We start from the raw sequence: 72089 nt of genomic DNA, 5'->3' as shown, positions 1-72089 counted from the left end.
GGGTTCTGCTTTGCTAATTTTCAAACAATTCTTCCAGCACTGAGGTTTGGGACCCCTGAGGCATCTCTCCCACGAAGCTAACTTTCATTTCCAAAAGACTGTTACTATGTTATTCAAATGAACCTGAGTATAATTGCGAACAAATCTACAACCTGGAAATGTTACAGTAAAAAGGATACCAACTGAAAACAGGAATCTAAAGGAAGGGTAATCGCAAAGCAGGTAAGATGGCCCGTTGCTTTCCTCAAGCTCATGACATTGCTTGCAAACAAAGCTGTGTCTTAGAATATTTTTCCTCCGTGATTCTGTGTCCTCACACCCCTATTTCAAGTTTGCCAACGATTTGATTTGGTTTCCCTTCTGCTACTCGTCAGTGGCATGCAGAACCCTTTCCAACTTGTTCACTAAAGAGAGATTTTTTTATTATAAAGCGGTGGGTGGGCGAGCCTATGTGGCTGAGATCAGGACCCATGCAGAAAGCCCTCTCAGAACCCCTTCTCCACGGTATTTTCTCACATATGCCTCAATTCCTGAATAGAATTCTCAGATTAGGACAGGCTAGCCCCAATTCAGTTCTTAAAGCCTATCTTACAGTCCATTATGCAGCATTGAAAATTTCTCCCCGGTGAAGAAATATATTATTTTCAACCTCAAAACTTCTACTTCAAGACTTTCATGTGCCTGTGCTCTGCCTTCTAGAGCTCATGATCCCCCCCCCTCCCCAGATTTGAAAGCTTACATTCAGAAGATTAAAAGAAGGGAATTTTAATCTGAATGGAATTTCACTCCCCTTGAGAAGGTTGGGATCAGACAGTCCAGGGACGTTGTTTGGGTACCAAACAGGCCCCCGGGTGCCCTCAGCCACAGCCTCAGATGCATGTGTTACACACACACACACACACACACACACACGCACTGGATTGTAACGTGCCTATCCTGACAAAGCTCTGCCACTGACAGGAAGACTTTACTTTCTGTCATTCTCATTTTGTGTCTTCTAAATGAAAGCATGTTTTTCCTACTTGTAACTTTCCTGTTTACCTGCTCAAGGGAAAGCAAAGCCCAGCAGCATCCGCTATTGATGTCCCTTGCATGTTGTACTTAACTGGTTATAGACACCGACACCCACCAAGAGGACCTTGCCATCCATGTTCCTCTCTAATAGTGCAGCACGTGTATCTTTCATTGGTTACGAACAAGCAAACAAACAAACAAAACTTTGAGTTTGTTTTCATGGCTGCCTATGGTTGCATTTTAAGGGCATTACCGTTGTTCAATTTAGTTAGCAAATTGTAGATGAATATTCATTATGATTACAATTCTTTATTTTCTGTGCTTCCTTCTTTTATTCTTCATATTTTAGCCCATGTTGTGATGACATTCCTTGTGTATATTTTGGTAGAATACAATCCCAAAGGTCACTGCCTCAGTCCTAGGTTGTCAACATTGGATATCTCTGAAACTGTGTCCTAGAAACTTACACAAACATGTGTATCAACCCCTAGTCTAAGAGAATGCCTTTTTTTAAGTTTATTTATTTATTTTGTGTGTTTGTGTGTGTGTGTGTGAGAGACAGAGAGAGAGAGAGAGAGAGAGAGAGAGAGAGAGAATCCCAAGCAGCTTCCGTGCTATCAGCACAGAGCCGGATGCAGGGCTCGAACTCAAGAACCGTGAGATCATGACCAGAGCCAAAAACTAAGAGTCAAGATGTTTAACTGACTGAGCCACCCAGGCGCCCCTCTAAGACCGCGTTTTAAAAAGTATCTCAACAAATATTGATTCAGCTATAATACGTGCCTGACACATATTTTTTTGTTCTTGTTCTTTTTAGACACAGAACATAAAATTTTAGACTAGAATATACAAAATTTCTATGTTTTCATTTGGAGTTTGTTTTCCACATAAGGAATCAGGAGTTTTCTTGATTTCTTTCTTTCTTAAAAGACTTATCAGTTGGAATGGATGTCATTCACTGAAATTTCAACTTGTCCCTAGAGTGGAAAGCCCATCTCTGTCCATTATTAGATTTGCATAGAAAACTAGAGCTACTTTAAACTCTCCATTCTGTTCCTCTAATCTCATCCATCAGTCTGTATGCCCATCACATTTTGATTATTTAGCTTTAAAATACATTGTATTGAGTCTCCTCCGTGACTCAGTCAATTGAGCCTCTAACTCTTGATTTCAGCTCAGGTCATTAAACCAGTGTTGTGAGATTGATCGAGCCACATGTTGGGGTCTGTGCTGAGTGTGGAGCCTGCTTAGGAGTCTCTGTCTCTCTGTCTCTCTGTCTCTCTCTCCCCCTCCCTTGTTTGCACTCTCTCTTAAAAATACATACATACATACATACATACATACATACATAAATACATAAATAAAAATAATAAAATGCATTTTATTATCTGGGAGGTCATGTGGTGGTCTTTGCACTTCCTTTTGTAATTCTCAACCTTATTTGTGCATATTTATTTTCTGGATTAGCTTTAGAATTATTTTTGCTGTGTTGTTAAAATTCCAGTGGAATTCTTTTAAGATGCCATTAAATGTGTGAATTAGATTGGGAAGATTTTCTGTCTTCATGAAATTTAACCTTGATGTCCGAGAAGCCGGTATGTTTTTCAATATATACATCATATATTTATGTATGTAATGTAACTTTTAAATTCTATTTTAGCAAAATACAGCACAGTAAACATGATATACAAATGTATTTTCTACTGATAGAAAAACAAGGTCATCCAGATTCAGCCCAGACCACAGCCTCTCTGCACCTCCCAGAATATTAAGTTGTAGAGTTGAATAAAGGAAGTCAGGGACTCCTTTCCTTTCTCTTAAAGATATTCCATTTTAATCCATCATTTTCGAGTTAATGGAATGAATTACAACATTTTCTGATCTTGAGAGTTTGGAACCCTGAAAACCCCTTGGGAAGAATGGAGTTTAATCTACCTATTGCCTGCTGGTCACAGTGGTGTTTCTTTTCATTTGGTGGAAAGTCGACTTTCTCACTTCAAGGGCTGCCCTTGCTCACTGACATTACTTTATTCTCTTGTCTCTTGGCATCATCATTGTGTAGCTTTGATTATATCATTTCTCAGTCTTTACATTTAATATGAAAGATCGCAGATGTATTCAGCTTGGACTCGTGTACAACCTCACCATTTTGATTCTCCTGTGGACTCACAGCTTTATGTCCTAGGTAGTACCATGGTCTGCCATTTACAAAGGGAGACTTGAGGCAGCTAAGTGACAGGTGTCTGTCCCACGCGATATGAAATGGAGCCTGGAAGCAAACCCAGGCACAGAACCCAGAAGCCCCACATTTAGCTTCTCACCATCAGGCTTATGGTATCTCCTTTCTCCCGACAGGAGAGCTCACCAAGCTCGGACGTCACGCGCAGAAGGTGGGCCTTCCCTGGGTCATTGCCTAGAACACAGTGGCTGCCAGCCAGCATTACCTTTTTGGACTTGGGTTGAAGGAGAAACACACTACTTTCATCGTGTTTCACCTGCTATACATTTTGGGCTTATTACATCACCCAAGCATCAGTAATTCACATAGCAAGTCCTAGTAAGGAGGGCTAAAAATACATCTTTGTTGCATGTTTCAATATTTCAAATAATTGAACGGCTGCAGATAGGATGAAGTCAGGAAATGGGATACAGCCATGAATGAAGCTGATGCGCAAAATGCAGAACATGAAAGGCCTTCCGCCGTCTCAGGGAACGAGTTTGGTTCTACGGCAGAAGGTGGAAAAAAGGAAAAGGAACGCAATAAATTTCTCCCTGAGGAGAAACCCAAGTGTTAATGATGCCAGTGCCAGTGTTCTTTCTGCCATTCCGACTGTGGCATTTATCTGCTGCCGCCGGGCCAGTTAGGAATCTACCTGCAATTCCTAATAGACGTAGATGCAGATGTACATAGTGATGATAAGCAGATGATATGCAGATTCGGATGTACATGCAGATGTATATGCAGATGTGCATGTACACGCAGACGATATGCAGATGTAGGTGTGCATGTAAATGATATGCAGATGTGGATGCCGATGTACATGAAGACAAAGTCACAGATACACATGATATTGATATAGACTGGACATTGGTCATTGCAGGTGTGATTAGAAACACAGGGATAGACTCATTTATAGAGATCATGTCACTTCTCAGCCTCCAGCGGTTTGTGGGGCTGTCCTTTCAGCGACTCCTCTGGTGCCCTCATGCTCTCTTCCTACTCCCTCCCTCATGTGGCTTCTGAGCTGTGTTTCACGTGGTCAGGCATTCCCTCCTTCTTCCGGCATCTCCTTCCCTTTTTCTCTGTGTCTCTCTCGTGCCCCCGTGTAGGTCGACCCATGCAGCCGCTCCCCCGCGTGCCTGCTGTCCTGTGCATGTTCATGTCCCTCAAGCCCTGCCCTGGGTCGCTCCTGTTTTCCACTCACACAGCTGTCTCTGAGTGTGCCCGCCCTCAACTCCTTTCCTTTGATGCTTCATCACCAACCTCCGTCTCTACCTCGGGCTGTCCCCACACGGCCAGCCCCCCGCACCATCCCCACTGATGCCTGCTCTGGTAACCTGACAGGTCCCGTGTCCTGAAACAAAGCTACTTCTTCTCCAAATCTCACCTGTGGTGCTTCCCTGCGTTGTCCTGCCTGACATGGGCAGCTGTCCAAGCCAGAGATGTATGATCCGTGTTGCCCTGTTCTCTCCGCCTCCTGTAGATTCCTTGCCCTTCCCACCCATCTCCCTCACAAACCCCGCCGTGATGGGTGTTAAGGAGACTTGTGGTGATCTTTTCACAATCACTATGTCGCACACTGAAATGGATACAATGTCATGTGCCAATCAGACCTCAGTAAAAGTGGGAGCCAAAGATTTCAGTTTTAAACTTCCTAGAAGTTGAGAAATTTTGTACTCAAAACCTTTTTGAGTACATTCTACCAGGGGTCAAGCTTCATCCGACTAAGCGATGATTGGAAAATTCGGCAAAAGAAGAGATAATGAGAATTGAATGGGTTTAATTGTGAAACTAAGACTAAAACGAATACGGTAATCAGCCTGGTAGAACATTATCCAACAGATTAGAAATACAACTCAAAATGGGAGGCAAAAAGAGAAAAATGCAGACTGAGTTCTATGATGAGAGTAAAAGACATCTGTGAAACTAACACACTGAACAGGTTCCCCAAGTGTAGGTGGTAAGGAAGACGGGACTGAGAGCCTTAGTGATCGCAGGGTAGACACCTCTGCCCACATTGAGGGCTTCCCCTAAGGCTTCTCATGCTCTGACCCTTTTCAAAAAAGGGGGGCGCCTGGCTGGCTCTGTAGAGCATGTGACTCTTGATCTCAGGGCTGTAAGTTCGAGTCCCATGTTGGGTGTGGAGACTATTTAAAAAGAAACTCTTGGGGCACCTGGGTGGCTCCGCTGGTTGAGTGTCCAACTTCAGCCTAAGTTAGGATGGTTCATGAGTTCAAGCCCCACATCAGGCTTGCTAATAGCACAGAGCCTGCTTTAGATCCTCTGTCCCCTTCTTTCTCTGCCCCTCCCCCACTCATTCTCTCCCTCTCTCTCATAAATAAATAAACATTAAAACATGTTTAAAAATCTTCACGGGGCGCCTGGATGGCTCAGTCGGTTGAGCGTCCGACATCGGCTCAGCTCCCAATCTCGCAGTTCGTGGGTTTGAGCCCCGTGTTGGGCTCCGTGCTGACAGCTCAGAGCCTGGAGCCTGCTTTGGATTCTGTGTCTCCTTCTCTCTCTGTTCCTCCCCTGCTCACGCTCTGTTTCTCTGTCTCAAAAATAAATAAAGATCAAAAAAAATTAAAAATCTTCAAAAAATATTTCCAAAAAAAGCTAAAAAAACGGTCATGTAAAGTAAGGTCAATGCAGGGAACATATACTTTATGACATTTTGCAAATGAACAGCCATTTATTTTTTGTTCGTTACTAGGTATAAAATGCATGTAATATATTTAAGCAGAAGTAGATAGCTTGGTAAGATTATGAAGAAGAACAATGTAAAACACCTCATTTATAAATGTTTAATTTTCATAAACAGGAATTCAAGCTTTATGAGTTGGCACTTCTATTACAGATTTATATCATAATATGTTGTTAATCCTTAAATATTATAATTTTAAAACTTAGTGACTATCTTGGCTGGTTGTCATTCTATTTAGATTTTTAAAATTCAAATAGCAATCTCAGACAAGTTCAATGGTCTACTTCAGTCTGAATATGGAGATAGAAATAAGCAGAACACTTTTCTCCATACACACACACACACACACACACACACACACACAACTGTATATACAGATCTTAATTATTTATCTAAATGTGTTTTGTGTTTGGACATAGTCACAGAAATACATGAACTAAAATGGTCTTGTTGTTATATATAACAAAACACAAAATATATAATATAGTTCACTGCAGAAAATTTTCAAATATAGAATTGTTTAACAAAGAAAAATTTTACCCATAATTCTATTATCTAGAGGAAACTCCTGTAAGTATTTTGGGATTTTTTTAATGCCTACCTTTTATTTTGAATATCTTATTATAATTGACATTTTTACAATTCAAATCCTGATTTTTCACTTAATAGTAACCATTTCTAGGTATATTAAATATTATTTGTAAACCGAATTTTGATGGTTATATACTATTCCATCACATGGATACAAGGTTATTTTCATTAACAAATGCTATATCATTTTAAATGTGTCTCAAAGCTCATAAGAGTTATTATTGCAATTGTATTTAACTTCCTTAGGATTAATTTATGAAGTGGAATCATGAGGTCAAAGTTTGTAGATATTTTGAGATTTTTGGCCCAGATGTGTAATTACTTCCCTACATCATTGTACCAATTTATATGAGCAGGGTTTCAGAGGACACATAAGCCATGCCTTCAATGGAAAATATTTCACATGTTCTAAGATTTTATTTCGGCAAAATACAATATAGGTTAATTATTGCCCACACCCTATGCCCTGGTTATTGTTTTGTTTTTGTTTTGTTGGGTTTTGTTTAGTTAGTCTTAATACATGACATGGATATTTTGGAAAGGATGTATAATCCAAACATGAGCTTCTGACTACCTGATAGTTAGGAGACCAGGATCTGGAACCTCTTCTCTCCCTCCTCTTCCTCAATGTAAAAGAAAAACCAATTTGCATTCAGATAAGTTTTGGAATACTCAAACACATGGTTCCATATTGATAATAAAACCTGCTTAGGTCAGCTACCAACCACTTTTTTATACTTTATTTTTGGAGATTTCCAAATTGAAGATTAAGAATCCAAGAAATTATTTCTAATTCTCTCTCCCTCTCTCTCTCTCTCTCTCAGGTTAGAATGTTGAACATCTTCAGAACTAAAGTATCATAATATTACCCTGCCACCTAGGGGCATTGCCAAAGAAATTTATACATGCACAGTAAAGGCGGGTGTAGTATGTTGTCCAAAATATAAAAATTACGTTAATAGCACAAATAATGGAGTCACTAATACAAATAGCATCCACCATTATGTGTTTATATTTCATCTTTTCCAAAATAATCTATGTTATTAAAGCCATATAAAAATGGTAAGGTGGAAACTAGTAAGATTCGCCATATCTCCGCCCGTCTTCTAGGACTATGCAAACGTAAGAGTTAACACAATAAACACTGTGCGTTAATACGTCATACATGTTCTGTAGAGCATACATGTTTTAAGTACGTGTTTTTCCAAGCCCTCATAGCCCTTTATTCGTTATTCCTCATTTAGGACATTGCTATGTGCTTGAGAGACGCATGTCTATTTAGGACATGGCCAACTGCCCGCTGCCGTGGAGACGGGTAGTGGGTCTATATCGTAGCAGAAACATAGAGTCTGCCGGACCAGATCCTTCCTACCAACAAAAGCAATGAAAAACCATCCTCCGAATGGTTGACTTCTTAGGGCAGTCTTTAGACCATGCCTGGCCACCTTTTCCGATCCCCTGAAAATAAGCTTTTCCTGATGAAATTTACCGAAGTGGGGACTCTGAATATTCCAACCTAATAGCACTATCTGCATACTCTGGGGCTAGGGGACGTTTACCCCAAGGGACTTGGGGACGGACACGCCCGGGGGAGATGGTGAACACACCCCTAGGCCAGATACGCCGAGTTGGAGGAGGCACGCTTTGCCACGACTTAGAATTAGTGGGGCGTGGAAACAGAACTTCACTCTGAAAATGCAGACTTGCTGACCTGCAACCGGGCCTCCCCATCCTGCAGACTGAGGGTCTGAAGGGGGAGCACGTCTGCGGGCCTGCCACCCTGGTCGCTGGCGTGGCGTCTCACGCTCCGAGCGGCCGGGTCAGGGGAGTACCCGACCCCCGTGCGCCACCTCAAGGCACACTGAGGGATCAGTCCTTGAGGAAATCAACAAGACCGCGGGAAACAGGGCATCACGTGCCAGCCCCACCTTCCCTGGCGAAGACATTTGTCCCACTGACTCGTTCCCTGGCCTCAACACGGTGTAACTAATCCCTGTAATAATCGCAGGGCAGAGGGAGCCTTCTCTTCGTAACACCAGGAAGCCCCCCCCCCCCCATACCTGTTTTCTTACATTTCCCTTTTTCAAGGCAGCGAGAGAGGCCTGAGAGAGGTAGGTGGCCGGGGTTCTGCTTAGCTCCGGGCTTTTCCTCATCATGACAGGCCTTTGTTCCTGCACAGAGAGAGCTCTAATTACACCCTCTCCAAGCCAGGGCTCCGTGTCGGGGCCATGCAAATGCCAGGCGCCTTTTCTCTCCTCATTACGACCCGTCTCTTCCCTGGAAGGGTGGGGGCCCTTCCTTCGGAGCGAAAAACACACTTCCTTTGTCTTATTTTCGCCGGGGTTGCTCCAAATCGCCTTCCTGTTTAGGCGGCGGAGGGAAATGCTAGTTGTGAGCGTTTGCACGTCTGGCGGTGTTCGAAGTCAGGAATCGGCAAGGGCGGCGTCCGATCGCCCCGGGATCCCCCGGTGCCACCTGCCCTCCCAAGCGCGCGGCCCGGCCCGGGAGCGGGGCTGCGCGTGCCGCGCCCTGTGTGACCACCACATGGCCACCTTGGGCCCGCATAATGACGCCATTTCAAACGCAATCTATGCACCCCAGGGCTCCACAACCCATCTGAAGGAGGCTCAGATTAGCTGAGCCCTGCTCCCCTCGCACTTGGAGGAAGGGTCTGATTTGTGCTTTTTAATTAGGAGGTTATTCAAAGAACCTTTGGATGCGCACTTCTACAATAACCAGACTAGGTCTTAGTATCATTTCAATTGCGGGGCTAGTTAGGAAAAAGGATTCAAAGCTCCATAATATTTGGGCGTAATGTAGCGATCTTTACAAGGTCACCCCAATTTCATAGCTTCCGCTGTTACTTTTGGCGGTGACTTTCTTCCAAAGAATTGTTCTTCCAAGTTTAAAAATCAAGTCAAAACCTGAAGGAGCAGCATGATTGGGGAATTCTTTCTTTCTTTCTTTCTTTCTATCTCATGCTGTTTTAAAATCCAACCCCCAAAACAACTGATGTAAATTTAACCATTTTTGTTTCGTGCGACAGTATCTTTATCTGGTAGATAGGGCATTGTTAATAAGAAATGATCTCCAATTTTTTAGACATAAAATGTTCAAATTATATAAAAGTCATAGGAGTTATTACCTCTGCTATAATTTGATATTTGCTGGCACAGGAAAAATGTAATACAGATAATACCTGTTTTGCTACATATTTTGTATACAGTATTTAAATTATTTACGAAAATCAAATACCTGCATATATTTTAAACATACATGTAGGCAATCAGTTAAGTTTTTGAGTAACGAACATTGTGCCATAAATTGTCAAATTATCAACTTATGCCATCATACGTATAACATGTATTAATATGCTCACTTCATTTTATAATACGTTGTATTGAAAACACTGACGTTAATTAGGCTTCTCTTGACTTTACAGACTTTATTTTTTTGACTTGTGTTTTAACAATTAAATTATTCCTTTTCATTAGGAATCACATCTCTAAAATATTCCTAAATGATAAAATCAAATAATCTTTCTATTACTATTATAGATCATTTCATATATCATTAAGTAAATTACCGTCGTTGAAATTAAGCATTTTCATTAACAGGCAACTCTATCTCCTACTTGAAGTGCCCTAATTAATTTGCCAGCTTTGATGTGTAATACAAAGACCACCTCGTATGTTAGAAGTAAAATGTACGGGGAGAACGGTCAGACCCCCAAATTCCTCAAATAACTATTCCAGATTGCTTCCCATTGACAGTATCTGAGTACCTTTATAGTTGCTACATTTAATTCATAACATTGTGTATTTTACATAAAGTGATTTGCCTAAACCAAAGATTTTTAGATAAAAAGACGCAGAATGATCACGTTTCTAATGGTAGGATCTTGAACATTTGTCTGTTTCATAAAATCACACCCAACTGTACATTATTTGTGAAAGGTAGGAAGATGCTCACTATTTCCCTGTTTGTAAATGTAAGATTTGGAGGGGGGAAATGGGTGCTGCAAAGAATGCCTTGCAGAACCAGGCTTTCTTGGAGACACAGGTGACTTCAATCCAGGCGCCGGTCGCACAAGCCTGGCCACGCATAGGTGCCCATGCCTCCCCGGCAGCTCTGAGTGACCCACCTTGGGGGACACAGGGTGACTCGTGAAAACTCCCGCACCCAACTTACTCTGCGCATTTTTCAAAACAAATGCTTCCATTGGCCTGTTTGCTTTCATTTATCATTAGGTAACTCACATTTTCTTCTATTTTAAAAACGGTTGGGATCATTTTAGCCATCTTTTAAAAGTAACAGCAGTATGTCAGACGTGTCTTTTTTCTATTGTTAAAATCTAGACTAGCTGCCCTTTGAAGATTCCCACTGCCTCACTAACTCCCTGCATGGAAAAAAGCTTTCCCTAAGGTGTAAATTATAGCAAAATGATACACTTTTGGATCATTTCCATCTTAACATTTTGTGGGCTCCCTGCCCCCCCGCTCCCCGGAAGGCATATTAATGAATTAAGTGGGAGTTAGTGAACGTAAAAACGTATCTGTCAGTAAATTCCAGGCGGTAAGAGGTGAATGGCTATGCTTTCTGCCAATTCAAAAGGAGGACCGTGGCAGCAGCAGGAAGTAGCTGCCAAACGAGGTAGATCTAGATGAAGATGAACTTAGTTAATTCTTAAAACAAACCTCCGCAGCGTGAGGAAACAAAACAGAGAGGTTGAGCAACTTGCCCCACCCAGGTCACACAGCTATCACATTGCAGAGGTCCTGTGGCCAAATCTTAACCCCTGGCGCCTGGGCTGCGACTGTTTCTGTGAGTTGGTCACCTCCCCAGGGTTATCCTCCGGGCTCTCAAATATAAATGGGGGATTACAACGCCAGGCTGTTGCAGGAATTCAATGGGACAATTGTTTATTGTCAGATTCCTTGGCCGGTTTCCAGGAAGGGGGCAGGCGCCGCACGTGTGTGTATGTGTGTGTCTGTGTTGCTCGTGTGTCCTAGTCCCAGAACTGTCTTCCATACACTAGAGGTTCAGTAAGTCCAGGGACAGTAAATAAATAGATGGGCGATATACATAAGTGTATAGATGTACATAAGTGAATGTCAAAAATGTTTTTAGAATTGTTCTTGGAAGGAGGCAAACCATAAGAGCCTCTTAAATACTGAGAACAAACTGAGGGTTGATGGGGAGGGGAGAGGGGAAAGTGGGTGAGGGGCACTGAGGAGGGCACCTGTTGGGATCAGCACTGGGTGCTGTGTGGAAACCAATTTGACAATAAATTATATATATATATACATATATATATATATATGTATATATATGTATATATAAATATATAAAATTATAAAAAATTATAAATAGATCCTCATAAATATATATAAATATATAAAATTATACATATAATATAAGCTATATATGAATAATATAATATATAAATATATTTATATAATAAAATATAATATTTATATATTAAATATAAATATATAATACTTGTAATAGTAAATAAATATATAAATATATTCATATACATACATATATTTATTTTATATTTATAAATATATTTATATTTTATATGAATATATAAAATAATATATGATTATATGTATATAATTTTATATATTTATATAAATATACTTATTTTATATTTGCATAAATATATTTATTTTATATTTATAAATATATTTATATTTTATATAAATATATAAAATTATATATGATTATATGTATATAATTTTATATATTTATATATTATAAATAAAATTATTCTTGGAAATTAATTGTAATCATTTTTTCCTTTATCCCATACATCATCACTTTTGTCACTATGACCTGTCAGTGTCTGCATCCTCCTCCCCTATCGGAGTGTAAGATTATTTAGTTCAGGGACTGTAACTTACCAGTTTTTATACTCACACAGAGTGGGCACAGAGTGAATGTTGGCTGAATGCAATTAAGTTCACTTTTACTCCGAGGCATTGGCAGTCTTTGTCAGTTTGAAAGTGTTCAATGAAGGGAATACTTGCTTTGCAGGCTTAATATTAGCAAGAATTCTGGCCTGTGCGTTCTGATCAGTTAAAATCATGTTCAGACTGTACTTTTCCCAAGGTGCGGATACACTGGAGAGGAACAGCCAACCCAGCGGGAAGTCCCTGGCTGCTACTGGCCCGGGGCCCGCAGGAGGGCCAGGGGACACTGAGCACTGCAGAGGGCATGGCTGCATCCTCCTGGACTGGGTCACGTTTTATTTATTTATTTTTAAGTTTTTAAAAGTTTATTTATTTTTTAGAGAGAGACAGAGCGCGAGCGGGGGAGGGGCAGAGAGAGAGGGAGACACAGAATCTGAAGCGGGCCCCGGGCTCCGAGCTGTCAGCACAGAGCCCGACGCGGGGCTCGAACTCACGAACTGCGAGATCATGACCTGAGCCGCAGTCGGCGCTTTACCCACTGAGCCCCCCCAGGCGTCCCTGGTCACATTTTAGAAAGAAGGAATAAACTTTGAAGGGCGATTTCTGACTTCAGGGACAGGGGAGCAATCAGAAACGACCGTAGATGACAAAGCTGGGAAAATCATCCATTTACAGTTTCAGCATCATCGACTAACCTCCTCCTGCAATCAGAGTGTGGGAACAGGTGTAAAACGTCTTCCTTTCACTCTGCATCTAGCTCCCACGCATTAGCGCACAGATTAAAATCTACCTTGTTCCCTTTCACCGTGTCACCGCTTGAGGACATAAACACAGGGAAAGAGCAACTTGTCCCGTGATGTCAAAGGCTGCTATTAACTAGATAACGCCGGTTCCAGACCTTTACTGGTTCAGTCCCGTCTCTTGGCGAGGCTCCCACCTCAGCGTGAGAACACCTGACCTCCTCCCCTCGCTCTTTGATTTCCCAGCCAAGCGGGTTTGTGTGTACACCCTGTGGCATCAGGCTGGAGGGCAGAGGCCTCTATCTCTGCTGAGAGTTAAAACAGGCCTGGCCTTTCAACGGATTTGCTGGAATGGGTGCCTGGGCGTGTGCACGCACGTGCACCTGTGTGTGTGTGTGTGTGTGTGTGTGCACGCGTGTGTGTGAGACAAGCCGTGGTCCTGTGCCCTGAGGTTGTGAGGCCCCAGTGTCTACCACCCGGATAGACGCACGCTGAGTCGGTGCGCCTCATTATCAAAATGATGTTGACAAACTCAAAAGTACAAAGAAGAGAAGCAAAAAAATGATAAAGCAGCCGAGACGATTGATTTACGAGGAAGAATAGAAAGACCCATAGATAATAGTGAACTGTATTTTGTCTTCCTTACGCAGCACTTTGGGGGAATTCTAAACAGGCGCGTTGGCGGAAGAACGTTAGAGGGAAAATATCCGGAAAACAATAACAGCGCGCGAACACTTAGGAGAAACCGAAAAGAGAGAAATTCCGAAGACAACCTCATCTGGTGAGCGAAAATGGGTACACGCCTCGTCGGTCCTGGGAGGCGGAAAAGAACACACCGCTGTGAGATCCACTGTAGAAAATTATTTTAAGTTAAAATGAGCGGGTGCCACCTATTTACCTTGCCAAAGCCAACTCAGAAATAACGGCACGGTTGATGTAAATGCTGACACGCGCTGGCCCGCGAATTAGCTGCGGAGCGAACGTCGTCCCACATCACACCTCATAGAGGCACACTCAGCAGACGGGCCGGGATGGGAGGGAAGGGCTGTGGCCCGGAAGGGATGTCAGTATCATCTTCTTTTTCCACGCACTTGGCTCTATGCTCTATTATGGAGGATAACGATTTGACAGTCTGACCCCTGGGAATAAAGTCAATATCAATCAGGGCTTGGTATCTGCTGACATCGGGGGACAGAGAAGAGCCCTATTTACCTACGGAAGCGCAAGGCCGTGTGAGCCTCAGTGTTTATATTAAACGGAAAGTCTATGACGCTTTGCAACCATTTATCGTCACCTTCCTCCCAACAGCTGTGCCTTCGCCATCTTCCCAGACCCCTTCCTATGAGTTGAGTTGGGTCCACGCTCTTTCTCTCCCCGCAAGTACCCACTGCCTTTACTGGTGATGCGGCCAGCGGCCAATTTCCTCATGGCCAAGGGCAAAGTGGTTCTGTGCCGTCGCTGCTGCGACACAGAGGAATCGATTTCCAACTAAATGCCTCAACTGTGATTATCATGACATTAGATTTCATGTGTTTGAGGGTTAAAATGTATGATTAGCAGCACGCAAACCCACGTGGGGGGGGGGGGTCGACGCAGTTTTTAAGACAGGAGAATGCGAGCGTTTGAGAGGCTGTGTTATAGAGACTGAAGACGGGCATCATTTTCTGAAACACATGATATTTTCACTCACCTATAAAAATCAAAACCTACTACCTAATGCACAATATCAGAACATGATAAAGAAGACTGAGGGACGTGTATTTTGCTCTCCTGGCTAACGAAAACTACCAGGAAACTTCTCTTTGATCAGCTTTTAAATTGGGGGTAATAATTACATTTTTGATTTACAAGGAATATAATGATTGTGAGAGCCCCCAGTTAGTATCAAACGGCCTCTTAACGCGATACACATATTTCTTTAAGTAACGCGCTTCGGAGCACTCATTTTTTTCCCAGAAGCCAAGATAAAATTTCATACCCTGAAATGGTTTTCAGAAGCCACTTTTTCATCGGAATGTTTTCTTTCCGGGGAGTGCGGCTGAGCTGGCCAGGGGGCAGGCTTTGAGCCGGGGAAATACTCACTCCACTCTCCTTGGAAGTGGATTATAAGATTTCTTAGCAATTGCTCGACTTGGGTAATGGTGTTTTTCTATTTCTTCTTTCCCCGTATTTAATATTACAAAAGTGATTACAAATTTCTGCCCTGCTTTTCCATTTACTTCACTGGGATTCCTTACTGTTCCTTCAGAGGTCAAGTGGGGAGCCTCCCTTTTCTCTGCCCATGCCGGTCTTTCCAGAAAGTTCTCCTCTCCTTGCTTGACCGAGGGACCCTGCTGACCTCTGGCCACCAGCCTTTTCCACCACTCCGGTCTACGACCTGACGTTGGGTCCCTAAATCACTCTTTCATGAGCACGAGGCCATTTCCAAAACAGTGGATTTGCCATATTATTCAATATTCTTGCATTAAAAAACTGCAAAGAATACCCACTTGAGTTTTTCTTTACCCGAAAACAGTAAAAAGAAAATATTTGAGAATCTCTTCCAAACAGGGTTGATAAAAAAAAAAAAATCACAAAATAACCAAAGACCATCGTTCATCGGAAGGATCTGACTTTGCTGGTTGCAAATCCCTCTGTTGGGGCGCAAGCGTTCAAGGAGACAGGGGTGCGCGCTGGGGTGACCCGGCCGCTGGGCAGGTGCGGGAAGGGGTCGGGGAAGGACGCAAGGAGCCCGCTGCCCCCGAGGCGGTCTTCTGGCCTCGTGTGCGTCTGCAGGGCGCATTGTGACGCACAGCACCATTACACGTTGCCTCCTTACTTATGGCCGCGTCTCCTCGTGGCGACGGGGCCACGGGGACAGTCCCTGGAGGAGTTAGTCCGCCCGGCAGAGAGGAGCGTGTGCCGCGCACGGCGTTGCCTTCCTGGGCGACAGAGCGGAGGCTGAAGCCGCGCACACAGAGGGGCAGAGGCAGACACAGCCAGGACGTGCCAGTTAGACCAGGGACGTGCAGCACCCCTCCGGGGAGGACGCGAGGTGCCTAACAAATGCGGGCTCCCAGGCGTCTGGTTCTCAGGGGAGCAGGTGCACCAGCGGTGAGTAGGGCTGGTCTCCAGCAGGGACAGTCCCCCCACCCCCAGCCCCAAGAGCTCCGAGTCAGGGAGGGAGAAGGGCAGGGGCAGGGAAGGCGGGAGGCGGCCTGAGGAAAGGCCTGCTCTCCCCGCCCCGGCTGGGGAGCGAGGTGCACCTGCCATCACCGCGGAGCCAGGCGGCCTGTTCTGCGGCCCCCCAGCTCGGCTGGCTCGGGAGCAAGGCGCACCCCAGCCGCACCCGAGAGCCAGGCGGCAGCAGGTGGCAGCATTGTCAAAGGCCTGGCGGGCCAGCCTGCGCGGGCAGGAAGTTTTGCGTGTGGAGGGGACTTCGACCTTTCAAGAATTTACTGTCACCTCCTGACTGCTCCATTGTTCGCCGGTGACGGCGGCTCGTAATTAGCCACGAGGCACTTGGAATTGACTTATGTGACCGATTCCTTCCACTCGCTGTTTTCCCGCATGACATCAACCTGAATTCCTGCACCTGGAATGTACCAGACGGTGGTCCTGCCATCTGAGAGACAGCGGCAACCTCTCTCGAGCTTGCAGTAAACAAAACCAAACCAGAAATGAAGGGGGGGGGGGGGTAGAAAACGGAGCGAGGCGTGGATAGAAAGAATGCAATGAAATGTCTTCTTTCTTTTCTTTCTCAGATCTGTCTTTTATTTTATTTTGTATTTTTTTTAGTGTTTATTTATTTTTGAGAGAGAAAGAAAGAGTGTGAGCAAGGAAGGGGCAGAATCCGAAGCAGGCTCCAGGCTCCGAATGGTCAGCACAGAGCCCACGAGGGGCTGGAACTGATGAACCGTGAGATCGTGACCTGAGGCGAAGTCAAGGCTTCAGCCACTGAGCCACCCGGGCGCCCCTAATGTCTTCTCTTCTTTAACCTGAGTGTGGAGGATAGGGCGACCCTGTGCATGTTAGAATGGCTTTCTCCCTTCTTTTTGTTTAAGTAGTGACGGAGATGTAAGACAGGGGGCCCCTCTTTCTCATCTGAGTCCGGGTGACTTGGCAATCGTCAGCTGGGCTGCACGTCACATGATTAAGGGGAAACACAGCCGGGACCCAACATCCTCGAGCCAAGCGATTCCCCCAAGGAAGAGACAAAGTCATTTTCCTGTCCCCAGCCGCGATCGTGGGCTAGAAAGAGCAAGAGCTTCGAACCACAACGAGGGCACGTGTGCACACGAAGTTCACGCTCACCTGTCGGTAACAAGGACAGCGGGCCCTCGTGGCTGCAGGTGACACGTGGCTTTCCCTTCCGTTATGACCCAGTTGGCCTTTGACTTTCCATTGTGTTTGTGACCCCAAATGCTATTGTTTTCCTCTGTTGCTTTTGTGCCCCGTGCTGATGCTCAGCCAGAACGTCTCCGGTCCGGATCAGACATTTTACTGCGTCTCCACCTCTCAGCCAGGCACGCGGGCTCTCTCCCTACGCCCTGCACACACAGGCGCACGCTCGCGTGCCTCGGCTGGCTCTCTGCGTCGGAGTAAATTAGCACTGATTGCTCATATATGCTTAATAGTTCACAAGGAAAACTCCTTCCATTAGAAGTGCATCGAGCTGCCATGTGGAGGCCGGAAACTGACACCACCGAGTTGTAGAAGCAAGTTCTGTTTAAAATGATGCCAGAGTGAAGCACCAGGATTCATTAAATCAGGCAGAGTTTCTCATTAAACGTGTAGATTGACAGTCGGCACTAACTGTCATTTGCGGCTTCCTTAGAGTCCCCCTACCCAGTAATATATATATATATGTATATATATATATATATATATATATATATATATATATTTGCACAGTTGATATTATATTTAGAATAAAATAGTGAAATTGTGACTATTTGGTGGCTGGTAGATGCCTGCTTTGTATGAGAACAGCACCGTTTTTTCTTCCTTTGTCACCTCTCCAGAAGAAGGAAGCTAAACCCAGTCAGGAGGCCGGGCACCAACACTTTGAGTTTATGTCAAAATAATAGATGAAATGGACCCCGTGCTACCTGGAATACATTTAAATTTTAATCAAAAACTCCCGAAATTCACAGCTTGGGCTTTCCGTTTTCTTACCATTTAATTCCTGCGTGTACTTTACTGTAACCACAGCCAATAAATCGGTTCATGAAAAATTCCTGGTAATGCAGCTATGGAGGAAGGGTCCAAAAATTAACATCTCTTCATGCGTAGAAAAGTGACTTGATGAAGGAGAGGCACACATCACTCATTACGAAAATACAATTTTTTTCTCAAAGATCTGAGGCCCCTAGGTGACACTATTTTGCATCTTAACATAAAATATGAAATGCAGAACCTTCTGGTACTAACAGATAGTGCTAGTACTCTGCCCTGGGCCGCTTGCAAAGATAAAAGATAGTCATGCCTTGAGGTACATAAGGAAAATATTTCTCCCATAAATATGGGATCCCGATCATCAATGAACAGGTATTCCGGAAGGTACTGTCAGTACGAAATGTCATCTAGGAGCAAAGATGCTTTCCTGATCTAAAAAAAAAAAAATCGTGTATATGCGTCGATGTACATGTGCTTACATATTCAAAACTGTGTGTGAGTGATGGAAAAACCTGTAGGAAACAGTCTTCAAAACATAAATGCAATTTTCCAGAGAACAACCTGAAAGACCAAGTCATTACTTGGAGCTCTTTTACTAAGAATTGTCTTCCATGAATGCGTGCTCTGTTCTTGTCCCCGTCCAATTTATTCACTTCCTTAAATGTAGCCTCTATTTAAAAAAAAAAACAAAAACCTAGGCGGACACTCCTGTCTGTGAAAAGCTCCTTCCTTTTTACACCTGCGTTCTAGAAGGAGTATTTCATTTTACAGCAATGTCTTTTTTTGTTCACAGTCTCATTTCTTCATTCTGTCAGGAGCTTGGGTTTCTCTCTTAAGGTAGATCCTCTAAGGCCCCCTGAGCTACTGCGAATTTGAAAGTACTTTCTCCAGAAAGCTTTTTCTCCTTCTCTTTTCTCAGTCTTTCACAGTGTGAATTTATTTCAGAAGGTGGCTCTGCAGCCTTTGTGCGTAAATATAGACAGAAGTGGATATAGATACAGATGGGTGAGCACAGATGCAGGTGGGGAAACGCTGGCTTTGGTGCTCCTAGTGCTCCCTGACCGGCGTGCCTGCCTCTGTCCCGCTCTTCCTCTAGGGTAGGGAGAAGTTTTCTTGCGTTTTCTGTGACTCGCTGACTGCCCTTGTCAAGAGTTTTAAAAAAATAAATTATCAGAAACTTTGGAAAAAATCGTCACCTTTGTCCTTGGAACTTAAACTATTACTTGAACATTCTTTCTGAGGATAGCACAAATTATAGTAACATGTGCAGTCTTAAATCAACAGTATCTTCACGATCTTGACATCCATAATTCCGTAAGTCAAGCCAAGATGGGAAACAATACCCTCCTTTAATTACATAAAAGGTTTTGAATTCATATTGCACAAAAGAGCCCAGAATAACCCAAAGTGTGTTAGAAAAATGAACTTAGCAAAGGTAAAATAGTTATTTGGGTGGATGTAACTAAATTCCTGAAAAACCCTGCGGCTTTATTTAAAAGAATATTGGGGGAAAATTCTCCACAGAATATCTTGTAGTTTTGTGCCATAATGGATTTTCTTTGCGACGTAATTCCCAGACAAAAGCTAAGATACAAACTGCATATATTTTCTGCAGAGCGGTATTTTTGATTTGGCCAAATGTACGAAATGAATGTATGTGGTCATGTCCACATTTCAAAGGACTGGAAAAAACAGAGTGTTCACCAAATAGCATTGAGAAAACTGAGTTGCTATCTTAAGATAAATCAATTCAACTATTACCTTAAAATATTTGAAGTTGCACACTGTGTATTCTTTGACTAAAATGAATTAAACTAGAAATCAATATCAGTCATCTGGACAATCGCCCCCAAATTGGAAAATAAACATCGCACTTTTAAATAACCTATGAACCGGGAAAGAAATAACATGGAGATTTGGAATATATTCTAAAGTGAATTACAATTAAAACGCATCATATAAGAATTTATGAGATGTAGGTAAAGAAGTTCTTTGAGGGAAATTTATAGCACTAAAGCTTAAAAACAAGAGATGTTATAAATCAATTGCTAAAACTGTTACATTAAAAAATTAGAGAGGAGGAAAAATTTAAACCTAAATTAATCATAAAAAAGAAAATAATAAATATAACAGCAGAAATCAATGGAATTAAAAACAGAAAGGAAAGACATCCCAGCAGAATTGATGGGATCAAAGCAGGTTAATTTTGAAAGATCAATGAAATTGATAAAACTTTAGCCAGACTGATCAGAAATGAAAGAGAGAATAAACAAGCTACTAATATGAGAAACAAAAGAATTCTAGAGATTCTGCAGATGTTAAAGGGGTAATAAAGTGATATTACCAAAGATACACAAAAACAGGTCATCGGTTAAAGAAATAGATTTGTGGAATGCTACAAAGTGTCACAGCTCGTTCAGGAAGAAATAAATTACTTCAATATAGTAATATTTATTAAACGAATTAAATTTTTGGTTTAAGACGTTCCCACAAAAATCACAAAACAAAACAGACTCTGGACCCAGGTGTCTTTACTGGCCGTTGTACCAAATGTTTGAGAAAGAAATATAGTTGACCCTTGGACAACGTGGGTTTGAACAGTGTGGGTGTGTGGGTCCACTTACATGCAGATTTTTTTTCTCTAAATAACAAGACAGCATTGTAAATGTATTTTTTCTTCTTTATGGCTTTAATAACATTTTGTTTTCTCTAACTTACTTTATCCTAAGAATACATATAACATGCAAAATATGTGTTATTCAACTGTTTGCATTATTGATAAGGCTGCCAGTCAACGGTAGGCTATGAATAGGTAAGTTTGGGGAGGTCAAAACTTATACATGGATTTTCAAGGGTTCAGGGGGTGGGTGTCCCAAACCTTTCTGTTGTTCAAGGGTCAACTATAATACCAGTTTCACATAATCTTTTCCAGAAAATATAAGATGAAAGAAACTTCCCAATTTATTTATCAGTCCAGTGTTATAGTGATCTCAAAACTAGACAAAGATACTTCAAGAAAAGAAAAATACAGGTTAATAAACATGGCCACAAAATTGTTTAATAAAATATAAGCCAATCACATCCTAAGTAATAAATCACGATCACCTGGAGTTGACCCCAGTGATGCAAGGCTGGTTCAACCTTTGTAAATTGAACAATGTCATTTACTCTATCAGAATGTGCAGGGAAGAAAGCAATGTGGCCATCTCCCATAGATGCAGAAAAAGCATGAAGGAATTCCAACAGCCATTCCTGATAGCACCTTTCTTAATCTGCGAAGTGCCACCTGCAAAGAACCACAGTGAATATCCTGCTTAATGTTGAAAGACGTTCCCCTAAGGCGGAGAATAAGCAAGGACGTTCTCCGTCACCATTCCTATCTAAGATCTGTATTCGTTCTCTACTGCTGTCACAACAAATCACAAAAAACTTAGTAGCTAACGCAACCTACATTTATTAATTTACAGATCTGCGAGTAAGAAATCTGACACAGATCCACTAAGTTAAATTCCAGGTGTCAGTGGGGCTTTGCTCCTTTCCAGAAGCCATAAGAGAGGATCCATTTCCTGCTTATTTAAGGTGTTGGCAGAATTCAGTTTCTTGGGATTCTAGCTCTGAGGTCAAGGCCAACACTATTTTTTTTTTTATTTTTTAAAATTTTTAAAAATGTTTTTAATTATTTTTGACAGAGGGAGGGGGGAGAGAGAGAGAGATAGAGAGAGAGAGAGAGACAGCATGAACAAGGGAGGGGCAGAGAGAGAGGGAGAGACAGAATCCGAAGCAGGCTCCAGGCTCTGAGCCTGAGCACAGAGCCTGACGTGGGGCTCAAACTCACAGACCGTGAGATCACGACCTGAGCCGAAGTCAGTCACTCAACTGACTAAGCCATCCAGGCACCCCTTAAATACTTTTGAGAGACAGAGCAAGCGAGTGAGCACAAGCAGGGGAGGGGCAGGGAGAGAGGGAGACACAGAATCTGAAGCAGGTTCCAGGCTCCGAGCTGTCAGCACAGAGACCAAAGCAGGGTTGGAACCCGAGAACCTCGAGGTCATGACCTGCGTCGAGGTCAGAACTCAACCGACTGAGCCACCCAGGTGCCCCAAGGTCAACACTCTTAATCACATTTGCAGAGTCCTTTTTTTCTACTTAATGTGACTCATTCACAAATTCTGGAGTTTCCGGTGTGGACATCTCTTCTTTCTTTTTGGTGGGAGGTGGGCACTATTCTGCCTATCACAGTATCACCGTGGAAGAACTGTTCAGTACAATATGACAAGAAAAGGAAGGGGAGACATTACAGGAGATTGAAGGAAAGAACTAAAATGATCTTTATTCATAGACTATAGGATTGCCTATGTCAAAAATTCCACAGCACTTAAAAAACACTACGGGGTATAATGTGTTAGTTCATTGATGTTGTTATACAGGGAGTCGATATACAAAATCAATAGTATTTTTAGATGATAGAAATAAACAATTAGATATCAAAAATTTTAAAATACAATTTGTGATAAAACCAAAATCTCTTGAAATAGTTAGGGGTAGATCTACCCAAAGTTTGTTCAAGATTTGTACAGTAAAAATTATAAACTTTGAAAAAAGAAATCAAAGAGAGACTAAATTTAAAAAAAGGTAGTGTGCATAAATTTGAAGACTGATTTCAGTTTACCCTAATGGATTTATACATTCAAAGCATCCTAACCGAAATCTCTGTAGGTAGTTGGTTGAATCAACAGCTGATTTAAAATTTATAAGGAAACGCAATATATCTACTACCGGAGTCTCCAAAACTACAAAATACAACAATGAAACAGAAGAAAAGTTTGCTTAAAAGCAAAACGAGACTTTCCAGATGCTGCAAAAGCCAAAGGCTTCCTTCTTTTCTGCCACCGAGAGAGACAGCTTCCTGCATGTATGTGTATTTTAAGGTTTCTTTTCTTTTTTCTTTTCTTTTCTTTTCTTTTCTTTTCTTTTCTTTTCTTTTCTTTTCTTTTCTTTTCTCTTTTCTTTTCTTTTTTTCCTGAAACAAAGGGCAATCTGATTTTAAAGTCCACATGTTTGGTCCAGGAAAAATTCACCAAAAGAATGGGGTGTCTGGGTGGCTCAGTCAGTCAAGCATCTGACTCTTGATTCCGGCTCAGGTCATGATCTTGCAGTTCATGAGTTGGATCCCCGCATCAGGCTCTGCACTGATAGGGCTAGGCCTTCTTGGGATTTTGTCTTCCCATCTCTCTCTACCCCTCCCCTTCTCACTCTCTCTTTGTCTTTCAAAATAAATAAATGCACTTAAAAAACAAAGAATGAGATCTATTCTATCAAAATTATTGTCTCTAGCACACAAAAACTAAGGCACTTTTCCCTCATAAGCTGTACAGAAGGAAACTACCAGAGGAACTTCCACCAGTCCGGCAGGGGACCATGGGAACTAAACCCAGAACGTTAGGTGGAAGCCTGGAATGCATGGAATATGGCCAATAACAGAAAATGAAATGTGTGGTATGTTTCCACCATGTTGGGTGAACAGCTAATAGAGACTGCACAGAAGAGGAAAAAAAAAAAGATGATGTTATACTGGGCACCTTTTTAAGTGAAACGTTAAGAAAAATACAAAGATATTTAATAGAATAGTAACAATACCAAGAAAGGTGACATAATTGACCAACATTGAGCCAACAGTGGGTAGGGAAGATAGTGGAAGGATGCTGTCTTTATCACTGCTTGTCGGAGGGGACCAGTGGTTACTGTCTAAGTAATTAAAGGATGGAGGTAAGTAGAGGCACCTGGGGGGCTCAGTCGGTTTAGCGTCTGACTTCGGCTCAGGTCGCAATCTCACAGTTTTGTGAGTTCAAGCCCCGTGTCGGGCTCTGTGCTGACAGCTCAGCCTGGAGCCTGCTTCTTTTTCTGTGTCTCCTTCTCTCTCTGCTACTCCCCTGTTTGTGCCCTCTCTCTGTCTGTCTGTCTCTCTCTCTCTTTCTCTCTCAAAAATAAATAAATAACAAGTAAAAAAAATAAAAAAAGAGGTACTCTACCAAGTTATAATTTTAAAAAGGTAACCACCAGCCTTTCTAAATATTAGAAAATCTATTTAAAAAAACCCCGCAAGTTAAACACAAATTAAAGACGTTAAAAATTCTGTGCATGTAGAAAATAGAAAATACACAGAATAATATGGCAAAGCTAAAATCAAACGTATTTCTTATTTCAATAAATGTCAAAAAAAGTTTCAAATTCAGTGGATGTACAAAGCAAAACCTAAATTTATGCTGTTTAATGGAACATATTTAAAACACTATGATTCCAGTGGCATCTGGGTGGCTCAGTCGGTTAAGCGTCCGATTTCGGCTCCAGTTGTGATCTCATGGTTTGTGGGTTCACGCCCCACATTGGGCTCCGTGCTGACAGCTCGGAGCCTGGAACCTGCTTCAGATTCTGTGTCTGTGTCTGCCTCTCTCTTTCTTTGCCCCTACCGTGCTCATGCTCTGTCTCTCTCTCTCTGTCAAAAACAAACATTAAAAAAAAAGAAGAAGAAAAAAAAAACACAATGTGATTCTAGAATAAAAATTAAATAAATAAATAAATAAATAAACCAAAGCCCAGATTTTAAAACCCAAGGATAGGCAAAGTTATGCAAGAAAGAGGTGGGCAAAAAGCAGGGGCCATGATCTTAATATCAGAAACCAAGCAGTTTAGGGGAGACCTTGGAAAAAGATTAAAAAAAAGAAAAGAAAAAGACAAAAGAAAGAAACTCTGGTACAAAGGCTAACTGTTGACAAATGGAGCTCAGCAGGCATGCACACGTGCGCATGTGCGTGGGCACGCAGGAACCGCTTGGTCCCTCCTTCAATGGGACAGAAATGACAACTGCAAGAAGAAAGAGAAGAAACATTAGTGTGGGTGTTTCAGGTTATTTTTTTCGTCCACATCAGACCAAGTTTAAAGCAGGAGTGTATAAAAATCCGATAACGTAATTAACAAAGGAGATCTGCCTTTGCAATAAGAACAAATCCTGTGCCCCTAGAAACAGAGAAAATATCTTCTTTATACGTGACCGTTGGATGTTCTCTGAAATGGCATGGATACCAGGGCGCAAAGAAAACAGAGCGGCCAGCAGAACTTGGAATTCCTGTTTTTCACCACTGAGTATAATCCTGGCTTTTAGACGACGATAGAAACATTATATCAATTAGGAAGTGGACATCTGTTCCTGATTTATTAATTTTGTTTTCAAATTGTGAATGGTCGTTGGAGGCTTCCAAATACCTGTCAGCATCTATGGGGATGGGTGTACTTTTTTTCCTTAGATTTTTTTTTTTTTAATTTTTTTTTCAACGTTTTTTTATTTATTTTGGGACAGAGAGAGACAGAGCATGAACGGGGGAGGGGCAGAGAGAGAGGGAGACACAGAATCGGAAACAGGCTCCAGGCTCCGAGCCATCAGCCCAGAGCCTGACGCGGGGCTCGAACTCACGAACCGCGAGATCGTGACCTGGCTGAAGTCGGACGCTTAACCGACTGCGCCACCCAGGCGCCCCTCCTTAGATCTTTTAATACCATGGATTGAGTCAACACGTTCCCTAAAATTCAACCGTCCGTATATCTGGAATCAGGTTCACCTAATTATTAAATGATTACGTGCATAAAGCGACTTCCGACTGCATTCGTCCACTGTTCACTCAGGATTTTGCACTAGTATTCATTAGTGAGATTGCTGAACATTTGTGTGGGAAATCATTTCTTTAACTATCTGTACGTCTGCGATCACCGGTATCATTTAAAAAAGCATGGATACACTAGAAAAACAAGGAGAGGTGGAATAATTGGAAACGATGAGTGAACTCTTTCACTACATGTTGATATATTACCTGGAAAAAAAAAAAAAACTAGCAGAATCAGCCGAAGCAGTCCCAGAGTTCAAAAATTGTGCAATGCAGAACGTTAAGTACAATCGGTAAGTCATGTCTTTGAAGGAAAAGTCCTCCTTTAAAACAAAAAAAACTCCACACATAAAATAAGGAAGAAAACAGTTAAGAGGAAGGAAAGAGCAAACTTTGTGCTACTATCAAAGAACGGAGAAAGAAGTGATCGGAGGAAAAAGACATACCAGGTTCCTGAAGGAGCGTAGTCAAAATTAAAGATATATCCAATGCATGCAATTTAATTTACAGATTTCACGTAATGCCAACACAAATATGCCAACAGATATTTGAAGAGAAAGAAGGCCAGATGATTCCAAAGCTCACGTGGAAAGGTAAGATTCGGAAATACTGTGGGAGAAAAAAAAAAAATGGTCGCTGACTAGCCCTACCAGGTCTTAAAACGCATGATAAAATCCCCATTAAGAAAATAGCGTGGTACTGGCACATAACAAGAGGGACCAAAGAAAATAAACTGCAATGCACCGGGACTTTGGAATATTATTTTTGTGGCAATTAAAATATGAGGGATAAAGATTGAGAAAGACGGACTTTTCCATAAGAGGTGCTGGGACAGCTAGGTTGACTTATGAAAATATTACTGTTGGACCTATTCTATACACCACGCCCCACAATGCACTCTGGTGGTTCAGAGATTTATTTATAAGATAAACGAGTAAAGGGCCTGCAAAATGGCCAAATTCTTTAATAATCTTAGAGAGAGGGAGGCTCGGATAAATGTCAAGAAGCCATAAAAGAAGAGATTGTTAAGTGGACTGTGAAAGCCAAAACTTTATGTGTAAACCAAAAAAAGAAAGAAGGAAGGAAAACAGAAGCTGAGGGAAACGTAAAACTAGAAAGAGTTTTTTGCGGTGCATATGGCAAGCCAAATACCGTTCTCCCTAACACAGACTTCCTCCGGTGGATGAGGAAAACACCAACAACCTGACAGAAAAATAGACAAAATACATAACCAGAGATTTCGGGAAAGAAAATGGAGATATAAGGGAAGATATCTAACTTGACTCAGCTAAGGGAAATCCACATTAAAATGCTACTGAGGTCTACCACATTGCAAACACCTGAAAGTTCGATAATACGCTTTTTTGTTGAAGCAGTGAGAAAGAAAGCTTTCTTGTCCGTGGCTATTAAGAAGATAAATTAGTACAACATTTCTAGGGGATACTTTGGCATTATCTATCAAAATTACAAATGCCTCTATAGCGTGACCCAGGAGCACCACCTTTGGGAATTTATCCTTGCATAACAGAAAAACCGTGTTCGAAGGTACGTATTTATCACAGCATTATTTCTTTTTTGTTTTGTTTTTTAACGTTTCTTTATTTCTGAGAGGGAGAGGGAAACAGAGGGAGAGCAGGGGAGGGGCAGAGAGAGAGGGAGACACAGAATCGGAAGCAGGCTCCAGGCTCCGAGCCATCAGCACAGAGCCCGATGCGGGGCTCGAACTCGTGAACCGCGAGATCATGACCTGAGCTGAAGTCAGATGCTTAACTGAGCCACCCAGGTGCCCTATCCAGCATGACTTCTAAAAACCAAACTGAACCAATACAAATATTCATCAATCAGGTACAGATTAATTAAATCACTAACTACATATAACAATACATACATAAGACAGAATGCTACCTGGTGGCATTACTACAATGCATGTAGTATGTAATGTATGTAGTATGTGGTATGTAATACTACATGGTAAAATAAAGAGAAAGAACATAAGTAAATTTAAATACATTATAGATTGAAGGGCGTACTTTTGTTCAAATGTCCATGTTACTCAAAGCAATCTAGAGATTCAACACCATTCCTGTCAAAATTCCACTGCATTTTTTAAAAAGCAATAGAAAGAAACATGTTGAAATCCATATGCAATCTCAAGGGACACAGAATAGCCAAAACAATCTTTCAGAAGAGGAACAATTCAGCAGTCCTCACACTTCCTGTTTTCAAAACACGTTACAAACCTCCAGTAATCCAAACAGGGCGATGCTGGGATACAGATCAACATGGAAGCCAATAGAACAGAATAGAACAGAACAAAAATAATTGTAAGTGGCTAAATAATCTTCAACAAGGGTGTCAAGACCATGCAGCGGGGAAACATTGCAACATTATTGCATTAATGTTGTAGAAATTGCATAACTCCGTGCAAAAGAGTGGCGTCGTATCCTCACCTAACACTGTACCCAAAGATTAACCAAAAGTAGGTGAAAGATTTAAACACAAGACCCCAAAGCATAAAACTCCTAGAAGACAAGAAGGGACAGCTTCATGACATTGGATTACAAGGTGATTTCTTGGATATGACACCAAAGCATAGGTATCAAATACACAAATAGGCGTGTGGAACTGTAAACTTAAAAAAAAAAAGTTTATTTCTTTATTTTGAGAGCGAGAGAGAGTGAGAATGAGCAAGCAGAGGAGGGGCAGATAGAGAGGGAGACAGAGAATCCCAATCAGGCTCCACACTGTCAATGCAGAGCCTGGCGTGGGGCTCAAACTCAATAAACATGAGATAATGACCTGAGCTGAAACCAAGAGTCAGACCCTTAACCGACTGAGCCACCCAGGCTCCCTGGAACTACAGACTTTAAAAACCTTTTGCACATTAAATAGTCAACAGAGTGAAAAAGCAATCTACTGAATGGGAAGAAATTTTGCAAATGATATACTTGATAAGGAATTAACATTCAGAATATATGAAGAACTCCTACAGCTCAACAGCCACAAAAAACAAATGATGTGATTAAAAAACGAGCAAAGAACTTTAGTGGATATTTCTCCAAATACATACAAATGACCAACAAGTACGTGAAAAGATGCTCAACATCCTTAATCATTACACAAATACGAATCAAACCATAATGAGGTATCATTTCACATCCCGTAAAGATGGCTACTATCCACTGCCCCAAAATAACCCCCAGAAAATAGTCAGTAAATGCATAGTCATGGAGGGATTGGAATCCTTATACACTGTTGGTGAACATGTAAAATGTCACAGCCACTGTGGAAAACTGAATGGAGTATCCTCAAAAAAATATAAATATATGTGTGTGTGTGTGTGTGTGTGTGTGTGTGTGTGCATATGCATGCGTATGTGTAGAGAGAGAGAGACAGTGACAGAGACAGAGAAACAATTACCAAGTGATCCAGAAATGACACTTCTGGTTGTATATCCAAAAGAATTAGAAACTGCGACTCAGAGAGTCATTTGCATATCCATAAGGCAAATCCATAAGTCAAATCCATACTCTATGATTTGACTTAAAGGTGGTATTTAAAATAGTTGAAGTCCTAGAAACACAAGTAGACCGCTGGGCAGGTGGGGGCAGGGGCAAATGGAGAGCTGCTTGATGGGTATAGAGGTTCGGTTTTGTAAGACAGAAAATTCTAGAGATCTGTTGCAGTACAAAGCCTACTGAACAGGACACGAGTAAATGGTTAAGATAGTTTTAAAAAGAGAAAGCATTTATATACTCACATAGACAGTATCTGAACATTTATGAAGTGAAACCAAGAAGATGACCAATAGTGTGCATTGTATTCTACCTTTTAAATAAAAATGTGGACATTAAGAGCATGGTCTGCCTTGGCTAGAGTATGCAGAGAGATCTTGAAAGTTTACTCAGGAAACAAAACTGTTGACCTGTTAGTTCCACGGGGTGTATGGCTGAGAACTGAGCAAACGAAAGATGATGTAGGAGCGAGCCGTTCACACCGTCTGGCTCTTCATTTTGATTCGTTTGTAAGTGGCAAGAATGTAATTCACTTTTACAATTGAATTAAAACATTAGAATTCTTATGCATACATTTTTTTAATTCATGGAATCCTTAGCTTGGAAGTCCTAGGTAAACGAAACCATGACTTAGACAAAGAATAAATGTCCAGGAAACGTAGGATATTTGTGTTTGAAATCTTAGATGGAGTTTAGTCACCAATTTTGGCATATTCCAGAAAACTGGCCAGAGGAGGGCGTGACTGGCTGGGCAGTGGGCAATGACCACTGGAAGTGATGAACGCTTGTACTGGAAGCCTCGGTTGTTGGCTCGGTCGTCTACAGGGATGCTCACATCTTCAGGGGGCTGGTGGAGGTAAGGAGAGCAAACCTTCGGCGAAGAGGGGTGTCCAGGAGGTGAGTACGTGTCATAGTAAGGGCACAGCATGGCAAACCCGAGACATTCCTCACAGGGGAGCAGGGCGTTTTCCAAGGGACTGAAGAAAAATGGTCCAGAAATGGTCCGCAGGCTACCACCAAGAACAAGAAGGCTCTCTCCCTCCAGTATCCCGTTTCCTCACCTGTAAAATGGGGCCGTTGAGAGGGTAAAATGTGTCAACATGTGTAAGATGTTAAGAAGGGGGCTGGGCATGTAGTAGGTGATGGAGCCTTCTGACGTCCACGTGGTTTATTTTAATGGAGAGGGGAGGAGACAGCGCTCCCCAATGTTACAAACAAATAATTTATGTATTAGGGGAGGATTTCTGCTGCTTCTCCAATGCAGGCGACGTCTGTGATAAAGCCTGTAAAATTATTTTGTACTATAGCAGGCACTGAAAGATACATGATTTATTTTAAGTGTTTCTTTACCTCCCGACATGCTGTATTTCCTCCGTAAGGGCCACACGTTCTGCTCTTTGGCCAGTATTCTGCGTGCAGTGCCTGAAACATCACCACAAAGTTACTTCCCAAAGACGTGCTCTAAGCAGGAACGGACACCTGTAATCAACGCACAATTTTTAAGCCATAATAAATCATGAATTTGATTGAGGCTTGTGCACTGAATTTATTCGTTCGCGCTTGTATATTCGCAGTTGAATTCTATCTAACCGGTTGTAGTTTTAGGGTAGACAGCGAAATACGGGGGTCAAGCATTATTCATTAAATTCAGTACCGTTTGCAAGGTATTTATTTCCAAAGCGCTGGAGATCCCGTCAGCAAACAATCCCTGTAGAACACCGTACAGGCAAGTTTGGAGGAAAGGCGATGTGCTACCCATTAATTTTAGAGCATGTGTCTTTGTGGAACCTGAACTCCTTTCGCAATCTTTCTCTTTTTTCTTTTTCTTTTGTTTTTAAGAGACAGAAAAATAGTTTTATCTTAGGCGACACGCACAGTCACTGCGAGATGCTAGAAATAAAAAGCCTCTCTACATATTCATTTTTGAAAGTACAATGTCCGCGAGTCAATATGATAAGCAATTCCTCCATTGCTTTGACTTCCCTTGGAAATAAGTAAAGCGGTAGATTTTTAAGCGTCCCATGAAGTCCATCACATTCCATAAATTGAATCGTCTTTGCATCAGTGACTAAGGCACAGATTACCTTGGGGCAAAAGGTGACAAAGGAATGAATCCGGTGGCTAGTGTCTCATACCACATTCTCAGGCTACAGGTGTTAAGACTCGTCCTACGTAGGATTGTGGTATGTAACAGAACATGAGCCCCGACCACAATTTTCAAAGGGTCGCAAAGATAAACTCACCGAGATTTTTAAATCAAGCATCTCATTTTGACCTTCTCTTCGTGATGTTCAATACAGAGTTTGCATTTCTGCGCTGCTGATTTTGAGCAGCTTTCCAGGCTATGTGCTAAATGACCATCTACGCATAGGCTCCTGTCGCTGACGCAGAAGAGAAGAGGTGGCCCCTTGTGCTCCCTCCCCCAGTGGTCAGTGGCTTGGTGAGCGTTCCCGGGACCGCATCTGGCCAGCATGCACCCCAGGACTGCCCTCCTCGGTGGCTCCAGGGCGTGGCAGCAAGGACTCACCGTGGATTCACGGTTGTTCACACTGGCCTCCTCCAAAAAAGTCTGATCCTGGTAATGCCTTGCCTGGTGGCAAAGGTGTTCCCACTGACATGAATGTGCGAGAAAAAGCCCTTGGCCGACACACGGAATTCCTACTAGTGATGGCCACGGAGAAGGCCAGATGGAAAAGCAGGAGGCGGGTCCATCAGATAACGTAGCAAGAGGAGTTCAATTAGCAGGTAAGACAGGTTCTAAGTAAAGAAAATACACCTTAGACTGCATCGCACGTTCTAAGGTTCTCCTTAATTTTTGCTGTTCTGTTTTTGGCAGGCGGGTGGCAGATAGAAATAATTATGTAGATTAGAACCAGACAGTCACCTAAAACACATATTCTTGGGGCTGGCATTAACATTTCACTGCTAATACTCTTTTCATAAATCTTGGCATTCCTGTTAAATTATTCATGCGGTGTTCTATGAGAACATATGACAATTTTTTTGAAATGTATTCTTCACAGCATCTTGCAATCAGCCAGAATGCCACTCCATGGGTTATGTTTCTGCATCTCGCCATCTGAATGTTCTGAATAAATTTCACTTTATTCAATAAGTTTCAGTGTTGTTTCCAAGCATTTCTTTTATGAGTTCTACAGCGTCCCTTCTATTGTATTACCCTTCCATTTTATTTCTTTGCCACCGTCTTGATTTCCCCTTATATCTGCCGTGCGCTTCAGTTTACCACTTTCGCCATCTATCATTTCGGCTTTGAAAAAAGATATTTCCCATTATCTGATCTTCCCTAGATGTACTTAACTTTGTGACACTCGTATTTCTCCGAGTGACCTTTGTGATATAATTCTTTGGTGCTACATCCTGAAAGGGCCTCGTGACAGATTTAGCGGGTGCCCTTTTAATTCCCAGAGTGGAACCGCCTTGCCTGCCTAGAATATACATTCGGCCAGCCCCGTATTGTCTTCACTTTGTCAATCCGAGACGGTTCGATAATAACTCTTGCGTGTGCCACTCCCTAGCTACCTCACACATTTTTCCTTTTCGCGTTGTCAGCTGACTTTTTCATAGCCATTTGCCTAAAGAAATCTAAAGTCAGTGCAATGGAAACATATAGACATCCTCTTGGAGCCCTCCTCTAGGGGCGGGTGGATTGATGTCGGCCATGCAAACCACCACTTGGAGCCTGTAGGTTCTGGGGTATGTCCCCGTAGGAAATGCCCATCCGCCTCCACGTACACGGGTCGCTCTCTGTCACTCCCAAAGACCCCTTGTGACTAGTGTGAACCGTCTTCAGTTGATCGTGGGCCGTACCGTTATTCTGTTAAGGCTGTCTCAAGTTGTAACCCATTATTCAAGGTGATCATGACCCTGTCCTGCTGCCTTGATGCGATCTAATAGGGGGCCCTCCACCCTCCACTGTCAGCGGATTAAAATGAACCTCTGTAGACAGAACCCAGTCGGAGAGGATGGCAGAATCCCACCGGGGCCACCCACCCCCGCCCCCGCCGTGAACTGATATTGCCCCATTGTAATAGCTTCGCGCTCTAGGCTAGGCTGTGAGGTTCGTGTTTCCCAGCAATTAGAATAAATTGTTTGTTTAGGAAATAAGAGATGAGAAAGCCCCTAGAATTATTGTTAGCAAAGTCACATTTGCGATTAGCTCCTTGGCTTTAACAAAAGGAATTCTGTCACGGACTTCATTCTGCAAGATACTTGGTTTTGCTTGCAAATAGCTATGTAACACCGGCTTGATTGGCAGCTTTGGACGAGAAGAGGTAAGAACGCGGGTGAGGCGGGCATGTCTGCAGGTGCATGTTGGGATGATTGTGGAGAGTTCACAGAGCCCATCTTCCTCTGCGACCAGAAAGAACTCCTGAGCAGGATCCTAATGCTAGCCTGGAGGGTGACAGAATTAGGTGTTTGATTATGTTAATCCCATTGAGATGATATGAAGAGTTTGTTATTCAAGCGGAATAAATGAATAAATTTCTTCCAGCTCTGAAAATGGGTATAAACAAAGTGACTGTTCTGTGATGACCTTGGGGAGGAGGCGGGCAGTCCTCCTCGCAGCCTGGAACCAGACTTGTCCGGTTCGCTCGGCCTCCCAGCTCGTCCCACCGTGCTCCCCACCGTGGCTGCACCTGGAATCCTGGTGGTAGGATTACTCGACTTCTCCCACTGGGTCTGGCTTCATGTCCTCTGCACCCTCACCGCCATTGCCATGGCCACTGGAAATTGCTTGAAGCCTCCTAGAAGCTCGGGCGTTGATTCTTGGCCACAGTTGGCATCTCTCTTATCCCTCCATTTGAATTGACATACCTGTCTTTCTCTCTTCACCTTCTTGTTGCACCTGTCTTTTATCTAGTCCTTCCAGTGGTCCCGATATCTGGTCACAGAGCCAAAAGCTGACATGTCAACTTCTCACGGATGCAGGGTGAGCCATTATGGCAATGCCTCAAGTCCTAGCCGGAAGTTCTCTCTTTGACCTTCTGGAAGCATTGCCTTCCCGGTCCTCACTGCCCTCTCCGGCTTCTGCTCTCACACCCGCACTTGAGGATGTTGAGCAAAGTGTTTTAAATTAGGTGCACTAGAGATTTAGAAATGTGGCTCATATAAACTGAGTTTTTTTGTGTGTGTGGAGGAGATGATTCCTGAGCTTTATTATTAAAGATGAGTGGGGGTTGGGGGGGATGCCTGGGTGGCTCAGTGGGTTGAGTGTCTGACTTCAGCTCAGGTCATGATCTCACAGTTCACGAATTGGAGCCCCACGTTGAGCTTGCTCCTGTCAGGGTAGAGCCCACTTTGGATCCTCTGTCTCCCTCTCCCTCTGCCCCTCCTCCACTTGGTTTCTCTCTGTCTCTCAAAAATAAATAAACATTTAAAAAAATAAACATGAATGGGAAATACCCAACATAAGTGAGGATCACAGAGAAGAGAAGATCCAGACTGGCGGAATGGCGGTCAATGAGAACATCACGCCAGCAACACAGACAACGAAGATCACGTGGTCGGTGAGTTGGAACAACATGGTGTGGGAGCCGGGAATGGGGGCGTTGTGGATATTTCCACGGCTGTTTATTTGGGTTGCTGGGCCAGGTGGTGATTCAATGCACGGGGGGGAAACAGAATACGAGGATAAAGTGTGGATGGCAAGATGGTGAGTTTCATGTGACATAGAGTAAAACTGAGCAAAACATGAGTTGTGCTGGTTGGGCTCTCCAAGCGGTAGGTTGGCGTAGACCTACTGAGATCTTAAGGGAGACGGTTGCACTGAAAAAATAGATTTGAGAGTCACTAAAGCATGCATTAACTTAGACTCTAGTTTCAAGTTGCAGTAACCATTTTTTAACTAAGTAAGAATGGAGACTTCCCCCCAGGGCAGGAGGGGACAGGAATATACTGGGTCCTGTGGAGGAGGTTAGCACTGAACCCGGGAAATCCTCAGGCACGCGGACACTGCCACTGTGGGTTCTTCCTGATCCCCTTGCCGGTCAGTGCCATTCATTTCTCACTCTGCTTCTCTGTCCACGAGGCTGGGTGGGCCCACCCACATGGCACGCACCCGGTTCTGGCCCAAAGGGCGGTAGGAGGGGAATGGAGTCCTACAGTATGAGTAACCTGCCCCAGGGCCACCCTTATCAGTAAGGAAGCATTTCTCAGAGAAAGGACTGTGGCTCTTGGGTTGGGATGACCTCCAATAAGGCATTACCACACTCTGGAGAGGAACGCGCTGACCTTGAACATGGATGGAGGACGAAGCTAGACCCAGTTGCAACACGCCAAGAAGCTCCGTGACTTCTTCCTCCACATAAGCTCTTCTCTCGGAGAGAAACGGGGTTCCCGTATCGGTCCACCTACTGAACGTGTCCTAATGCCTTCAGCTTCAACTTCAAATCTTTCTTTCCGAAAAGTCTCTTTTGTTCTTCTTATTCAAAGTGATCCCGGAGTTCTCTCTATCTTGAGCACAATTCTATCGTTGTGTGATTTATATCGTTCATTTGTGTCAATGCACCTTCTCCAAATTCCATGTCTCATGTGAATGGGTCAGGTTTTCTTAGTCTTTGAACCTTCTCTTTCTTCTCAGTGACTAGACCAGCACACAGGATCCTCTGTTAGGGTCCAAGGCCCTGGACGAGCATGCTTTTTTGGCTTCTTGTTTACTCCTCACAGTTAGAAAAGCACAGGGCAGAATAAGTAGTCGATAAACATTGAGTGAAAGAGTGAGCGAGCCTGTGGTCCCTTCTGTGCTGCGGACACCTCCGGCGGGCTCTGAATTCATGCTAAGTCGATGACGGAATGGCAGTTTTAGAAAGAAGAAAAATCCATTGTTTCTTGGAGATGATTTTAAACATCCTGGAGAACTGGGGCTCTTTTATTTTATTCTGCTCCCTGGGTCCTAGATGACGGCATATATAATTAATTCTTCCTTGAAATGTCAGCTCACAAGAGTAGATCTAGGACATAGAATACCAACTAAAATATGAAGTTGCTTTTAAGTAACACACACGCGGGAAGAGAGAGAGATTGGTCTGCTAAATATGTATTGAGCGCCTCTCGTTTCCAAGAATTTACTGTTAGAGCGTCCATAATTTAAACCAACCTACACCTACTGGGGGAGAGAGCTTTGTGGCTGTAACACAGACCAGAGGCAGGATCGGGGCCGCACACGGGGGAGCTGGCTGCCTCCTCCCGTAGGGTCAAGAGAAGCCGAGGGGGAGCGATAAGGAAGCAGGTGGACAATCTGCCGAGTGGATCATATGGAAGGTTCTAGTCAGAGAAACAGGCATGGACAAAGGCACGCGGACGCGACCTCGTTTGGTGGCACGGAAGAACAAAGGCCATCCTCACGATGGGGACACTCATGGAGCCCCCTGGGGTTCAGGCCACTGAGTCCTTCACAGCCGGTTCCTATCTCCACTGCGATTCCATGCCCCTTGGAAGGTCTCCCGCCATAACATAGAAAGAAACAAAAACTTTGAATTTCCCCAATCTCAAAGAATAGGACATGGGATCTCGAAAAACGCAGGCAAGGAATAGTTAGATACAAATTTTCATCGGCTCCTTTGATCTCCCAGTAGAGTTTCACATGGGCCCTGTTCCACCAGCCAGCTAGACAGCAGTAAAAAGGACAGACCTGGTTTCTTACTCGTAGAAATCGCAGTGTCCTGCAGAGGAGTGACAGGGCCACGGGGCCGCCACTGAAGAGGTCAGAGCCCTGTGCGCTTTTATTGCTGCGGTAACAATCTATTACGAATTTAGCAGCGTAATGCAGTGCAGATGTGTTATCTTACAGTTCTGTGCATCAGAACTTCGACACGGGTTTCACTGGGCCACAGTCGGGCTGTCAGTATGGCCGGGTTCCTTTTGTGAGGCTCCAGAGAATCTGCTTTCTTACCCTGTGCGGTCTCCAAGGCCTGATCACGTTCCTTGGCCCGTGGCCCCTCGCCCACCTTTATTTAAAAAAAAAAAAAATTTAATGTTTATTTATTTTTGAGACAGAGAGAGACAGAGCATGAACAGGGGAGGGTCAGAGAGAGAGGGAGACACAGAATCTGAAATAGGCTCCGGCTCTGAGCTGTCAGCACAGAGCCCGATGTGGGGCTCGAACCCACGGACCGCAAGATCATGACCTGGGCCGAAGTCGGATGCTCAACCGACTGAGCCACCCAGGCACCCCCCTCCCCCACCTTTAAAGCCAGCGACAGCAGGATGGGCACATACGCCATCTTCTCTCCTACCTCCTTCTTCCACTTTCCAGAACCCTTGTGATTGTGCCGGGATCACCCGGATAACAAACCAACTGAGCCACCCAGGCGCCCCCACTAATTCCTATTTTTAATGTAGCATAAGATATTCACCAGTTGGATGGGGATATCCTTGGGAGCCCTTTTCCTGCCTTCTACCGGAGTCCTGAAAAAAAAGTGGGTCTGGCAGTCCGGCGTCTAAGAGAGATATAAACGATGAGTTTTGCCAAAGGAACCACACACCGAGGGGTGGAGGAGAGGGAAGGAAGGAATTTCCTGACAGAATCCCCACGCCTGGTCTTAGCTACACGGTCTTGAGACCAGGTGGGGAGCATGAGGACATCCCAAACCAGACAGAGTGGCAGAATGGGACTCCGTGGGAACAATGGTGTGATGAGGTGTGCCAGGGTAACCTGAATCACAACGCAGAGCTGATTTCGGGGTTTGGAACCTGATCTCTGCGGTAACCTTACCTCTGGTGAACATGAAGTCAACAGGAATGCAGTGAGAGTTGTATCTTGGAGACGATTGTTCAGAATTCACGTAAAAACGGAGGGAGCGTACGGGGGTGTACAGCATGGCAAAGAGAACAGAGGGGAGAGAAATCTGGTGGCAAAGGCCAGCGGTACAAGTTTGATGAGTCGCATAACTAGGCAACGAGAGTTATACAGACCGGCTTGCGTGTGATAACACGGTGTGTGCACCGTTTATACTAACACCAACGTGCTGAAATGAGTCCATTTCGACCAGAAGGATTTAGATTTGGTTTCTTGGGCAGACGGCATCTCAAGGACGCACCGTGTCTTCTCCCCGCCTCTCACACTTCAGTGGGAAGGTCCTCGCTTCCCCGAAAACCACGTCCACGATCTAACTTATTGGACGGATTTTGCTTCGTTTTACACGTGGGGCACAGCAGGGTTAGCCTGTATCGTTTAGCAGCCAAAACACATTCTGCGGTTCGAAGGAATGACATTGAGTTAGTATACTGGAGAAGACTCTACCATTTGCAATCTAAAGTATCTCTGGAATGAGGAGAGATCATGACGGAAAGGCAGCTTTCACTGCGGGAAAATAATAATAATGTTTTTACAAACATGAACGAAAAGAACAGTGTGAATACCACCTTATGCTAAAAATCCTGGCATACAGCAAATATGGGAAATTGTTGGGGCTTTGAAAGATGTAAAGGCGAACAAATAAAGGAAACTTCCTTGACACACAGTTAGCAGATTTATAGAGAATTTAGCATATTTCCAGAATCTTACGTGGGTCCCTGAAACTACATCATACAAGCAGATTTAAGCAGACCCTATAATAGTGTCCTGAATGGAGAGCATAATAAACGTTAGGAAGCACCACAGACACACAGTTTTAGGCTCTAGCTGAGTCAGAACTTCCAGGGTTTGAGAAGCTCAGATGTAATTATACTTAGTGTCAAAGAGGGACGGGAGTCTAGGTGTTCTATGTCCCAAGTTGGACCGCAAGACATGTCTCATTTTCACAAGGACAGCATGATCTCCTTTCAAATCTATTACACTCAGAGGTTGAAATGTAATGATAGACCCGAGCGTCTAGAGGAGGGCGAGCGATGCTCAGAGAAAGGAAAAAACGCTGCTACACGCGATACTGACGAAATTGAGGAACACGTAACTTTAGAATTTTACGGTTTTAATCCAACATTTAGATCTATGATTCATTAAGATTTATTTTGTGTATATGGTGCAAACTATTTATGCAGATTTTGCCACAGGTTTTGTGTGTATGTTTTGTTTGTATTTTTGCACACGGATATAACTTGTTCCGCACCATTTGCTGAAACAACAACAAAAGAAATGATGCTGTCTTCATTGTTTTGCCTTTGCATCTTTGTCAGAACTCAGTCCCATATATGTGGGAACCTACTTCCGGACTATATTCTGTGCCGTCAGTCTGCTTCTTAGGTCAGTAACCTATCGTCTTGACGATTGTAGCTTTATAATAAATATGAACAGCAAGTAACATTAGTCCTTCAAGTTTATTCTTCTATCTCAAATTTCTTTGGGGGTATTTTTTGAACTAAGAGAATTGTTCTCATAGAACCTATAATAATCTCACCTCTCTCCTACATGATAACAGTATATTTTCTCTAGACAATTCCCATGAATCTTCTTGAGATCAGCATTTGATTTCAATGATTTTCTCCTTGGGGCACCTGGGTGGCTCATTCGGTTGAGCGTCCGACTTCGCCTCAGGTCATGGTCTCGCAGTTTGTGGGTTCAAGTCCCACGTCGGGCTCTGTGCTAACAAACAGCTCAGAACCTGGAGCCTGCTTCGGATTCTGTGTCTCCCTCTCCCTCTGCCCCTCCCCTGCTCACACTCTGACTCTCTGTCTTTCAATAATAAATAAACGTAAAAAAAAAATTCAATGATTTTCTCCTTTATTTTTGTGGTGTTCATTTCATCTTTATGTACTGTTCTCTATTATTTAATTTTTTTGTTGCATAATTGGATTTTTTCCCCCTTCTTTTCCTGCCTTTTTAATGGGAAAGCTAAAGCCATTGATCTGAGATTTTTCTTCTTTCCTGGTGTGGAGATGTATCGCTCTAAATTTTACACTCTTTCTAGCATGTGCTGCTTAAGCCACTACTTCCTTTTCATTTTTACTTAGAACAAACTTCTTTCCAATATCTTAATTTGTGATATATTCCTTGATAGGTAGGGTTTTTTTAGGAGCAAGTTATTTCAAATCCCAAGTAGTTGTGACTTTCTGGAGATTTTTCTGTTATTGATTTCTAATTGAATCTATTGTGTATGAATTGAATTCTTTTGTATTTATTGAGACATGTTTCATGACCCAAAATATGTTCTGTTTTACTAAGTGCTTTCTATGCATTGGAAAACAATTTAGATTCTCCACTTGCTGGATAGAGTGTTCTAGAAATGTCACTCAGGTGAAATTAGGTGGTAGTATTGTTTAAACATTCTGTACCCATATTGATTTTCCCTCCACTTGGCTTATCAGTTATTAAGAGAGGGGTATTAAAATCTTTAAATATAATTATTGATTTGCCCATTTCTCCTCATAGTCCCATCATTCTTTGCTTCATATATTTTAAGACTCTCTTACGAGGTTGATAAAACTTAAAGATTATTAGTTCCTCTGGATAAATAGACCCCTCTGTGATTGTGGAATGGCTTTCTTCATACACAGTAATATGATTTTCGCTGACACATTCTTTGTGGTCTTTCGAAAATGTCAGCCTGATATATCATTTTGCATGCGTTTATTTTTAACCTATTTGTGTCTTCACATTTAAGTGTGTTTATGGTAGACCCAGTATAGTTTGGTATTTCTCTCTCACCTTTTGAAAGTTGATCATCTCTGCCTCTTAATTTGGGTGTTTGAATCCTTTACACTTAAAGTAATTTTTGATTTGGTCAGGCTTACGACTATCCTCTTGCTAGTTACTTTCTAATTGTCCTATCTATTCTTCGTTCCTCTTGTCATCTGTTGCTGACTTCATTTGAAATGATGGATTATTTTTTTTAGGATTTCCTTTAGTCCTCTTTTTGGCTTATTTTCTTTAATTCTTTGTTGTGCGAAGTTAATGGCTGTGTCAGGCTCAACAGCCTACACTTTTATTTTTACTGATTGAATTTTTTTAATTGAAATATAGTTGGCATACGATAGCATGTATTTATAACTTACCAGTCCCCCTGTAAGTGACATTGTGCCACATCTTTAACAGTGTAAGAATCTCATCGTCATAAACTGTCATTTTTCATCATCTCTCAGACATTGTACAATTGTTGTCATACCTGTGAGGTTTGCTTATATGCTAGATGCTGTGGTACAGTGTTGTTATTTTTAAATAAATAACCAATTGGCATTTAAAGATGTTCAGTAATAATAATGATAATAACAATAACAATAACAATGATAATAAACCTACCCATGCGCTTTCTATTTCCAGTGCTTTTGGTTCCACTGTGTATAATCATAATTTTTTTTTCCCCTGGTCGCACTTTCCTTCCGCCCTGAAGACTTCCATTAACGTTGTTTTTAGTGCAGATCTCCTGGTAATAAATTATTCCATCTTTTAAATGGATCAAAATGTATTTCACCTGTGATTTTTGGAAGATGTTTTCTTTGGATATTCTATGTTGACATTTTTTTCTTTCAGTAATTTAAAAATGTTGTGTTGTTTTCTTATTTTTTAATTGTTTTCTTTTAAAACATTTTTTTAAATATTTATTTGTTTTTGAAGGAGAGAGAGACAGAGCATGAGCAGGGGAGGAGCAGAGAGAAAGGGAGGCACAGAATCCAAAGTGGGCTCAGGGTCTGAGCTGCCAGCACAGGGCCCAACACGGGGCTCAAACTCACAAACCATGAAATCATGACCTGAGCCGGAATCAAGAGTCAGACACTCAACCAGCTAAGCCACTCAGGTGCCCCTGAATTGTTTTCAATAAGAAATGTGTGATCATTCTTATCTTTCTTCCTCTGTGTATAACATATCTTTTTTTTTTACATAATCACATGATTTAAGTAATGTGACTATAATGTGACATAGTGTGAGTTATTTCTCCTTTTTTGTGTTTCTTATCCTTGGAATTTGTTGAGATTTTTTAATCTGCTAGTGATATTAACGAAATTTGAAACCATTCTGCCATTATTTCTTCAATTATGTTTGTTTTTCTTACCCCATTCTCAGAGCACCTAAGTGCATGTATACTGATCCATTTCAGGTTGCCCCACAGAGTACTTATACTCTTCATTTTTATTAAATTCTCTTTGTATCTTTCATGTTATGCAGTGTTTTTTGCTATGTCTTCAAGATTACAGGTGTTTTCTTCTGTAATGTCTCAACTGAAATTAATCCCATTCAATGAATTTTTCTTTCTATAAAATAGAATTTTCAGCTCTCATAGTTCAATTTGTATCTTCTTCGTATTTTCTAAATCTCGACTTAACTTCTGAACATCAAGAGGACAGTTTAGGAACTTTTTAAATGTCCTCGTCTGCTACTTCTGAGGTCTATAAAATTGTTGGTTGGATGACTTGGCTCTTCATCAAGGGCATGTTTTTCTGCTTCTTTCTCGGCCCGGTAACGTTTCATTGGATCATAGACATTGTTAGTTTTACTCGTCTGTTTGTTGGACATACGAATATATCGATCTTTTTGTTCTTGGGCACAGTTACGTTACTTGAAAGCAGTTTGATCCTCTCAAGTCCTGCTTTTGAACTTTGTTAGGTGGGATGGCAACAATGCTTAGTCTGTGGCGAGTTACTCCTCCCTGCTTTGGATGAGACCTTCCTGAGAATGCGACTCGGTGCTCCCAGATCATGAGTTCTGGTCTGTTTGGTTAAATAGGCACTCTTCTAAGACCTGGATGAGTGCCCCGCACTGTTACCTGCCACCTTTTCTGAGGGTTCGTTCCCAGCCCTGGGAGTTTCTTCACTTGTACGTTTTGATCAGCCTAGAGGTAAATTCTCTGCAGTATCTTGTAAAACACCCAGAGGATCATCTCTTTGTGGTTCTGTCCTCTGGTGCCCTCTTCTGAAATACTCTGGCCACCATCATCTCCTTGGATGCTCACCTGCATCTCCTTAGCAGGAGGAGTCCCCTGGGACCCAGAGGGATCGCCTCCCTGCATTCCGGTCTCGACCCTCTCTCGGAGCTGTAAGCCATCACAGGGCTGGCCAGGTTCACCTTCCATATCTTAAGTATCTTCACTGCCTGGTGTCCAGTGTCTTGAAAGCCATATATCATACAGTTTGTCTGTGTTAAGTTGCTTCAAGCAGACGGGTTCATCTGGTTCCTGTTAGCCCATGTTGGTTTGACTTGGAATTTCCTACGGCCCATGTATATTAATGACCAGAATCTTGGCATTCTACTTGGCTATTTGAGTTCCCTTAGAAAGTGCTAAAAATAACAAATAATTTGGTGTGTTCCCTGTAATATCATCTATTCTAAGGACGTGGCATGTGAAATTCCTAAAAGTAATTGAAAATTTCAAACAGCCATATTCACTCTCAGGGAGCAATAGAACTGAGGAGTTCTTGTATTGCACGTCTATCACAAAGAAGCTATTGCTATACTTGTTTTTTTAAATGTTTATTTATCTATTGATTGATTGATTGATTGATAGGGACAGAGAGAGAGAGAGAGAGTGAGTGCAGGGGAGAGACAGAGAGAAGGAGAGACGGAATCCCAAGCAGGCTCTGTGCTGTCAGCACAAAGCCTGATGCAGGACTCGATCTCACCAATCGTGAGAGCATAGCCTGAGCCCAAATCAAGAGTGAATGCTTAACTGACTGAGCCCTCAGGCGCCCCTATTTTTTTAATTTTATTTTTTAAGTAATCTCTATACCCAACGTGGGGCTGAAACTCACAAGGCTGAGATCGAGGGCCACATGCTCTACCGACTGAAGCAGCCAAGAGCCCCTACACTTGTTCTAATATAGTTTCACTAGTCCCTTGTTTTTCATTACTATTTTTCATCTATCATGTTCATGGATAGAATTTCAATGGGTACCCATTCACTGATAATTCCTCCTAACAGTTTTCTCAGCCAGAGCTTGGAAAAAAACAAAACGCAACAACACTTCCTGCCAAGTCCTACATCTTCCTCTGTTGTGGACACAGGCATACATTGTAAATATATGTGAAATCCGTATTTTTCCTAGCTACTGGTTTTTATATTGACCGGTAAGTTGATTTAAAATAAGGAACTACTCCAGAGCATCAAATTATATGCAAACCAAGCACTTCCTGCCCATAATATTTAGTGTTTAGGTCGTTTGGTTTGTGATCCATTTAATTAACATCTTTAATTAAAAAAAATAAATTAAAGGTAAATGGAGGGCCATAGCTGCTAAATTCCCAGCGAGGGTTTTCTTTCACCACCTAAGTCATTGGAATTCTGTTCTGCTTCATTGCACCGCCGGCTGTTGTGGAAATTTTAATGGCGCTGTCTTATGCAAAGGGTGTGCTCTACAAGTAAAACAAATAAAAATGGGGAAATGTACACTTTGTACCTTTGAAAGGTTGCATGCAGCGGCCCCTGGGACTTGGGTTACAAAAACATCTGAAATGAGCTGGGCGGCGGGAACGTGGTGGGACCTGTTTGGGAGGAGAGACAGTTGACTAAGCACTGAGTGATTTAGTGCGTCATCCATTATTTCCTGCCTGTCACTTAAACAGGCTATCTATATGCATGGTAGGACCGGGAGCGCGGAGAGGAGGTGGACACATGATTTATGGGCGAGGGCAAACACCTGTGGGTTAACCAGCTCAGAAATTAGCCACAAGTAGCATATTAGCGCAGCTAATCAGGCACGGTTCAGTATTTCGGTTTCTTGATTTGCCCATAAATAAGCTTCGATGTGGCTGCCCCGAGGCCTTCTGGTGATTAACTGCCTTGACCTACAGTAAAATACACAGACTGAGCAGCACAAGGGGGTTTGCAGGTGTGCACCGGAGTCAGATGACGTGAAACTTGTACCTCCGTGGGCAGAAGGTCTCTGAGTTTTGAGAATCGTGTTAAGAAGGCTTATCAGAGTACTTAACAATCAATTTAGTTTTCATTCCCCTACTCCTGTTATTATGTTGACAACTTGTAGACTCGGCCGCCCTGTGACCAGTCACTGGCCGTAAAATATTTTCTCCCTTAGTGTCTATCACAGAGCCTAAGGGGGGCGGGGGGGTGGGTGGGGTGGGATTCATCCGTGTTACTGTTACCATTTTTAGTAAGATTCAAATCCTCTGTATTATACTTTTTTTGTGTATTTGTTTTTTTGTAATTTTTTTTTTACACGGGGGCCTTTATCATGAGCTAGTGTGTGTTGCTTATATCTGGAAAGATCCCTTGAATCGTCTTCCGTTTACACTGATTAGGCTGCACTGTTACATGTTTGAAATGAAAGGCAGCATAAGCCAATAGCAGTGGATCTAGGAGAAACCTATTGTAGCCAGTCTGTTAAAAACGTGTTATACATTATTGACTAGGTCTTGCCTCTTCCTTTGATCTTAGAAGAGAGACAAGAGGTTTAATAAAAACCAAACAGTCAGGACCCTGGGGCAAATAGTCTCTGCACTTTAGTGCAGGAGTTGAAGTTAATTATAAGGACAAGATAATTGATCTGGATGACTTAGGTATGTACAATTTCACAGGTGAAGATAAGCGCTCTAAAGAAACTAGCAATTCATCGGGACAATGAACGTTTTCCCCTGTTATTTAGAAGCTTCCCCCCCCCCCAAATCTCTTAGTCTAATTTATGCTGCTGGTTGTTTCGCTCCTGAACTTCTGTTACCCCATGTAAAACTCCAGTTACCTTGGGAGGGTCAGTCCGAGGGCTCGTTCCAAGGTCTTCCCCTGGCTGACCTCAGATCATCATAAACCTTGGGAGAAAGGGCAAGGGCATAACCCAGCTGCTTGTATTATCTCTAGTTAGCAGTGGTGAGAACAATAATGTGTAGTTACGGGGTGGTTAGGAGCGGAGATTAAAATATGGATACAGAGAGACGGTAAGGAGTCAAGGCGGTAAAAGAACCGTGTGCAGAATGGTAGGCGGTTGGTACTCTGAGTGCCCAAGGGCAGAGAAGGCACAGGTCCTCCAAGATTACAAGCCCAAAATAGTGGTGTCACTTTTAGGAAAGAAGTTCAGAAGAGGTCACCGAGAGATAGTAAACTATTTTAAGTGTGTTTCCATTTATAAGTTAATACATGCAGGAGAAACCCAGCTGAGATCTGAACGCTCAGCCTTCTCTGCCTTGTGAGTTACATTTTAAACCAAACAGCACCCTGTGGACACTGTTCCTCAAGGCAAGCGCATGAATTGCAAATGGTGACTGCTAAAAGCTTTCCCAGGGGTTTGCTTCCTGTTGGGAACCCTCCGATGATTTCATCCGTTTACCTGTGGAAAAACATCGCAATTGCCAGCCTGCGCCCCGCACTCAGGGTGTTTCCATGCTATTACTGATGTGCAAAGGCTACAGATTTGGCACCACTGACTTTCTCTCATATTCTTCATGGAGTAAACCTGAGCCTCTTGTTCCCTGCAGCCCTTCTCTGAGCTGAGGGAAGGCATCCTCTCCTTGCCCCCATCCTTGCCACGTCTACAGGCAGAGTCTTCTGGAGAGTCCAGTCCTTTGCCTTCTCACAGCGCCATGTGCGTTTCCTTCAGGCGAGGGGTCCAAATATCGAAGCTCCATGACAGAGGCAGGCAGAGGAGGTGACAGACAAATAAATGTTCATCTCCCTGAACTTATCACCGGCGTCCCCATAAATAGCATAATTTTCCAGACTCCATTACTATGGTAGAACCAATAGTCCCATCAAATATCCATGCGGGTTTTTTCTATCTTTGAGACTCTAAGCATTGGCGTAAGGTCATATCAGTAATTCTTGCCTATGGACCTTGAGGGGAAATGATGGGTCACTTCGAGGCCAATGCAATTGAGAGTATATGTGATTTACTTGTACTTCGCCCCCCTACATCCCCCACCCCAGTCCTCCAGGCTGGAAGCGTGAAGTTTCCATTTGTTGAGAGCCTGAGCCTGTGAGTCCCCACTTGAAAGTGAGTTGTTTGTGTAGACCACCAGGTCCACACTGGACCAGCATTTCAGTTAGTGATACATTCTTGTTCCGTTAGTCCGACCTGGCCTACCTTAATGATGGAACCGCTTTCCAATGGGGTTAACACTAGCCAAGGTCTCCTTCTGGAAAACATATAGAACAATACCACTGGATTTAAATGAACAAACCCATGGAAAGCACTATAAAAGTGTATGGCATTGTCCGATAATTGTTAGCTGTTATAATTATCACCTACAGAATTTTGTTTCTCCACAGGATTACAGAGCAGATCAGAACACATCCTTCATTTCTCCAGTGAGCAAAATAAGTGTTCTTCCCGACATGACTTTTTCAACGTCCCTTTTTTTTTTAAAGGGGGAAATATCAAAATGATTCCCCTTCAGTCTTTCTGTTCTCTTCTCATGGTTATTATTCTCTTGCGATCAACTAACATAAACCCATTTCAGTTGTGCAGTATTTTATATGCTCTGAACTGGGGGAACATTCTTTTCCCATCAAAGCCATTGAAAAATCACTCTGCCCTGAATAGAAAGTCTGAAATTTATTTGAGAGAGAGGGTCTGCGGTTAACTCCATGTATCCTGGGAGGTCCAAGTTAGCTTACACAAGTTTTAATTGATTCCTAATTGCTTTTGTGTCATCTTTATATACGAGGAGACACATTCAAAGTAGAGAATAATAGTTGGTAGTCCCGTTTCTTCCACAGGGTTGAAAGAAGGCTGTTGTTTGTTATGAACACTAAGCAGTGCATGTGATCATTAGTAATTCTTTACATCTGTGTTTACCTCTGAAGAGCTTTGAGTTAATGCATCCTGCACATATATAAATAACCAGAAAATCAAGGAAAAGATCTCATTTTTTTCCCATGGACGTTACATGCTTAATATGATTGGCAAGGCATTATGATTCCACCTAACTAAGAAAATCCTCTTGGCTAAGTACTTACCATTTTCTGACTTTGCAAGTTGGCTACAGGACATCCTCGCATATTAGTAATACTATAAATAATTGGCAATACTTTCAGATTAGCAGCCCTCTAAAGAAAGAAAGGGTCTTCTTTGGGGCGCCTGGGTGGCGCAGTCGGTTAAGCGGCCGACTTCAGCCATGTCACGATCTCGCGGTCCGTGAGTTCGAGCCCCGCGTCAGGCTCTGGGCTGATGGCTCAGAGCCTGGAGCCTGTTTCCGATTCTGTGTCTCCCTCTCTCTCTGCCCCTCCCCCGTTCATGCTCTGTCTCTCTCTGTCCCAAAAATAAATAAAAAAAAAAAAAAAAAAAAAAAAGAAAGAAAGGGTCTTCAAACTTTCTTTTAAAAAAAAAAAAAAGATTTTAATTTTCATTAATTTCAACACCCAACATGGGGCTCGGACTTAACAACCCCGAGATCAAGATTCACACACTCAGCTGACTGAGTCAGCCAGGTGCCCTCACACTTTCCATTTCAACTTGAAGCCGGTCTGAGCATCTCTTCGAGAACATATGTGGTGACTATAGTCGATAAAGTTGTATTACTATATAATCAATGTTTTCTAAGAGAGTAGAATTTAGTGGTCTCACACACACAAAACTGGAATTACGTATGGGGAAGGATGGGTAAATTAATTCGATGGGGGACCCTTTCCCAATATATATGGACAACAGATCATCGCTTTGCAGACTTTGAATCTCTCACGATGTTGTCAATTATATGTCAATGAAGCCGAAACAAATAAAGAAATAAAGGGTTTTGCCAAAGCCAGTGGGGTAGACTTCCCTGCAGCCTAAAATCAATCCTCAGAACCAATCCTTAAAAAGGTAGAGGGTACAAAGTAACTCCTCTTCAAGCCTTTCTGTAGGGAAAGCTCAAACCAAATGCTACCTTTTCAGGAAGGTGGGAAGAAGGAGGTCATTCCAGGCATTCCTGTTAGAAACCACTCACAGTGGCTGGCTTCCGGTGGGACCCTGAACTAACAGCATGGGCTGCCGAGGGCCAGCGAGAGGACATGAACAGGTGTCTTAATGGTGCCTTCGCCACGGCTTGTCCCGATTCATCCTGCAGGTGTGGGTGGGTGCCCTGTGGTGGCATCGATCCTGTTCTCGCCCATCAGAGAATATTACAGCTGCCCTTGCATATTTTGCTGTAAGGTAAAGCTGTTTCTCTGCCCTTCTGGTATCTGAAAATGCCTTTCGCGGTAGTTACTATATTGCACACGCCTTCTTTCTATGGGGTGTTTTCGTCACTAACAAATATTCACAAATTTGGGGCCTGTGCTGTCTCTACAAATACCTCATACATTATTTATTTTGCCTTAAACCCTGAGACTTCTTCATTGCTAGTGTTCCAACATTTGGTTCTATGTGTAATGTATAATGATTCCAAATTATTTTTGAAATCAAAACTACTCTTTTGTCGGTCATTTATAGAGTCAGTATCATCAAGGGATAATTGTCTCTAAAATTTTATCAGCAAAGATGAAGCTTGATTCATGTGGAATAAGGCCTTTTCACAATAAAGCTTGATTCATGTAGAGCAAAGGCATTTTTTTTTCAGGAACAAGATTGCCATATATTTAATTCTCCTTAAGCCTTTTTTGCTAAGCCCAAATTCCCCTTTCTGCCCTATCGCTTAGAGGCTTCTCATTAGAATATATTCATGGAACAATCACGTCTACCTTGACACCACTGTTTTCTTTTCTGGACAAACAGAATGCTTAAGACACACAGGTAGGGAGACAACTTTGTTTTGAGGTTGCATAAACAAAAAAGTGAGTTTGTGCAAAGGCAGCGGGAACTAGAAAATGCTGATTAAGAGTAAAAACAAAAACAAAAACAAAAACAAAAAACTGGGAGCCTGGGTGGTTCAGTCGGTTAAGCATCCAACTTCAGCTCAGGTCATGATCTCGCGGTCCTTGAGTTCGAGCCCCGCATCAGGTTCTGCGCTGACAGCTCGGAGCCTGGAACCTGCTGCAGATTCTGTGTCTCCCTCGCTCTCTGCCCCTCCTCCACTCACACTCTCTCAAAAACGAATAAATGTTTAAAAAATAAAAAAAAAAAGAGTCGAAAAACTGTGTTCTCAGTCCCATCTTTGATCATCCAACAATCGAGAGGCAATAAAATAGGTCAAGACCCCTTGACCTCATTGAAAGGTGCGGCCGTCCTGAAACAAAGAGTTTCTGGCCTGGAAATGCACCCGTTTTCAGTTCAGGAATCGGAGGCTTAGAAAGACCACCTGCCTTGTGAAAGGTCAAGCAGTAACAACTAGAAGAGGCAGGTCTAGGAAGCGAGTCCTCAGCTCCCAGGTCCAGGAAGATCAGCACGTCTGCTCTCTAAACCCTGAGGGCTTGTGTGGTGGTGGCTCTATCAGCCTTGCTAGGTTGCAGTGACGGTTAAGGAAGTCAGGGTCTACAAGGCATCCAGCGCAGCATTTGAGACGTGTAAACGCTCTCTAATGCACCCATCTAATGGATCCATTTGTTGGTCACAGATGGTAATTGGTGGCAGGGGTAGGTGGGGGCGGGGGCGAGGCTCTTGCTTTGAGAATCTTCCTAGTTTTACTCTAGACGTTGACCTGGCCTTTTTATAATGCGATTTATTTCTTGAAAGTGAAATCTGCTGTTGACCTCTGTGGTAGACATCTTCAGCTCCTGGGCGATCAATCCCTTCCCCCTAAACGTGCAAAGATGTCAATGATTCACTCCTTATGGATTTATATAACAGAATTGACGGATGTCACTTCTGAGACTGGACACGCAAAAGGCCACGGCTTCTATCTTGGGGCCTCTCTGGAACTCTGTCTTACGTCGCCTGCTGCGGTACCCCGAGGACGCTGTCGCTGTTGAGGAGCTGGACAGGACATTACCCGGTCCCAAGGAAGCCCCGGCTGCTGTCCAAATAACAGCTTGACTGGGGCCTCACGTGGGATCCCGAACCAAGGATCCCAAGAAGCTATACCCGTGTCCAGACACACAAAAACTGTCAGATAGTAAGTCTTTGGTGTCCGAGGGACAACACACATTGGGGAAACTGGTCACGTAGCACTGATGAACTCATAAACGTGTTTTCTATAGAAAATTCCAGACGTGTGTATTGGGTAACCATTGTTTCCTCTGTAGGCTGTTCTCCATTATATTTTCACGTTAGAATTAAGGCTAGATTTCAGTACATACCATGCTGAATGACAAGATCAGAAATGTCCATTCTCGAGAAATGAAGTCTCAGAAGACTGATGTAAAATAAACAGTTTAAATCACGACCTTAGCTCGATAAAACTGAGATCGCTTATCGTGGTTCATAAAATATTACTAAGTTGATCTCATTAGGATATTTTAAAGCGTCATGATGGTGGCCCATCCCATCATCATTCTTTCACTTACTTGGCAGATGTTTGCAAAACATCCCACTAGATGTTAGGCACTCCTGCCACGGAGATAATTAGGACCCAGAATCTACTGTCAAGGGGATCAGAGTTCATCCTATTACTTTTCCATTTTTAAGCTGTTCCAACGCAACAGAAAAATCTTCCGATAAGTCTAACGGGAAATTTAAGGGAAGGATTAGCACCTTAAATTATGAAACTATCTAGATTAACCAACGGCAGCCGCTCAGACACGAACGTTGTGGAAGGAATCTACTTCTTTTAGCCAAAGGGAGGTTTATATATCAGGTACAGACAACTCAAAATGGCTACATGAGATCAAGAACTGTTTGAAAAGAGAAAAGCCCAAAGAGAAAAAAAGGAATGTATTGTAAGCACCCTGAACAGATATCTGATGATTCTTGGAACAGCCCTTGAGATGTCAAAGATGATAATACAGTAACAACATTTGGGAAGTATTTCTAGACTTACACTTAGCCTTTTGGCAGGAATTTATTAAGACAGAATAAGCCTGTGACTTTTCAATTCCGAGTACAATTTGTTTCTCTAATACATCCGCAGGAGTAATGTGTGATGGAATTTTTCCTTCGCCAGCCCCTCCAGTGTGGATGATGATATGCTGTAATAGGTTCTCACAGGCCATATCTCAGCAATATAAAACACAACACATGTACATCTGTGGCCCAGTGTCAGTGCCTTAAATGTACATCAGAAATGCATTAAATTTTCTGATTGCTATTCTGTTTGTACAGCTTGTTGGTTCAGATTTTCCCCTGTAATGCACTCTGTTGATTACCTGGAATTATCAGTATATCTTTGGCAGAACAAGCACACCTTATTCAGAAAAAAACAGGCATAGAGACGTGGCTTGAGCCCTTTTGGTGTGAAGAAAAACAACGGAAGTATTCCTGGGAAGTTAACACAGGTAACTACGTCCTTGTTTACTACCCTGTCTCGGAGGCGTTTTAACTTCCAGGTAATCTGGTCGGTATAGTCCTCCCAGAATGCTCTCAAGATTCTCCCCAAGTGCAAGAAACAAACACGTATACAAATCTCTCTCCCGAAAGTAGAGGAAGAAGGAAACAGATTTCTGGGCTGGTCTATGCTCCATGCAGGCAGAATGCCCTTCGTTTCTTCTTGCAAGCCTTGGAAGGTGTGCAAATACATTTCAATATACATAAAGCCCAGGATAAAAGTTGGAAATGCTTTTTAGAACCTAGCTGGCTCACATTAGCAATGGCTAACTTTTCTGAGCCATACGATTCAAATAATTACTTTCGTGTCGAATATCTTTGCTCATATCAGAAAATGTGTGTTGAAGTATAAACTATGCCTGTCAGTGCATATAAAAAACCATCTCCTGACTTGGTGGAATATTTTACTATTACTGTCAAAGACCTTGTGTGTGTGTGCGTGCGTGTGTGTGTGTGTATGTTTTATATACAAAAAGCCATCACACTACATCCGTTAGGTTGGTTTTTGAATAGTGAAAATGTAACTACAACTTTTGTTCCTTTTCTTTTTTGATTAGTGACATGACTTGTAAAGTTTAGAAATATACTCAATACTCAAAGGACCACCAAAAAAATAAAAATAAAAAGGGTAGCACTAACCAAAAAAAAAAAAAAAAAAAAAAAAAAAAAAAGAGGGAAGGTTACCTAAAATATTCACTAACTTTTTTTTTTACTGTTTATAAGAACAACAAAAAGGAAAAAAGCATGAATCCTCGTCCACCTGGGCCTTAAGTGGAATTTGTCATTTGCAAATGCTGCTGGCATTATTCTTATTGCCCCAGTACTAAAAGTTTTCGAGAACAAATGATTCACAAAAGTAGCTGTTACTCATTGAGTGGCTCTGATGTTCCGGGCTCTGTGCTGGACACTGGGGAGAGAAATGGGAAAAATTTTTCTACTAAGTTTTCTGAGAGAATTTTAGATTAATCTAAAGCCTTGTGTATTTACCTACAACACGCTGAAAGCTCCATTTGCTCTATATTTAGCCAATTGATCTCTCGGCTTTAACCTGATAAACTTATCCCTTTCCATTAGTCTAAACACCTGTTCTGGCTAATCAATCAAAGGGTGTTTCCTCGCTGTGACTCTCCTGATACTGTTTGGGAAAAGTATGGAAAATCAGATACACGCGTCATACATAATTTTAAATATGATTACAGATCAGGAAACTGAGTTACCCTGTATGCCTACATTTGTGACTGTCGAGAGGGAGACAGAAACTGAATTGTATCCGCCGGACTAAAATGATCTGATCTTACGAAAGCCCCGCCGGATGCCTCTTTCTCTGTTGAGCTCTTTCCCTGCTAATCTATTTTTTTTAACATAAATCACCATCTGTTGAACAATGTTCTAACCTCGCTGTAGCCTGAGGTTAAGCAATCTCAAGTATCTGCCGTGCACATCAGAATTAAGCAGGAGGTACAAGAAAACAATGAGACTATGTTTGCCTTACTTTCGGGAAGAGGTGGTACAGGGGCGGGGGAGACGCAGAGGGCGTCCAGTGCCGGATGCTTTGCTCTGAATCTTTTAGGACAGGTGACGGGGGAGAATGATACGGACAACATCCAGCTTCTTGAAGCATAAGGAGGGACCCACTTACTTGCACCTAACACTTCCATGCATTTGTTGATATGACTCTGTTGTAATAATGCAGTCAGAAGGCGAAGGTCTTCTCCGTTCCATTTTCTGTAACTAAAGATCAAACCTGCTGGGAAAGGCTACGTCCATACAGAGCATCGCTTCTACATCCATCAGTGCCTGGTTTCTTGCAACTAGTGAAAACATCGTCCAAAGCAAAGGGGCATTAATTTTGGAGGCAAAGGAAATTGCTTAATTCAGTGGCCCAGTCTCCTTGGCCCAAGTAATTCAAGGTCCCTGGGAACACGGCCCGGGGCAGTAGTTCAGGAGTTACTGAAGTGTTCTCCCAGACACTGATGCCGTTTAAAAGCTGCTTCGCTCAGTTTTAGCCATTAACTAGACAACCGTCTTTCACACGGTGGCAAGGCAGGACAAACATTTCACCCGTGCTTGTTCAAAGGACCTGAGTCTAAAGCTGTTAGGGGCATGACACTTGGTCAAAACTCTAATCAAGGGTGTGTTTCAGGTTTGTTTACAATCATCTGCTGTTGGTTTATATATATTTATATATGTGGTTTAAATATATATATATATATATTTCTCATCTTTGTAATGTATTAGGACATGATTAGAAACTCATCAAAATCTTATGTATGCATGTATGCATTTTTAGGGGGGTGGTTAATTTGTTCAGGGCAAACAGTCAAGTTTTGATGTGGAACCTAAGCATAATGCTGTTTACAATTCAAGTGAGTTAACATACAATGTAGTCTTGGCTTTAGGAGTAGAACTGGTGATTCATCGTTCACATATAACACCCTCCTTAATGCCCGTCACCCATCTAGCCCATCCCCCCACCTGCCACCCCTCCAGCAACCCTCAGTTTGTTCTCTGTATTTAAGAGCCTCTCGTGGTTTGTCTCCCTCTCTGTTTTTATCTTACTTTTCTTTCCCTTCCCCTATATTCTTTGAGTTTAAAATTAGGACTATTTACAGGGTGGAATTTTAAGAAGTTCTTTGCTCTCTACATAGTGATGTCTTTGGCAGTTCTAATGTTAATATGAAAGAAATAAGAAGAAGGAGAAGGAGGAGCGGGGGAGGAGGAAGAAAAATATCTAGCATAATCTATAAGAAATTCCAAGGTCTTTGGGATTCAAAGTCTGAATTATTTCATTTCCTGTTCTCAGCTCTGCCACCTTGGACAAGACAATCAATGTTTTGTCGCCGCAGATTCATCATCTTTAAAAATGGAGGAAATAATAACTTCCTTGCCGCCCTCACGACCTATTAACCTAATCAAGTGCTCGGAAGAGCTTGGGAGATTCTTGAGATACAGACATCTAGTAATCTGGTTCTGAACATAATGAATATAATACACATCGTGATAGGAAATAGGAAATAAAGAAAATCCGGGTAACAACGTAAAGAATGCAAAAAATAAACAAGGACATAAGTTTGATTCTTGCCCTGTCTTTGTTTTTGAAAGAAGAATGCAGGCAGTGTGAAAAAGTCTAAAAGGCAGCTTTCTCCATAAGCTGGTGATGGGCTGGCCTATTGTAGCTGCCTCCATGTCCTAGTATACACAAAGAAAGGTACATGTCATGGGAAATTAGATGTGTGCAGTATTTTAATGTTCAAGAATTTGCAAGCCATAGACCTCGGCGCTGTTACTAACATCAAACGTGGAGACACTTGAAAAGGTCTGTACTGAATACGGAACCGTATTTCCATAGCTTCCTTTAGACACGTCATTTCTTTCTTTTGGTGACTTTTAATCATCTCCTATAAAATTGCGTCTTTTTTTCAAGATGATACATTTCGAGAAAAGTATCATTACCAACAACACGATCTCTGTGTTTTAAAGTTTTTGCCATTTGCAAACACTGACTTTTTGGTGGGGGGGGGGGAGCGTGTGTAAATACTTAGGCAAGCCTCCCTCTCAAACGCTTTTTCACATGCGTTTGCGTCGCCATCGCGTGGCTCTGTTCCTGCCACCTTCAAGGAAATTCAGAAGATAATGCTAAACTTTTATTTTCAAGCATCCATTAGTGTGCGTGCATATATTTGTGAGGTCCCGCGTGATGCTTTTTAAATATGTAACTTTAATAATCGACCAGCCTGAGACAGTGTGGCCTTGGATGGCTGGTCTCTCTCTTTCTAATGCCATCAGTCTGAAAACGATCCTGTGTGTCCCTTGCTTCTGCTAGTTGGCATTTTAGCCATGCTGACTCTTTATGTTGGTCAGCTCTGGCCTCGTCACATCCTTCCCTTGAAAACGTCTGAAGGAATGTTTAATTTGGGTCTGCCATCCAAGTGTGACTCCTCTGTGTAATTTAAGGAAGGAAATTACTGGATGAGAATAGGCACGAGGTTTTAAGCTTGTTTATTTTGACCCTCAAAGGCCATCAGATGCTCAGCAGGTTCGGCGCTCCTGCAGGAACAAAGACACGTAGCTGTCGAGTTAAAGATTGGAGAAATTTCTGCGCCTCTCAGCCTTACTAAGGCACTCAGCCTCCTGACATAGCCTTAGAAGGATTGAGGCAATGGTCAGAAATCAGTGGGAGCTAAGAGCGTGTTCAAAATTGTGTTTCCAGAGCCCACACTTGGTACTGGGTGCTAACACTTGTAAACACATCGTATCGCTTAACTTGTGGAGATAAGTCGTTTCGTGGAATAATGCTGGAGAAAGGACCTGGTAGCTTCTGTAACTGTTTCTGTATCTAATCAATGGCCCTGTTCTCCCTGTATACATAGAACTATTGATATCTACATACCTATGCACCCACCGGCAGCAACAGCAACACCCGTTTCTACACCCCACGCACGTCTCTACCAACATTCATATCATCGCGTGCATCCGCACATACGTGTAACCTGTGTCCTTGTCAACATCTGGAGTTACATATGCGTGTGAGTAACTATCACCAATGGCATCAGCAGCGACATCTATATCCGACTTAGTTCTGTATCTTTGTGAATGTGTGTCCCTCTGGGGATTTGCCATCAGCATTGACAACTGTATCACCACCTACATCTCCACCTGTCTTTACTTTCTCATATCTGAACTGTGTCTGTGACTATGTGTGCACCTGTTTCTGTGTCAACACGGACATCCGCGTCCACATCAATCTCCGTATTTAATCTATTCCCACGTCCATGGCTATTTCTCTATCGACATCTCCGCAGCAAAGTTCTACGTCTACATCTGCATCACATCTGTGTTTATGTCTTTGTCCCTATCTATGTATCTATATAACTTCGGTGTCAGCCTCAGCAATGACACGGACATCTGCACTGACGTGTATATCCAACTCATGTGTATCTTTAGACTGATGTTGCCATTTGCACATATGAATTTGCCTCTGCATGTACATGTAACTCCACACCTGATCTACACATACATCTCTGTTGTATGTCTATAGCTGATCTATATGTTGATTTTGATATTTATACTTAACCTACATCTCTGTATCTCTGATCTAGTATTTATATCTGTTTTTACATCTCTATGAAACTGACATTAGCATCAGCATCCACATCGCTACTTCTTTATGTAATCTGTGTACCTACATATATGTGCACACATATAACGTACATCCAACTCTTTTTTTTTTAATTTTTTTTAAGGTTTATTTATTTTTGACAAAGAGCACAGAGCATGAGCAGGGGAGGGGCAGAGAGAGAGGGGGACAGAGAATCCGAAGCAGGCTCCAGGCTCCGAGCCGACAGCACAGAGCCCGACGCGGGGCTCGAACTCACGGACTGTGAGATCGTGACCTGTGCTGAGTCGGACGCTCAGCCGACTGAGCCACCCGGGTGCCCCCGTGCAACTCTTGACTGCATCAACTTCATTTATGTCTGTATTATTTACATCTGTATGTCTGGATATCCGTACGCATACATGTTTACATACATATATCTATATAATGCCATCTAGATCTGTCGTTTCCATCAGTAGGGTGAGTTATGTAGAGACTTCACACAAGTTTCTCTCTCTCCTTAATGAGCACGTGGAAGGGACTACAACCCCTTCCTCCTTTCCTTGCACATCTACTTTTCCTACTTCTGAGCCAGGGAGGTAGCATAAGAAGCTCATGGTCAGACTTTACAAGAATGTGATAAAATTTGGTTACAGAGTCACTGAAATATAGCGAAACAGCCGCGCGTGGTGTTCTTAGCATTTCTGTATATGGCCACGCAGAATCAGTGGCTGTTACAGAGATAGGCATTCACTCCGTGGTGACAAAACAAACTTTGCTGGACTCGGATGGATGACAGAATTCTGATTTTCATGTAGCGAGCAAGTTCCCCGTAGGGCAGGCCAACTTGTGGTGTTTCCTGGACCATGCTGGACTGGCTTCGGTCAGCGTGCTCTTGGCCCTGCAAGCTCACGGAGCCAGTGCTGTGGGCTAGGGCCGAGGAGGTCTTCATGCACGCTTGTGAAAGAGGGGAGGAGAGGAGATAAAGAAACTCCCCCTCCCCCAATATCAATGCTGATAAAAGGATTGCACATTTTTCTCAATTTACCTGTAATTTTTAAAAGCCCTAGTCTTTTCAGATGTCATTTCAGCCACACAGAATGTTACACGGTGCGGTCGTTATTCAGTTACTTTGGGCATTCTCTCAAAAGCCACTGAGAATATGTTTTCATAACTAATGTTATGAAACTAATCTTGTGCAAAATGTTTAGTGTAAAGAAGCACCCTAACTTTTGCTGGAAGACTGAGAACTTTCAGGCCGTAGACAGGCAATAGCTTCTTTCTGGACTGAGAGCTGTTTCGTGGTGACTGTTTGCTGTCTCATTCTTGTTTTTCATGGAGTTTCACCTGTGAAGAGCTCTGTGCCTAACCTTCTAATCCTTAATTTTGCATCCTTCTGCTTGACAGCCATCTCTGCGATGCACCCTCTACCTGAGACCTGGGCAGTCAGCTGAGCAGTCACACTGCCCTCTCGGGGTGGGTGATGGGACAGTTGCCTCCCTCTGACACACAAGGACCTGGGGTCTGAAGTCCCACCATGAGTCGATCCTGGGTTTGCCTTTGGCTCAGAGTCTGCCGGTGCCTGGCCCCTGACTTGTGCTCTGGGTGGATTGCCACTCAATCTTCCAGTTGCTGGGAGAGATCTGGATAAGTGTCAGGGGAGCCTGACTGGTAGTTGACAAGGAATCTCCGTGTCCCTGTAGGCTCCTTGTACACGGTATGAAGAATAGAATTACTACTGTACACACCTCTGCGAGACATCCCAAGCTTTCCTCTTTCCCACAGAGTGGCAGTCTCGTTGTATGACAAGCCCCAGAATGAGCCTGGGGATCTGCAGCCGGGCAGGAGTCCTAGAAATATTCTACTTCCACTTGGGGGCACCTCCGTCCCACTGCCCTGGGATTTCGCAGCCATATCTCTTGGGAAGCCCAAAGCTCTCGTATGGAAATTCAATACTCCTCTTCCAAATAGCTCCTTTTTTTCCTTGAAACTTGCCCCCACTCCGATGTCACCAAGCCTTGATCCATCTGTGACCATGTAAGACATAGTCATGTGACTGCTGTGTACCTTCCTGTCATTGTTCCACCTGCTCTCCGTGCCGGGCTAGCTCGCCCTGTGCTCTGGCACGCTGAGACTCTTGGATTTCATCAAGTAGTTCCCTTCCTCTGCAGCTTCTCACGAGTCCAGGCCAGAAGAAAAACCAACAGGGACTCGGAGGGACATCAGATAGCAAGGTTGGAGTACCTTTCCATGTGATGTTTCCATGGCTAGATCTGTCCCTGAAGTGCAGGCCACGGGTCTGGATAGTTGGCCCATTACACATCATCCGATACCTGGTTTCTAGAAACTGCCCTTCTGGTGGCTCTTCCGTTATTACAGATGGGAATTTAGCCCAGCTGCCACCAGCTTTAGGCTCTGTGTCTTCTGTGCAATCCCTTGAAATCTATCCATTTACTCCATTGCAAATACCCTTACTTAAAGTCCTCCCCAATTGTCTCGTTCCGAGTGTGCCTTCAGTTACCTGGAGGTGGGGGGACTGAGTAGTACAGTGGCCCTGAGGTTAGCCCTCTAATCCTCAGAACCTTTGAGATTAGCGTTTTATCTCAGGTAGATGCTAACCTCAACTTGACTTTGAGCAAATAACATAATCGTTTCAATTTAACCTGAAGTTCATTCACCTATCCATTCGTTTATTTGTTCTGTCAAAAATGTTGACTGAGTTCCAGGCACTGTTCTCGAAATGAACCCAACAGACCCAAATTCTGCTTTCCTGGGGCTCATGTCCTTGTGGAATAAACACATGAAAAACAAAGTAAAGCATATGTCTGTCAGATGGTGCGAAGTACTTTGGCAAATATGCAATAGTGTGAAGAAAACAGGGAGTGAAAATTTGGGGTAGTTACCATTCTGGATAGAAAGGTCAGGGAACACCTCTCTGGTGACACTGAGCTGAGACCTGAAGACAGTGATGATGATCCTTGCTTTACCTGAAGAAAGGGACGTCCAGGTAGAGGATACAACAAGGACAGAGATGCAGAGATGGGGGTTGACTCGGTCATCTCTACACACGGGGGAGTCAGCGAGGGGAGACAGAGAGCAGTGGGGATGGTGGGCCAATGCCAGGTCATGTCAAGGAAGTCCACTGCAATGGCTTGGCTTTCCCTTGGGGTGATGTAGGCAGCTACTGTGGGCTTACACAGGGGAATGGAATCATGTAACTTACCTTTTGCAAAGATCACTCCAGCTGCCATGTGAAAAATGGATTGTTGAGAAATGGAGAGGAGGATGGAAACGGAGAAATCTGTTGTAATAATATTGCCAGTGTGTCCCATTGCTGTTGCTGTATACATGCTCCTCAAACCTCTTTTTCTTTCTGTCTGCACAACCTCAGCTCATCTCCCAGCCACTTTGCATCTTGAGGGTTGGGGTGCACGTGGCTCATGCCCACACTAGTATGAGGATAAACGTCATGTCAAGTCTGGTCCAAAGAGGGTAGGAGAGAAGTCCCTCTTTGTTTCTTCTATCTCTCATCTCTTGCCTACTGTTTCCATGTTTGTGCCTCGGGAAATATTGGGACACACATCTCAAGTGTTGGAGGCTGTCCAGATCAGATCCTGACGCGACAGTGGAGAGGAACACGTTCTCCCCTCCCAACTCCACCCACATCAACCCTCATGAACCTGTCACATGAAAAGTAAGCCTCCCTTATGGGCGGCTAGTAATATGTGAGGTTTGCTCCTTACAGAATCTAGCGTTACTGACCCTAACTGACACTGACATGGGCCCCTCGGAAGAGAATGCTAATGGAACACCTTCCTCATGGATTTGGCTTAGCAGCTGGGCACCGACACTGATGGAGCACCTATGTGAGGTTGAAAGGTCTGTGTCACACAGAGACAGATCAGGAGGTAAACGAGTCAGCAGCCCAGGGGGAGTGCTTGAAATCAAAGGGCCAGTGTGACCTTGATCAGCTTGCAAGAGTAAAAGGAAGAAAGAGCAAACAAATGTGGGGCCTTAATGGGCTAGAAAAGTCAAGTCTTTCTATTTCTTAAACAGTTGGAAATTTAAAGGGTGGCTTCCTGCTCAAACCATGTAGTTCTGTGGTGTGACCATCGGGTTGGGAAGGAGGCACAGGTGTGAGGAAGCAAAGAACTGAAACTGATTCGGGGACTTTGTCTAGAAAGAACCTCGGGTGGAATTACAGGAAAACATGTCGGTGTCTAGAAGCTAACAATCAGCCGTATACTCTGTTGCATGGAGACATTCTTTGGGCGATTTCATTCCAAACAACAAAAATGGGGCCCCACTGCCCAGTGCTACAGCTCTGTTGCTTTCCTTTTCCCCCTCTTACACCTGTCTGGTGCTCTTTTCTCTCACAAGAAAAACAACCAACCAACCAACCAACCAAACAAACAAACAAACAAACAAAAACCAGGGGTGAGTCTTGATGACCACAATAGAAATGTTCAATTCTTTACCATTTCCTTTATTAACCTCCAAATAGAATTCTTCAGAATTACAGGTTTTAAAATTATGCCCTAAGAACTTCCAGATTTTCGCCAGAGACGGTTTGACACAATTCATTAAAGATCTCGTTTTGCCACCATTGGGCTATAAGTACAAAAGCAGCCTCTTTTCATGTCTCCTGTAACGTTTCACACGTAACCTCCTTGGCCCCGAAGTACTTACTTAGGAAACCGGGATGGTGAGACCTTTTCCATCATCTTGCATTGGCCACTAGGTGCGATGTTGCGGGAGAGCGCCCGTAGACCCTCCAGCCATAGTGGTGTCATCTTCCCTTGTTTCTTTTCTCTATAAAATCAAAGTATTCTTGGGGCGCCTGGGTGGCTCAGTCAGTTAAGCGTCCGACTTCAGCTCAGGTCACGATCTCGTGGTCCGTGAGTTGGAGCCCTGCGTCGGGCTCCGGGCTGATGGCTCGGAGCCTGCTTCCGATTCTGTGTCTCCCTCTTTCTCTGCCCCTTCCCCGTTCATGCTCTGTCTCTCTCTGTCTCAAAAATAAATAAACGTTAAAAAAATTAAAAAAAAAAATCAAAGTATTCTTGCAGCGAACTTGACATGCAGCGTGCCAGGTGACAAGTGTGGCCATACGGGTACCACTGTGAAATGTCATCACAGTCAAGAACGGGAACGTTTCCATCCCCGACAAACATTCTTCAGGCCTCTGTCTCATCTCTCCCTCCACCCCTCCTTGCCCTACACCCTCCTTATTTTAGTGCATAGGTCTAGCAAATATACCTGTAAGTATTTCATATATATTGCTGACATTGTACGTGGTCTCGGTCATTTGAATTTGTGATTGTTCCCTGCTGGCATAAAGGAATGACATTGATTTTTGCACATTGACCATATATGCTCCCTCTCTTCTAAACTCACTGATTAGTCTTAGTAGCTTTTTTTGGTAAATTTTCATCAGACCATTGACACAAGTATGTTGTCTATATGTAAACACAATTTTACTTTATTCCAAACTTAATGTTTGTGCTTCTTTATTCTTGTCTTATTGCGCTGGCTGCAGCCTCCAATTTTATTTAGCATTGAATAAAAGTGATGATGGCAGACCTACCATTATTTTGGCTTTATTTTTTCTATGATTCCATATTTTCTCTTTTGTAGTTTAGTAACGATAACTCATTGGCTTTTTATTTTTATTGTTGCATTGACTTAGGACCATTTAACTTCACGTGTTATAGTAGCACTTGACGAACAGAGTCAGAATCTTACACTAGTATGTTCGTTTTCCCCCTCCGTGACCTTTGTGTTGGTAGCATCATTTCCTTTATATATTATAGACACGAGCTTGCATTATTAGCATTTTTGTTTACTCCTAGAGTGACTATTTCTACGGATCTTCATTCCTTTTTTTTTTTTTTTTGATTCACAAATCCATCTGGTTTCATTTTCTTTTGCCTAAAACGCATAGTTGATCACATGTTTTGCAGTGCAGGGAGGTAGGTGATGAATCCAGTAAGTGTTTGAATATTTGAAAACCTTTTTCAGGCCTATTCTCTTCTGGCCAAAGCTTCTAGGTTTGTGTACTTTTTGTTTCACTTTGTCTTTATTCTTTTTCTATCAGTAAAATAAAAACATGGCCCTACTGTCTTCTCAGTTACACTGTTTCTGATGAGAAAGCTCCTGTCATCCTTATTTGTCTTTCTGTCTGTAGAGCCTGCCTTTTCTCTGGCTGGCCTTAAGATGTCCTGTTATCGATGGTTCTGAGCAATTTGACTACGATGAGCCTTAGTATATATTTCTCCGTATTTCTTGCGCAAGGGATTTGTTGACCTGTTGGACCCTTAGGTTTACCGTTTTCACTAAACGTTAAAACCTTCAGCCGTTGTTGTTTCACATAATTTTCCTTCACTCACATAAATCACATGTACAAGAGGCTACTAAGTCCCATGGTCCACTAATATTACTTATTGGAAATTCTTCTATTCCTCTCTGCGATTCTGATAGCTTTTGCCACGTCTTCAAGTTTACGCAACCTTTATTCCGCAACGTCTACACCGTCGTTAATCTGATCCAGGGTACATTTTATCTCACACATTTAAGTTCTCATCCCCTAACGTCAGTGTTGGTCTCTTGTTGGATCTTTTCTGTCGCTGCTTAATGTTTAAATGCGTGGGATGCAGTTATAATGTGTAATGTTTTAGTGCCCTCATCTGAAAATTGTAAATCCTCTGCTGTGTCAGTTTTACACGAGTTTTTAATTTACTGGGTTTTATCTTCATAATGGCTCATATCTTTCTGCTAGACTGACTGCATGCCTCGTTTGATTGGATGCCAGGCATTGTCAGATGCTGGCTTCATTTTGTATTTTTATAAATATTGTTGAGATTTGTTCTCAGGCACTTTACTTGGCAAGAGTTTGATCTTTTGGGATCTTTCTTTCAAGACTTGCTAGGTGGAACTGGTGCTCAGTCTAAGGCTAATTATTCCCCTCCTCGGAGGCGTAACCATTCTGTGTCTTCTGCTCAACGCCCCGGGAAACACGACAGCTTCCATTTGGTTGATGGCAATGGGCACTCCCTCTGGCCCCCTATGAACAAGGACACTGATCTATAATCCTTTCTAGTGGCTCTTTCTCTGGACATGGGTAGTTCCCTCACAGATATGAGCAGATAAGTACTCAACAGAGTACTCAAGAGTAACCCTCTTCAGATCTCCGGTGTTCTCTTTTTGGGCACCCTTCTCCTGTATATTACTCCAATCAGCAAAAATACAGGTTTGGTCTTACACTCTTGGCTTTGTCTCCACTCACGGGGAGTCTACTAGGATTTGCCTAGGTTCTTCCTCTCTGTGACTTGCCCTGAAAATTCTCTCAAAGCTTTCGTTCTTTTTGTTTTCCATCTCTCAGAAATTATTGTCCTTCATTGTCTGATGATTAGTGTCTTCAAGACTACTATTAAGTTTTGTCTTTTTTTTTTTTTTTTTTACTTTAGGGAGGAAGATAAACACAGTCTCTATTCATCTTGGTCTGAAGCAGAAATCTTTTTTATTACCTTGTGTCTTTTGTAAACAGCTTTATTAGGGTGTATTTATACATTATAAAATTCGCCCACTTAAAGTGTCCAGATCAGAGATTTTTTTTTAAATTTTTTTTTAATGTTTATTTATTTTTGAGACAGAGAGAGACAGAGCATGAATGGGGGAGGGGCAGAGAGAGAGGGAGACACAGAATCGGAAGCAGGCTCCAGGCTCTGAGCCATCAGCCCAGAGCCCCACGCCGGGCTTGAACTGACCTGAGCTGAAGTCGGATGCTCAACCGACTGAGCCACCCAGGTGCCCCCAGATCAGAGATTTTTAATAACCATACCGGGTGGTGCTATCATCACCATAAACCACTTTTGAACGTGCTATTCCCCATAAGACTCTTCGTGCCTATTTATAGTGAATCCCTATTTCCCCTGCAGCCCCAGGAAACTGCTAATTTACTTTCTGTCCCTATAAATTTACCTTTTCTGAAAATTTCATATCAGCGAATGATCCAATATGTCTCTGACTTTTTTCATTTAAAATAATGTTTTTGAGGCTCGGTCATGCCATGACATGTGTTAGTAGTTTATTCCTTTGTGATGCTGAATAATATTCTATTGCATGGGTACACCCTGAACATTTTTTGTCTGCCCATTCGCCAGTGAATGTGCATTAGACAATTTACAGCTTTTGGATATTACGAATAATTCTGCCATGCTGGTACATTCACATACAAGTCTTTGTGTGGAAATATGTATTTATTTCTCTTGGGTAGATATCTAGGAATGGTGTTGCTGGGAAGCAGGGTAATAATATAAATATGTTAGTTATATATATAATATTAATATATATATAAATATATTATATTATAAATATTATAATTATAATTATAACATAAAATTATATTTTATTATTATATATTAATATATAATATATTTTAATAATTATTAATATATACTAATAATATATATTATATATATAAGGTATATACCTTTTTTGAGAAACTGCCGAACTGTTTTGGAAAGTGGCTGCACAATTTTACACTCCCACCAGTGATGTATACGGGCTTCCGTTTCTCTGCGTCCTCCTCAATGTTTGTGATTATCTGTCTTATTTATTATAGCCATTTTAATAAAAGTGAAATGTTACTTGATCATGGTCTAAAGTCACATTCAAATACCTTCTTTGTTGATAAATTTGTTCATACCGGTTGCTATTATCTGATTGAATTGTCTTATTATTATTAAATTTTAAGAATCTTTTTTAAAGTTTGTTGATTGATTGATTGATAGATTTAGAGTGTTCCGGGGAGGAACAGAGAGAGAGATGGAGAGAGAGGGAAACCCTAACAGGCTCCGTGCCCGATGCAGGGCTTGAACTCAGGAACCGTGAGATCATGACCTGAGCCAAAACCAAGAGTTGGAAAACTGAGCCACCCATGAATTAAAAATTTTATGTAAATTCTGGATACTAGCTATTTAATGAATAGGAGTTATGAGGATATTTACTCCAATCTGTTGCTTGCTTTTTCATTTTCTTAATGGAATCTTTCAAAGAGAAATGTGTTGAATTTTCATGCAGCCTTAATCTATTTTTCTTTCATGGACCATACTTTCCTCACCATGTCTATGCAACATTTTTCTAGGCATAAACCTTACTTTTCTTTTTTGTTTTCTTCTAAAAGTTCTGTTTGCGCCCTTGTATTTAAGTCTACAATCTGTTTTGATTTAATCTGTTTGTGTCATGTGAAATGAAGACCTAAGTTCATCTTTTTGCATGTAGATATCCAATTGCCCAGACACCTCTTGTTAACAAGACTATTTGTCCTCGGCTACTCGCCTTGGCACTTTGTGTCTGTAATTGACTATAAATTGACTGTATTGGCTGTAAGTGACCGTAAATATAAGGATTTATTTCTGGATTCTCAATTCTATGTCCTTGATCTACATGCCTATTGTTACACCAGAATCACGATGTCCTGATGACTGTAGCTTTATAGTAAATTTTGAAATCAATTAAGATCATTTTGTCAGGGGCACCTGGGTGGCTCAGTCAGTTAAGCGTCTGCCTTCGGCTCAGGTCGTGATCTCGAGGTCCGTGACTTCAAGCCCCATGTCAGGCTCTGTGCTGACAGCTCAGAGCCTGGAGCCTGCTTGGGAGTCTGTCTCCCTCTCTCTCTGCCTTTCCCCCACTTGCACTCTGTCTCTCTCTCTCCGAAACTAATTAAACATGAAAATATTTTTTTAAAAAAAGATAATTTTTTTTCAGTATGTTGGCCCTTCTAAATGAACTTGAATTTCCATACACATTTTCACACGTGCTTGTCAATTTCTACAAAAAATCCTGCCAGGAATTGGGTGGAGATCGTATTGGTTCTATTGATTCTAAAGAACAATATGAGGAGACTTGTCATCTAGATGAGATTGACTTCCAATCAATACACATAGCATCCCTTTCCATTTGATTTGAAACTGCTTTAATTTTCCTCAGCAAAATATCGTAATTTTCAGTGTACGAGATTTGCATCTTAAAAGAGTTTCTTAAGTGTTATACTATTTTAATAATAGTGTAACTGGAAACGTATTCCTAAGTTTCTTTTTGGATTTTTTATTGCGTGTATATAAAAATACAATTTGCATATAGAGCTTATTTCCTGAAATCTTACCATACTTGATTCTTAGTTCTAGTGGTTTTTCTTTTGATGAGTTCTTAAGATCGTTTGCGTTTGGGATTAGCTTGTCTACAAATTAAGACTGTTTTACTTCTTCCTTTCTAATTATGATATCCTTTATTATTATTTATTATTATTATTATTATTAATGCTTAATATTATTTTGCATTATTAGTTATATTTTTCATTAAATCTAACTTAATTTTCTACAAATGTATTGGGAAAATGTCTGTTTCTTTCCTATTTTTCTTTTTTTTTTCCTTTATATATTTTGAGAGAGAGAGAGAAAGTGAGCAGAGGAGAGGCAGAGAGAGAGGGAGAGAGATTCCTAAGCAGGCTCTGTCAGCACAGAGACCAACGTGGGGCTCAAACTCACGAACCGTGAGATCACGACCTGAGCCGAAATCAAGAGTTGGATGCTCAACCCGCTGAGCCACCCAGGCTCCCATGTCTCCTATTTTTCTAACATACTTCCAAATTCCAGTGATCTAACCTATGATTATATGCATTAAAATATAGACATTAATGAAGAGTTAGAATTTACATGCATTTATCAGGACACGATGTGATCGGATACACCCTCAAGTGGGTATGTTAACTATTTTCTTTGTGTCTAAATCTGAACTGAAAACACACTTTATTCTTGATTGCCTCAAACTGTCCTCTTTCTCCATCCCTCTCTCCTTCCTTCTCTCCCTCCCTCGCTTTGCTTTCTCTCTTCTTGGTGAATAAGTGTGATGCACCGTGATGGGAGCACCCACTTTCCTGCTGTGTGAGGTGTTGACTGATTTGCATTACTGGGAGTACAAAGACTTGATTAGCGTGTTGCTGTCTCACAGCGCTGAGCCTCAGCCAGAGATAACAGTGGAGCCTCTGTTGGTACTTTATTCAATAGGGTCTGTTTATAACTTCAGCGGAGGCTGTGTTTTCATTTTAAAATGGCTGAAATCTAATTTATTTGGAAGAATTAGGATACACTTTCCCCTTAGAACTGTCAGGCCACACATGGAATAAAATGGAGCTTGACAGCAGTTTCCAGGGTACCCCGATGAGGCACGAAAACCGCCCTCGAAATGCAGCGCGCTGGCATTCACTTTCAAAGAGGGTTTCAGAACTTTATCAATTTGTTTCTAGTTAGGTAGTACATAGATGTCAGTTTGCTCCTTTGAACAGTCTTCGGGGCTAGAATGCTGCTTTATTATGAATAATATGAATATGAGAAAAATAAATCTCATCTCTAGAACAGGACTTCGGAGCCCATCTCGAGAGGGAGGCGGTGAAACCAATTTTGAAAGGACTTCCAGAAACCTGAAAGGTCAGCCATTACAGCAACACGGGAACGTCAGAGAGTCATTAACGGAGGAGCAGTGTTGTCATTGCAAGTGCTTTTCAGTTTACTGCCGAGAAAGTAAATTCTTACCTAAGGTAATGCGTTATAAAAAGGAAAAACACTTTAAAAATGTGGAATCATCATTACTTTCCGAAAGATTTCCCTGAAGGACGGGAAGAGGGGAAATGTGATAAGACGCAGTGGGGAAAACACTTCAGTGTCACTGAAAGGGAGATTTGGGGCTTGGTTTCTTTGTTTTGTTTTGTTCTGTTTGGTTTTGCTTGATTTTGTTGGCTTGTTTCCAATTTAGGGGAGATAGACACGTAACAGACAATGGTATAGCTCTGTTGGTTACTACGCACATTGCATTATGCATTTCCAGCTTGCTCACAAATCTGGGGTAAGACTGAAATCGTAGAAATAGGGTCAAAATGAAAAAGAAAAAAAAATACTCTTCAAGGAAGCAAAGGAGAGCAGAGGTAGGAGAGAATAACACAAACAGCCGTGACAAGACGAAACATCTACGTGAGAAAGTTTTTGACAGCAATGTCCCTTACCTCTCCGGGATGCTATAGGTTTGCTTGCGTTTAATGCTCTGACTAAAGGCTGGTTTCCATTTGCAAACCCAACGTGCCACAATCGAAGGGATCAGTCACGTATTATCGTTCAACACAGTAGCCTTGGGGCTGAGCCTCGCGGGTCATAGAGGTGGATGCCCATGGCACTGAACATCCACCCATGTGGGCAGACATAAAGACACCTGTGAACGGCTACTTTGATGCAGACATGGAAAGAGGAGGATTTCGTGGCATGTATTTTAAAAAGAGTAGGTCCATCTCTCCTTTTCGCCTTGATTCACGTTCCGTGAAGAGTTCCTGAGCACACAGGCGTACGTGGGCGTACGTAGAGCGGAAAGAGTAGGACGCAGCCATGTTAGCCCTACCAAAGGGCTATACCTGGATATACCGGGGGAAGGGGGCCAATTGCCCAGGAATGAGGTCCCTCACAAGAGAGCTATCTCCTAGTGCAAAGAAGTCAAAATTGTTAAGCACGCTGAACATAGGGGCACCGGATTCCAGGCAGAAACTGGGTTTGCCCCGTCGGAAGATGATGTTGATGCTTCTACAAAATGGTGCCCTGACACACTAGATTTACGTAGCGGGACGAGGGTAGAGCTCAGAAATGTGAGGTTGAAAATAGTTGGTAATTTGCTACCTAACATAGGGCCTCTGTGTGCAGTGGGCCAGGGACCCGTGTTTTCCAGCTTTCTACTTCAATCTACAGGAACGACGTTCAGTAGCCTCCAGAATAATAGCAGTGGTGTCCCGATGTGTCCTCAATAAACTCCCTTCCAGTGTTTGCAAAGGGACTGGCTCCTTATGTTTAATTTAATCAGCAACACGGAAGTGTAATTTTGTTCCCTTTTTTAATGTACAGTTCAATGACTTTTGCAAATTGTGTCCGTTCATGTAAGGTCTGCCACACACAATTAGTAGAATTCTTCTCCCCATCCCCGCACCCAAGTTCTCCTTTTCCTGTTTGGAATCAATCCCAGCACCCACTCCTGGGCCTCGTCCCCCCGCGACAAGGTTTCCGTCATCGAAGATTCCTTTTCCCTGTTTTACAATTTACTGCAAATGGAAACAAACAGTGTGTATTGTTTCTTGAATCTTTTGCTCAAGAAAAACTTTTGAAAATCATCCATGCTGTTTCATTTACTTTTGTTTTTATTGCTGAGGGGTGTCCTCTCATATAAGTCCACCGAAGTTTGCTTATCGACTTACCTCTGGTTGTTTACCTCTGAGGGCTATCACACATACCTTATTGATAGTATTTCCCTGATGGTTAATAACATAGAGCATCTTTTCAGGGGGATGTTTATCATGTGTGTGTCTTCCCTGGGCAGATATCTGTCTAAATATCTGGACAGTACTCAGGAAAACGGGGTCTCGGGGTCCCCGGCCTCGGGTACCTGAAGCACAGATTCCTGGGCTTGGTTTCTTTCTGCTCTGTTTCTACCGTGCTTCCTCATTCTTACGCATTTAGCATGAAAATAAAACAGAGCTGTGGTCAGAAGAAGATTGACTACTTCAAGACCTGTGCGAGCTGGGTGAGTGGCCCTCTTCCCTTCGTCCAGCTGCCACGTGCAGTGGAGTGCCTGGCTTCCGGAAGGTCGTGGCGAGATAATATCAGACCATTTGCGGTTTTCTATGGCTGTTCTGCAGAAGCGAGAAACAGAAAATGTTGTTACTGACCTCACCAGCCAGGGCTTGAGAGAAACAAATTGAAATATTGGCATCGATAAACCAACACTGCTTTAAATGAATATCCTCAATAAATTCTTCTGGCTTCTTTGATTTATAAAAATCAATAACCCCAGCGTTAAGTAAACCCATGTCTGTGGCCATGTGCCTGGACAACCTTGCATTGTAACAGTTGGATATTGCACACCTCATTCACTGGATATTTGGGGGAATCGACGTTCTTTGAACGGACCAGAGAGAGTGCCAGGAAATAACACCCTGGCAATCAAAAACAGGGCCAATTTTATTTTTTGGCTTCGTTTTCTAGGTTGCTAGCGTGAAGCTGTTGGGAGAATCGTAAGGGACCGAAGTGAGAATGCAACTCAATAGTAATCACCTGTGCCACCGATATAACTCTCCTTTATTGGAGCTGGGGGTGGGGGTGGGGGTTCCTCGGTCGGTGGTTGTTAACAACAACAACACGAGAAGTATACCTGTCGTTTCATGTATGGGAGTATCTATATATTTTTAGATATATGTGTATATTTAACGATTTCAACAGAATACAATTA

This window comes from Panthera pardus, unplaced genomic scaffold (genome assembly GCF_024362965.1).
Source record: "Panthera pardus isolate Hobbes unplaced genomic scaffold, ASM2436296v1 HiC_scaffold_2, whole genome shotgun sequence".
NCBI lineage: Eukaryota > Metazoa > Chordata > Mammalia > Carnivora > Felidae > Panthera > Panthera pardus.
This window is presented reverse-complemented; position numbering follows the sequence as displayed.